This window comes from Zingiber officinale, chromosome 9A, assembly GCF_018446385.1.
Source record: "Zingiber officinale cultivar Zhangliang chromosome 9A, Zo_v1.1, whole genome shotgun sequence".
NCBI lineage: Eukaryota > Viridiplantae > Streptophyta > Magnoliopsida > Zingiberales > Zingiberaceae > Zingiber > Zingiber officinale.
Window position 1 is genome coordinate 30,482,411 of NC_056002.1, and position 71,560 is coordinate 30,553,970.

The 71,560-nt window shown below is 40.2% G+C and overlaps 3 protein-coding genes across 6 annotated transcripts; all 3 read right to left on the minus strand.

Annotated features, from left to right (window-relative positions):
- Nucleotides 1-4,459: 4,459 nt before the first annotated feature.
- On the minus strand, nucleotides 4,460-8,572 carry LOC122021789 (F-box protein SKIP28-like). 2 transcript variants are annotated; one of them, XR_006122647.1, is made up of 5 exons: nucleotides 8,123-8,572; nucleotides 6,456-6,757; nucleotides 5,543-5,823; nucleotides 5,273-5,412; nucleotides 4,460-5,117 (listed from the first exon to the last, which is right to left on the minus strand). XR_006122647.1 is itself a non-coding variant. In XM_042579946.1 (4 exons), the coding sequence occupies exons 1-4, from the start codon at nucleotides 8,501-8,503 to the stop codon at nucleotides 5,408-5,410; spliced, it is 969 nt and encodes a 322-aa protein (XP_042435880.1). In that variant the 5' UTR covers nucleotides 8,504-8,572; the 3' UTR covers nucleotides 5,187-5,407. The 2 variants fall into 2 exon arrangements, 1 of the variants encoding a protein (XP_042435880.1); XM_042579946.1 differs by lacking the exon at nucleotides 4,460-5,117 and having other exon boundaries at nucleotides 5,187-5,412.
- Nucleotides 8,573-14,125: 5,553 nt separating this feature from the next.
- On the minus strand, nucleotides 14,126-20,748 carry LOC122018647 (THO complex subunit 4C-like). 3 transcript variants are annotated; one of them, XM_042576023.1, is made up of 7 exons: nucleotides 20,445-20,748; nucleotides 19,462-19,706; nucleotides 18,698-18,841; nucleotides 18,532-18,600; nucleotides 15,415-15,605; nucleotides 14,930-14,977; nucleotides 14,126-14,561 (listed from the first exon to the last, which is right to left on the minus strand). In XM_042576023.1, exons 2-7 carry the CDS (start codon nucleotides 19,645-19,647, stop codon nucleotides 14,372-14,374), a joined length of 828 nt encoding a protein of 275 aa, XP_042431957.1. In that variant the 5' UTR covers nucleotides 19,648-19,706; nucleotides 20,445-20,748; the 3' UTR covers nucleotides 14,126-14,371. The 3 variants fall into 3 exon arrangements, with proteins under 3 accessions (XP_042431957.1, XP_042431959.1, XP_042431958.1); XM_042576025.1 differs by lacking the exon at nucleotides 20,445-20,748 and having other exon boundaries at nucleotides 19,136-19,605; XM_042576024.1 differs by lacking the exon at nucleotides 20,445-20,748 and having other exon boundaries at nucleotides 19,085-19,605.
- A 9,352-nt stretch (nucleotides 20,749-30,100) lies between these two features.
- Nucleotides 30,101-56,126, minus strand: LOC122021056 (anthranilate synthase beta subunit 2, chloroplastic-like). The gene is made up of 8 exons (XM_042579134.1): nucleotides 55,968-56,126; nucleotides 55,726-55,895; nucleotides 49,282-49,352; nucleotides 49,136-49,173; nucleotides 48,953-49,063; nucleotides 48,765-48,864; nucleotides 47,790-47,925; nucleotides 30,101-30,483 (listed from the first exon to the last, which is right to left on the minus strand). Exons 1-8 carry the CDS (start codon nucleotides 56,086-56,088, stop codon nucleotides 30,376-30,378), a joined length of 855 nt encoding a protein of 284 aa, XP_042435068.1. The 5' UTR covers nucleotides 56,089-56,126; the 3' UTR covers nucleotides 30,101-30,375.
- Between the last annotated feature and the right edge of the window lie 15,434 nt (nucleotides 56,127-71,560).

A 71,560-nucleotide genomic window follows, 5' to 3' on the forward strand; every position in this document is an offset into this window, starting at 1 on the left:
AGTGACATTTTACTTATTTCTTTAAGTTGTTAATTCTATTTTAATTACATTTCTAGTCTAAGTCCAAGGATTGGGAAGGGGTTTTATTTTTCTATTTCAAGCAATTCACCCCCCTCTTGCCGGCCCCGCTGCGCCAACAAGAGTAACACGCCGCCTTTTGCGTTGAAGGCGTAAGCATTGCTCGGGAGCTGGAGAGGAAGCCCTCTTGCCAGCGACTGCCTCGATGGGGAACGATTCAGCTTCAGGAACCTCAGGGTCCCCCGACTATTGAGAAGTAGCCCCTGCTGAGGCGCTGGTATGGGGAACCTCCTGGCCAGTAGGGATCTCCTTACCTCGCTTCCACAGGATCGCGGTGGGTATCGCGGAAGAATCGAGGGCGAACGCATGAAACATGACGACTTCTGCAGACAAAGAAAAATACCTCAGTTAGTGAAGATATACAAGGAAAGTCGAGTGATCTTACCAAAAGGTGCGCTCAAAGGCGTCTGGATGGGGCTTAGCCTGAAAGTATATAACACACTCTCTCATAGCAAAGAAGAGAGCCGCAATTACACTCCATCCAGTTTTTCAAAGGCAGTCAAACAAGTGGGTTGGTACTGATGATCTCTCAACTCGAAGGGAGAGGAAAGATTGAGACGTCATTCAAACGGCCAAGTCACAGACTCAGGTAATTGGACATGGAAAAAGTGGGACTTCCAGCCTTTATTCAAAGAAGACATGCCCTCAAAAAATCAATACTCAGTCCTGGATTGTACCATAAAGATGCCCGGTTCTGAATGCTTAAGAGAATAGAAATGGTGAAAGAGTTGAGGAGTCAAAGGGATCTTATACAGACGACACAAGATTACCATTCCACACATAGTGCGGAAGGCATTAGGAGCAAATTGGGACAAAGGAATACCCAAACACTGACTCAGGGAGGAGAAGAAGGAAGGAATAGGAAATCGACAACCACCAAGAAGTTGATCTTTGAAAAAAATCATGAATCCATTGGGAGGAGGATACGGATGATCATCGGGTCAAGGGAGGTGTAGCTGATATGCTTCGGAAAGCCGCAAGCTGGATCGTATAGACTTAAGGTCGCTCCTATCCAAATCTGGGCGAAAGTATGTGTACTAGGGCACCACCGTCTCTCTGGTCATTATCTAATCAACAAACGAAGGTGCAAAGGATGAAGAAGGAGAAGTACTTACACGAAAGGGAAGATGAGCGAGCAAAAATAAGCAAAGGAAGAAAGGTCAGAGGAAGACGAAGCGTTGATAAGCAACTGTTAGAGGCCTTCAGGGTTTTAAACTAAAACCCTTAAGGAGTATCGGGATTCGAACTGGACAATCGAAACGACAGAGCACACGATGACCATCAAATCAAGAGACAAAGGCACCCTAGGGTCGCGTGCAGAAAGTATACACCAGACATCATAACAAGAAAAGTTCGTGGGGCACGTGTCAGCTCCCTATGAAGGGGCATTTATGATGGAAAGGACAAGAAAATCATGGAGGTGATATGTAAACAGTAGCACCCTACCTCACGAAGACCATGTCTTGAGGACTAAAAATTCCATGCGGCTGCATCGGGAAATGAAGTAGAAGACGACGGGAAGCGTTGATCAAAATTTGGCGCCTCTACCCATCCTCGGAATCAGAGTAAGATTCAAATTCGATTAAGGCCTTATGTAATGCGCTTCATGATCGCATGTGCATTAGGCTAAGTCCCCGGGCACAGCTCCTTCAATCCACAACTGCTTCCCTTCCATAACACCTCCCAGTCAGGCTTCCGGATCAATTCCCGATCGGGCTTCCAAACTCTCGTCTCAGTTCGAGTTATAAGTGAGCATGCTCTCACACCCAACAACCTCTCGGTCAGGATTCCAGACTCTCGCCCTAGCGCGAGTTATAAGTGAGCATGCTCTCACGCCCAACGACCTCTCGGTCGGGATTCCAGACTCTCGCCCCAGCGCGAGTTATAAGTGAACATGCTCTCACGCCCAATGACCTCTCGGTCGGGATTCCAGACTCTCACCCCAGCGCGAGTTATAAGTGAACATGCTCTCACGCCTCCAGACTCTCGCCTCAGCGTGAGTTATAAGAGAATATACTCTCACGCTCAACGGCCCCTTGGTCAGCTTTCTACACTCTCACCCCCGCGCGGGTTATCAGCAAGCAGAGCCTTCGCTAACTACCTCTCGCGATCTGCATAAAGTAAGAAAGTATCGGAGGGGAAAGGAATAAAGAGACACGAATAAAACTGAAACTCAATTAGATCTACATTTACTTGATAAAATATAGGGGGCACCTCCCAAAATCTCATTTTTACATCTGTAAAAGCATAAAGGACATCTAAAGCGATCAGAGTTCTCTTCCAGTACCAGCCGCCGATCAACACCTCGAGCATGAGCGTTCTGCCCAACTTGCTCGCTCCAGATGGATTCGAGTTTGTGACAGCTCGACTTGAGTCAAGTGGATGAGACATCGTTGTTGAGCGATGGTTTCATCTTTAATCTGGGCTTCTTCATGAAGAAGAGATATGGAAGAAGCGTGTTTCTCTTTCAAATAGATCAGGAATTGGGCTTGGCTCTCCAGGTCTGAATAAAGCTTTCTGTTTCAGCGCTACTTCAGCCCGGACCCACGATTTAACAATTAGCCAAAGTTCTTCCATTTCCATATGAAGGGAAGACTGAAGGTCCCTCTCTTGCGTCCTCTCAGCTAAGGCCGTATTCTTCTGGGTAAGTAGTTGAGTCACATGATCCAACTGTTGACAGAGATGTTGCAGTTCATCCAACTCGGAATTTGAATCCATGATTCAGGAATGTCAGTTGAAGGAAAGTACATCTCTATGACTGGGGATTAGCCCCCTTTTAAAGAAGAGGAGGAAGAGAAGGCAACTTATGCAGAAGTTAAAGTAACTCTTCCTCCCGAGGTTGATTGAGTAATTAAACAAGATATAATACCGAGAGTGTGGGAATAGGAGCAGCATTTATAGTCATAATGGCAAAGTAAATGAAACAAATGAAACCAGGGCTTGGATCTAATCAGTCGAACCTGAGCCTCCTTCGACTAGACTTGGAGGGGAGACTTGTGATACGGTGCATAAAAGTGGGGTCCGATAAGGTCAGGCAGTCGACAGTTAAGGGGACGTGGCAGTCAGAAGTCAAGGGGACATGACAGTAAAAAGTTAGGGAGGAGTTAGACCGTCTGACGTCATCAGTTGCATAATTCCTGATCGGATATTGACATATCAGGATCCCAGATCAGAGACATGAGATGCGGCCTGGAGTAAGGCCTGACCTTCCCCGACAGATTTGGTTTTCTCAACCCAATCTGCATAGACAGGCCTGGAACTTTCAGTAAGACAACTCCAGGTCGGCCCTTCAGTACTCCAAGCGTGAAAGATGGGACCCTTGTTTCAGCTCGTCTCCCTCATCAAGACTCGAGTTAGGCGCCACACCCTAACGGTCAACCCGAACTACCCGTAACTCAACCCGAGCGGGACAGAAGGCACTAGGCGACAACAATGTCAAGGAATTATAATCGCCTGTCAAGAAATAACTACCATATGTCAGAGACTATTTCAGTGGTCTACTGTCATCTGCGAATAGAACCTTCTCTCAATCCACAAGAGGACGCCACGTGTCCTCCATCCCTGACACCCGACATTCTCTAACAACGCTCAAGTTCTAGAGGTACGCAGTGTCATATAAAAAGGGAGGTCCTCTCCCTTATACAGGTACACTCTCTGGCACATTCGCATTCGTCTTCTACAGTTCTTTTTTCTTCTTTTTTCTTCATACACTGTTCTTCTGGGGAAAAAGTACCTAACTTGAGCATCGGAGGGCCTACATCGGGGATGTTTTCCCTAGTTTCTAGTCTCTAACGTTCCATGTATTTGTCTGAGTGTGTGCAGAGCCTAAGTACCACCGGCTTAGTCACCGCTGTCTGTCAGTCCCACGCGGGGGTCTATTTTCCCGAGCACATATGCAGGGGTGTCCAAGTCGCCTCTCTGTCAACACCAGTGGCATCTCAGCCAGCCTTTGTCTGACTCATATTATGGACAAGATCAAATTATAACCTAGAGGAACAACAACTTCTATAAAAACAAGAACCAATCTTGTGGGCTTACAGAATGGATTGAGATCTCACTGGTACATGCTGAAACCTCCTCGATAAGGTACTCCTGAAAAGCTCTCATTATATATAATATACTTTGGAATAATAATATTTGGTATTTGCATTACTATATAGTAAAGGGAGAACAAAATAAAAATCTTCAGTTGCTAAAACGTGAAGTAGACTAGTGATATAATGCATCTTTCTAGAAGAAAGTCATTTGGCATATGGACCATGTAGAAAAATTCGAAGACATTTCAGAAGCCTAAGCTAGTAGTAGAGGGTAAGGGCACAATAACGTAGGAGGATCCATATAGTCAATCTTATTTAATGGGATAAAGGCTTAATTGTTGTTGGTACTAGCACTTTAAGACCACCAGCTCTCCAGGACCACAATATTTAATCAGAATAAGTGATTCCGAGGTAAATTACAGATAGGTCTTGACAATTTTATGGCAGCTTCTGAACATTAAGATAAGAGTTATCGGGAGAATGCTGGATAAAACCACACATTGATGATATTCATGCAGCAAAGATTCAGAAGAGAACCAAACACACTGTGCTGAGAATTGAGCCAGTGGGGTCGATGATTGAGCTTTGAGAGTTCAGAAGTCAAAGTGCATTCCATTTGCTATTAAGTATGCACTCTGTGATACGATAGCAGTGCTTGATCATCTCCAAAATTTGATGCATTGTCTGATTAGTTACAAATAATGGTATCATTATGTGTGTCTTATCACTGCGTGGTAATACCAAGTTGGTCAAGACTTTGTCGAAAGATATTTCTCAATCAAGCTTCAAGTGGTTAGGTCTTCTCAGTAGGATCTACAAATAGATGAGCAAAACCTTTGTACCTGATTCGAGTTTGCTCATCACTTCACTGAGTCAGAGGTGTGACCTTATCACCATTAAAGCTGCCTTCAGTTAAACAGTTTGTTGTCTCTTCCAGAAGCTAAGCGAACAAACAAATTTGCTCATAGTTTGATTTGTAGGACAACCAAAGCAAATTGGTCCCTATAAATTGTTATTAACACTAATTTAAGAAAATGAAAGGCGGAAAGAATAATATAATAATACAGTAAATAATCAGTAATTAAAGCTTTACTGATGAAATAATTTGGATTATGTAGTAGCAAACCACAAAGGAAAGGTCAAGTACCAAAACTTGCCTTAGGTTTCAATTTGTGATCAAGGATGAAATTACATTCTTTGGGACAGTACACATTTCTTCTAACCCCAAATTCTGCCAAGTTATTCATCGAATATTACTTGAAGCAGGTCAATATAACAGAAGTTTAAGGAATTTATCCTGAAACAAAAAGGCAAAGTAAATTAAAGAACATTGCAAAGTAAATTAAAGAACATTTCAACATAGACCAATTCCTATAGCTATACAATCAACTGTAAATCGAGAAAAGCAATGGGGATCAACAGTTTACCACTGTAAGATTGATACGATGAGCTAGCGGACTCCATACATTGCCCACACAGGAAACCAAGAAACTTGGAAGAACCTTCAAGGATATTCGAATCCCTATTGCAATATGGACGATTGCAGACGTTGCATTTTGGCAGATGAAGCCAACATGTCTGGCAGAGAAGGTGAGAGCAGATAGCTTCTTCACTGAGTTCTGAAAAATCAAAACAACCTCCACAGTCTTCGCACCTTGCAATGCAAAAGAAACAACCTCTGCATTCTCTCCATTGTGACTTCCCAGACCTGTAATCATTTCATTGAGGTCATAAAAAGAGATGAACTCTGGTGACCGTAACAGAAAAACAATCACCATTCCATATAGGAATTACCTTCAATAGAACAGGAATGAAAATATAATCTAATTCAGGTATACTATTAGACAAAAGTTTCATTTACAAATATGAAAAGTGGGACAGTTGTTATTATAATAAGATGTCCCAAAGAAATAGAAGAAAAAAAAAACACTTTCAACCACAGAGATCATTAAAATTTTTATTTCACCCCCTTACAATTTGATGAATTATAGCTTATAACTTCTAACCTTTGCAAAATCATCATACCCTTTCCCACCTCATCTCAACACTGTTAGGTCAATATAATAGCCAACAACAAACTGTTATTGAAGGGTTGCTGCCTCAATGAGGTAAAAATCATATGGTCTTGACGTTACCTGTCATCTAGACATAACCTCTCAAGGTGAGGGGAGAAAAAATGGTATAGTTTTGCAAAGGTTGAGGGTACACTGTAATTTCTCAACTTATGGAGTGCTGAAATGCAAGTAGGAAAATTTGGGGAAGTAAAGTGGAATTTACTCAATTTTAATGAATTTTCACATTGTGATACTAAAAATGTACACTATTGAAACATCTACCAACCTGCAGTTCTCCCTCGTACAATCAAAAACTATTCGAACATTACTGCACTTTGGGCAAATATCAACATCTATCGGGCGGTCACTGTTGAAGATGTTAGAGGGCCGGTTGTTATAGTTGATGGGATATGAAACTTGCAGAACATCATTTTTAAACAATAACTTCAGAGCGTCAAGATGATAGATTGTTAGGTTAGGGATTCCATGAATCTGGAGAGACTTCAACCGGCCTTTTAGCTCATAATGCCATTTTAGTATTCTTACTACACCATCAGCACTTAGTTGCGTGCATCCAGGTACATGAAGCTGCAAACATTTAGCAAGTTAGTATGATGTATATGTTGAACACCAATATCAATTGATATCAGATATTTGAAGTCTGACACAATTTAGAAGAGTGAACAGCACCTTTCTCTGAAGCTAAAGTTAAAAGTGCCATGAAAATTTGGCCAAGGAGTTAATCTTAAATATGTGGAATAATATTGTCAAATACTGAGTGGACATATTATTCTGGTTAATACAGTTTAAATTTCATTTCATGCATACCAATCATCAATCCTCTAGGTTTCACCATGGGTCATTAAAGTAATAGACAAAAAAGGATTTTAAAAAAAGTCAGAATAGACCAAAGAAACAGATTTTTAAATCTTGTTACTCGGAATAAAGAGACTTATTAAAAGGTAACTGGAGGATTAGGTGTGACAGACATGAGAAACCATGGCTTAGCTCAGAACTTGGTGGAATGTGATTCCAAACGAGAACGTGTTTATGAGGAGACATTGCAAATGACAGCTATTTCCAAACCAGCAAATATTTCCAAAGCAGAATACAAACTTTCAGTCCAAATACTTGGAAAGATATCACACAAATGAACCAATTTGTTTTATCAGCCATGGTTATGTGGTGGGTGCATTAATTTCTGGTATGAATATAGTGCATGAACCGAAAAATGCAATTTTTTCATCATCTGATGAACTAACAATCTGATCCAAACACTTGTATTCCTGCCATTGGTATGTTTTCCAAAATTGATATATTATTCAACAAGTTTGGTTGGATCTTTTAGTTAAGTTAATGATCCAGAATTCAGCCTGTTGGCTGAAAATTGAAACACAATTCTGCCTATACACATTTGCAAAGTATCAGTTTCTATGCTGTGAAATGGAAGTATCTAACACTTCAGAATCTTTTAATCTTAAAATAATAATACTTGTCACATAAACAAATATTCAAAATCATGTATCTACATTGTTTCAGTTCTCTAACCTTTACATTCTAGACTAGTATTTATTTATCTGTTGCCTAGCCTTGATAATTCATTTTCAGCCATGATTGTATTTAGAAATCTCCTAAATGTTTTTCCTTCTCATTTCATTGGGTTTTCACCAAAAAAGTATATTACATATTTAAGAAGAAAAATTCTCTGATGGGATTTTTCTTTATTATACAAGCAAAAGATTGTAACTTTGATTGTCTTTGATAAATATAGAAAGCGATATTTTGAATTAAGGAAGAACTATATAAATCCATATTGCCAGCAAAATAAATCCTTGCATATGCTACAGAAATTAAGTTGATCTCATCACAAAAAAGAGGAAAAAACTTCAATTTTTCGAATCAAAACGAAATTAATAGTTCTTAAATCGAGAGAGCATTAGATCAAGTAAACACCTTGGTGATGCCTCGATTTCGATTCACAACCTGCATGAGCCCATCGTCGGTGACCTTCCAGCAATCCAGAAGAGCTAAAGCCTCCAATTTCCCACCGGCCCTCGACGTGATACGGACGAGGGCTTCGTCAGTAAGCCGCAAGCTCAAAGGGCGCTCGATCGCGACGCGCCGCCAAAGCAAGCTGTCCAGCGAGACCGCGTCCCTGAAGAGGCGCGAGACGCCCTGGAAGGCCAACAACTCCGGCAGGCGGAGATAGCCAAGGACCAGGAGCAGCGCGCCGGATACATCGACGGCCGGGGCGGCGGCCACGGGGTTAGGGTTCGGACATCCATCGCATGCTTCAGATGGCGGCCGATCGTGATCCCAAGAAGATTGTGGCATCCGTCGCCGGCGGAGAGCTCGATTCAGAGAAAAAGAAGAGGAGCTCGAGGCTTGTTGTCAAGCTCCAGTCCTTCTGGTCTAAATCTCGAGATATTGGGTAATTTTTAAACTACTCCTTAATATTTACTAAATTTTAGAAATACTTGTAAGATTTATATATATATATATTAACTAAATTACAAAAATACTTATAAGATTTTTTTAATAAAATAAAAACTTTAAAACTATATTCTGATACGGATAAAATTATTTTTAAAAATATTAAAATTAATGGTCTTCATTCATTATTTTTTGTTATTTTTGTATCATGTGAACTCCTAAATAATTGAAGGAAAAAAAATACCCTTTTTCACACATTAAATAAATTCAAAACGCAATTTATATAAACTTAAAAACTAAATTTTAAGATATTTATCTCATTTAAAATTCAAACTTTAATTCTTCTAAACACACCCAAAAAAGTAACACCCTTTATATTTATTATTAATAAAAATGTTCTATATTGAAAAAAAAAATAATTAAAAAATAATAATTTCCTTCATATTCCGACGAAAGTAAACATTATTTTTCCTGCATTTTCTGAGTGAATTACAAATGATAAAAAATAAAAATTAAATAAACGAATTTTCTGTGTTTACAAGAAAGGATTACTTTTCTGTCAGTCCTGCCAATGTGAGTTTGCTGTGCTTGATGCTGATAGAAGCTCTTCCAAGTTATCCACTGCTTCTCTCATCCATGAATGCTTACACACTTGCCTTGCTTCTGCCAAGCTCACCTGGTTCATCATCAAATCAATGAACCAAAAAAAAAAAAAAGAAATTCAGAAATTTTCAGGTTTGATTTACTGTTCTTGATCTGTTTGATGCATATGTATGTTTGGAGTTGCAGGATTTCCACTTCTGACTGACTCACTCACCCATTTGCGCTCTCGGCTATTCATTTCCGGCCATTGTTGTAGCACCTCTGTGACTTCCATGGCAAAGATGCAGTGAACCTTGTAGTTGTCGCGGTCCTCGCTTAGCCAATTGCCGATATCACCCTGTTAAGTTACAATGATTGTGACTTGAATTGTGAGGTTAAATTGAAGTAACCGCAACAACTGAATACAACATATTCCATTGCTCCAAAGGTTGTTCAATCTATTTGGGTCGGTAATATGAATCTTATCTCTCTATTGAGCTCGTTGTGAGTCTCTGTCACTAGTAAAGTCGATGGCTTACCACAAAGTTTCCTTTGACACCGGCTTCCTCTCAAATGCTTCCCTGGAAACTGCTGCTGCCATAGTTTTCATCAACCTCCCGACCACCCTGTTTGAATGCAAAAGTTAATGAATTGTTGTTGATCTTTTTCGACAAAGTTTCAGTTTGTCCTGGAGTTTGTTAACCTTTTTGTTTCACCCTGAATTGATAGATGAAGGTGGCGAATTAGACAGAGAAAAAAAATCTCTTTTCTCTTTCTCTAAGATCAAAACAGTTTGATACATGGAAAAAGTGTATACCTTTGGGAACATGAGTTCAGACCCTTTCTGAGAGCTTATGACAAGGACCTCGATGACTTGGTCTCCTGAGCAAGGATTCTTGAACTTGAACTTGTAAGGAACACACCTGCTCAACAAAAGTGTAAGGCAACTACATTAGATCAGAACAGTCCTCAATGAGAGATTGAAAGTTAAAGAGTGAGAAAGTTCAAATTTTCATTGCATTAAGATGATAAAAATGCATGTTACCCTAGAAATAGTTCCTTATATTCATCTCATCCGGCAAAATCCAAATAAGATGCATAAACTCAATTTGAAAGCATGAACCCTAGAAGTCAAATTTGCATTTTTTTTTTTTTCTTTCAAATTGATGGTATAACAACAACATTAGATCACAGCAATCTTTTCTGAGACAGAACCAAATTTAAAGAAGCATTTCAACTGTTGTTTCAAAATCGAGTGCAAGAAACTTCAATTTTTCATTCCATAAATTTGATCAAAGTGCATGAACCTAGAAACCAGATTGCCAAAGTGCAGATTTTTCCTTGCACAAAACTAGTAAAGTTGCATGGACCCTAAAAACTAGATTGCATTTTTTTAGCTTTTTTAATTCCCCATACTCATGCCATCAAGGTAAAATCCAACTAAAATTGAGAGAAGATACATAAACTCGATTAGAATGAATTAACCCTATAAACCAAAATTGCATTTTTTTTTTCTTCTATCGTTTGAAGATCAAATTCATGATATCGCAACATTAGATGAGCCTTCGTTGAGAAAGAATCAAAGTCAAAGAAGCATAAACCCTACATCAAATTCACGCTGTCCGTCCCATCCAAGCGAAAACCTAACTAAAAATTACAATTTTAGTTTTAGGGTTTAGGGATTAAATAAAAATTGTCAGCGGTCTTCAATGCAAATTTATTTTAATAGTCAATGAAAATTTTTCATGAAGCCTCATCTTCAAAATTAGTCCTTAACCAAATTCTAGATTATTAAAAAAACTTTTAAAAAAGATATCAAAAAGAGTATATTTGTATTTGCATTAAAAAATTGTTATTTTTTGTTGTTATCAAATTCATTTGTCTAAATTTATCTAAGCTATTTTACCAATGTTCATGAATAACCTTGGTGTGGATAAAAGTTTATTTGTGTTTATTCAATACACATCAGATCTATTAAATAAATAAGCTTATACAACTTGTTAATTATACAAATAAGCTTGAACATATATTTGTTCAGCTTGTTAATGTTCATAAATAATATTTGTGGACAATATTCGTATATAAGATTTGTAAATCATGTTATTTAATAAAACTCTTATTAACATGTTAAATAAAAAAACTTTTAAAATAACAAACAAAAAAACTTTTAAAGTAACAAACAAATTCAAATTATCAAATTTAATGATCAATCAAACAAGTAAAGCTTCAAATAATCAAATAAATTTAAATTAAAAATTCGATAATATTTAAACGAATCAATCTCAAGTTAAGCTCACATTGAGAGTTTGATATCTTCTAAATGAACAAAACTCACGCTAAAGTTAAACTAAACTCAAGCTCATAAAAAATAAATCAAGTCAAATTTAAACAATCATTTTAAAAACTTAGTTTAATTCATTTTGGATACGACTCGATAACTTATCAAATAAACTTAAACACCCCCAAATTAACTCGACTTAACTTATTTACCACCCTAATTATATCTTTACTGACCGACTTAAAAATTACACTAACTAGATCACTTAAGAACATATATATAAATAATTCACATGCCAATTTTTGTCAAAACTTTTATATGAATTATAAATTATATAATTTTTTTATACAAAATTAGTAGAAAGCAGGAAGATATATATTTAATAAAAAAATAAAAAATTTAAGAAATTATTAATGTATTTTTACAAAAAAAAAATATTCATAATTTAATATTGTGGATGAGATAAAATACATTTGAAAGTGAGAATAGATTGACCACACGAAAATAAGAATGAATTCCAAGTTCTTAAGAATTGCCTTAGTCGTAAAAATCCTCGAGTCAACATTGACTTAGAAATTAACTAAGAGGGTGTTTGGCTAAGCTTATAAGCTCTCTAAAATAGCTTATAAGCTGTTTTGGAGCTTATAAGCTCTTTAAATTTGTTTGGTAAATTTTTTTTCAAACAGCTTATAAGCTGTCAAAATAAGTTGTTTTGGAGCTTATAAGTTGTTTTTAAAAAAGTATGGAAGACCCTACTTTTTTAAAAAAGATCTTATTTTAATAATTTGTTTCTCTAAAATATCCTTATATAATTTCATAAATCTCCATCTTATCCTCGATAAATTTTTATAAGCTTAATATCTTTTTATCTCCGTCGACTTTTCTTCCAACATTGTGTCATCTTCTCCGCCAACGCCTCTTTCTAATTTTCTCTCCCCCGATGCAGAAATTCGTCCAAAACTCTCTATTAATAAAAATCTCAAAACCCTCTATTAATAAAAATCTCAAAACCCTCTATTAATAGTATTATACCCTTTTTGGTAATTTTATTAATAAAAAGATCTTATAATACCAAACACATCAATATCTTTAAGTTGATTATAATAAGTTTACCCAAACACTTTAACAACTTATTTTTAAAATAAAACCTAACAACTTATAAACTCCTAAAACAACTTATAAGTTGTACGAGTTTATAAGCTGTTTTTAATAAGTTTAGTCAAACATTCTCTAAAACGATAAAGTTGACGGTTGACTTTTAACGCTAGTGGTAGATTCAATCTAGGTACGTGTCAAGACCGAATCAAAAAGATTTTTTCTCATCATTTTTCAGTATTTTTATTTTAGTAAAATTTCAAGAAAAATGGCAGTAGATGAATTTTAGCGTGATGAAAAATTAAAGATACAGAATTAAACTTATACACCTACAAAATCGATTTCTAATTATCATATTTAAGAAAACAATATCATAGAATTAATTCTAAAAATATCAAACATTATTTTATATATATAATCAAGATTACAACAAACAAAACATGACTAAATATTATTTATTTTAAGCTAGGTAATGCACTAATTTATTTTACCATTTCACTTATTTAGCCTTCTCCCTCTTCCGATTGTCTTATTAGTCTTGGTGGGTCTCATTGAGATGGTATGATCATTAAAATATGAGATATTATCATATTAAGTTATGGGATCGAAACTTGATGGGTCGAAGAAAGAAAAGAAGTGTTGAAGGAGGTGAGCGAGATAAGAGTCCAAGGTGGAGCTTCACCTTCATAGTCCTTTGTCCGTCGTCATTGGTGTCGCCGTCGTGCTCAGAAACTATCATCGTTGCTGTACTCAAGTCTCCTTCCCCTAGATGCATGCCTCGAGAGGATAATTTTGATAACATATTTCTTTAATTCGAGAATAGTCAAAAACCACTCATTCAAGTGTAATCACATTCTCAGTTACATGACATTTACTTATGTGGTGGGAGTAATTGATTATCTAGAATTGTTTATTACCTAAACCAAATATAGCCTAATAATATAATCTTGGTTCTATTATCAAAGTTATCAATTTTATCCCAATCAAACATACTTTGAGTATGACAATTCTATTTTGATCTGAAAAATATCGAATTAGGGTTGAGAATTTTTTAATTTGAGTTGGTATATGAGGAGTTTTTGGATTGTGTGAGGAATGATTTGGGTTCGAATTGACTTAAACTTAGTGTTTAGGAAATTTTTTAAGGTTAAATTAAATTTTATCTTAAAAATTAAAATATTTTAGATATATAATAGTTAATGTGATTATAAAAAAAAAAACTGTGATCCTTCTTATCCTTAGGCCGTCCACTACTATTAACCGTCCCTAGGCCGCCCCTATTATTGAGAGGAAGATAAAACGACAGTGTTTACCACTAAACTATGCCCTCGTATGATAGTTAGTATGATTACTAATGTGATAATAATGACATATTAAAATAAAAATAAATAATTAAAAAAAAATAGTAAAAAAACCATTTTGATGGCGGGTTATTCGGGCTCAAATTGTGTTAGTTCAAATCAAGTAACCCAAATCACTTGACACCCCTACACCTAACGTCCTTCCTGAAGATCATATACATCCTCCATGAAAAACCCAGTTCAAACCCAGTTCGAATAGCATGCCCATGATATCAAATGCGAAAAACAGGGTTCTTATACACTACTCAGTCACATAATTTGATCAACTCTGCGATTGAAAAACACAAGCTAACAAATCATAAACATCGTTGGTCCTCAAATATCGATATTGATTTGAGCAAACGCAGTAGGTTCTTCTTGCTGATCTAGACTACACATCAGTATCGCACGACGATAGAATTCACTTTCATACTTAGAACAAGCACTTGTAACTAGGCGAATGAGCGTTTGCACTTAAGAGGTATCCATTCCCTGGGCATGGTACTTGTCCAACTCCTTGTCCAACTCTTCTGCAGACTTTTTAACTTTCGGCTTCATCCCTCGCCCACCGCGACCACGGGCAGCTCCAGCACCGCGTCCACCACCTCTGGCACTTCCACGACCTCGACCCCGGCCACGCTGAGGGCCACTACCTTGATTCATCCTGCTTGTTGGGCAAAATAAATGAGCAATCTGAGCAGTACAAAAACAAGCTGGCATAATGTCAGGAGACTCTTTATTCTTTAGTCATTAAAGATATGCCATGAGATGAATTCAAATTTCTTGGATAGTAGTAACATTAACGATCGATCTCGTTGAAAAGAAAGTGAACCAAGAACTGCATTGCATCTTTAAAAAGATTTCTGTATGCAAATAGAAACAAACTAAACATCCAAGGTAATCACATATATGTTACAATGGGTAGATAACAAAAATCAAGTAAAACCTCATTGAGGATATTAGAAGACAAGTGCAAACGGTATTCAAAAAGGATCAAGAACAGCCTATATAAATGGGCATGCATGGGCTTACCGAGAAAAACGGCTTGATGAACTTGTACCACCTTGACCAATTTGTGGGCTGAAAAGAAAACTTTGTTAAGGCAATTTTCAAAATGTTGATTTTCTCTCTTACCCATATACACAAAGTGAAAGATAAATCAGCAAACAGTTGAGTAAAATGGTAAGTACAAGTTACAAGTGAAAATTATTAAGAATCACTGAAAAAATTACTCAGACATAGAAGAACAATAAACAATTAAGAATTCAGATGCAAGTTGCAGAGAATTTTTAAGACTTAAGGCAAAAAGAAATATAATTTTCAAGTATATTTTTTTTCAGAAAAGGAAAGTATAACAAAAATTTTCAAACTTTAAGCATACAAGAATCCACTTCCAAAGAAAGATATGTATCTAATGCGACTGGAGAAACAGATATCTTCTGCACAAAAGGATTATCCTTGGACAACACTGAATAAGAAGATATAATAAAAATAGCAGATGTACTGAAACCACATACGTCATAACAACTGTCCTTCTCCCTCTACCATATGAACCGCCAGCAACATTCACACGAGGAGTTGTGGGCAATCCTAGATTAGTGCCTATAATTTCAATTTTCATAGGCTTTCCATCCAGAAGCACATTGTTATAACGTTTTAAAGCAGCGATGGCATCACTTCTCCTTGCGTACACAACCTCAGCTGAACCCTGCATATAAGTTTGATCATCTCAATACATGACAAAACAAAAAGAAAATGAGAAGATAGCATAAAAGGCACAGTCTCAACAAAATTAGACAACATTAGGAATTGACTCTAGTTTAACGAGGCAATCATGGCATAATAGTTCATGATAATGAGGCAATAAAATCATGTAGTTCTGATATTGCACAACTTTAACCATTCTTCAGGTAAGTGGTGATTCTAGCATTGTGCTGCATCAGAAATAATAAATTTTGGTTTCCGACATTCAGCTTTCATTCTATTGTTTAAGACAATTATTAGTCTGCATGGAAACCCAATACCAATTAGTAACTCCTCTACCAAAGAGAATTTAACAAAAACATATTTGATCACATAATTTGCTCATGAATGTAATGTTAAAAATAAACAAAGACCCACAAAGAACCTATCTGATACATTAGACTAACATCTCTAGAGTCTAGATCCATAGATGTATCATAGTGGTCATTGTAGCTTCCATGTGCAGCGTTATTCCTCCATACTCCAATGTCATAGTTAAAGTAAAAGATGAATGCTAATGACAACTTGGTCTCCAAGTTTTGGACTAGGACAGCATAGCCTCAGATGGCCATGTAGAAGAGCATAAGGTAATTCAAGTAGATGACCCTTAAGGTACAACAATATTAACAAACCTTGAATCTCGAGTAGGCGCCACTAAAAGTTTAAAATGTGAATGCGTTGTGAATCACAAAAGGGCAACCCGGTACACGAAGTTCCCGTTAATGTGGCGTCTTGGGGAATAGTCTATTGTACATAGTTTTATCCTGCTTTGCAAGAAGTTTCCGTGACTCAAATCCTTGACCTCTAGGTCACACGGCAAAAACAATCTGTGGTAGATGCCATTACAAATTTAGAACTGGGGCAGTAACAGAACTATGGTTTTAAATACTATTACCATTTTGCTTTTGTCTCTTTGTTGACAATTTGCAAGTTTAAAATGTAGCATAATACTGCTTCAACTGTATATTGATGAACCATCGGTTATCTGTATCACTTAGAAAACAGAACCAAGAAATATAGACCTTCTAAAACTTCAAGGAAACAAGATTGTGTCATGTGAGAAATAAAAGCTGAACAACTTATCTAGAAGTGTCCATTGATAGTAGAGGTGACAAAAGATGAAATGCATTCACCAGCAAATTATGACTTTGGGTTTGCATTTGAGTTGAATTGAGTTTTATAAGTTGATCCAGAGAGAGAGAGAGAGAGAGAGAGTAATGTTACGGTGCTCACCTCCGGTGGACGACAAAGTGTACTTCCAGGCATCCCGCTCACTCAGTTAGGCACTAGAGTCAGGCACGGGAGGTGAGCACGATATCATTAGTGTGTGCGTGGGTGTATAGAGAGTGAGAGTGAGAGTGAGAGTGAGAGAGTTTAGATATCCTGCACACCTTACCCTACACACCCGTGCACAACCAAAAAAAAAATTGATTTGAAATTTTTTTTTTGTGCTTAATACTATAACCCAACCCCTAAACCCTAAAAGCAAAAGTTTTTTTTGGCATAATCGGAAGCTTAAAAAAATAAACAAAAAAGGGGAAAAAATAGCGTTGCACACGCTGTGAGAGGCGCCCACAGTTGTCACTCACCATGGCATAACCGGAAGCTTAAAAAAATAAACAAAAAAAGGGGGGGAAACAGCATTTCACACGCTGTGAGAGCGCCCACGGTTGTCACTCACCGTGGGCGCCCAGGATTAGATGCCTACACACACACACACAACATGACCCATTTAAACTAGGGCCATTTCATGTTGACCTAGTTCCTGTGGAATTTAGATTCCAGTTAAAATGAGTGTGCAAATTGTCTACAATCCATTAACACAAAATGCCAGTGTCTAGATTATCAGCATAGATTTCAGACCTTGAAACCTAGAAATGGCACAACAAACAATTAGGGATAGGGCCATGAAGAAAACTATGAAGGCCAACCACATGAGGATTACAGGACAGGCATCTCCTTGGTGACTGAAGTATTTCAGATCCATTTCCAGTTTAAGAAAGTGAAAAGATTGCTTCCTGCTTGCAGTTAAAGAAACATGGAATCTACAGAATATCCATGTTTATTTAACCAAAAGGCTTTTAGCTAGAAACTTGGTCGTACAAGCTGTAAACTAACATTTTTAATATGAAAATACTATCATCAAGCGGGAAAAAAACTAATGACAGTTAGAGAGCATTCCCGAAGAAATGGTAAAACAAAGACAAACTGAAAATAATCTTTTGATTGAAAGAGTTTAATTAAGATTTTAAATGGTTTTCAAATGGATACTCTTTTACAAGTGGAACAAAGAACAATTCTCGATCCAACGAGATGTAAATAATTTCTTCTAATTAGAAATAAAGTTTAATTTCATCATTTAAGAATTACACAGTTTTAAATGGATGACTACTCTTTTACAATCAAAACCCAGAAATTTTAGCATAAGATAAAAGCTATTCTGACCTAGCAATAACTTAGTTGCTTCCACGTGAAGAAAGAGTTCAACAAATCACCACAATATTGATCTTAAAATTATTTCTATTGTATTTTAAAATTAAAGTCACGATGCAGCACAAGAAGGAATAACCAAGTGTTGAGTATAAACAGTGGCACTTACAATAAATATATAAGCATCTCATGATATTTTAAACAATAAAAATGAGGAAAAACAAATAATTTTTTCTGGACTTTTCTTTACTTTCCTAAATCAAAAGTAACGGAAACGATGATTTCTCATGCTGACACATTAAGAAGACTCGTACACTATTATGATATTACAATGTTCTATTTTCCAAAAAAAAAAGTCACATATAACGAGGAAATGTATCCTAGTGCAACAGTCAATTTTAAACTAGGAGGAAAAGAAATGTTTTTATTATATAAAGAATAGGGTAGTTTGCAAAACCCACACTTGGTCGACCATTTCTATCATAATGAACTGCAAAACGCTTGAGGTCACCAACTTCAGAGAATAGCTCCTGCATGCCCAATTGAACATGAACAACGAAAGAGATAAGATTAACTTATAGAATAGTGTCGGAAGTAATTTAGGTTAATTTCATGGAATCAGCTTACCCTTATATCCTGATTAGAAACTCCATAATCTAGGTTTGAAATGTAAAGTTTTGTGCCTGTTTCAACTCCTGGAATGCCAGCTGCTACCATGCTATCACCAAAGAGATCATGTCTCTGCGTCATGTCTTTTGTTCTGCTGAAAGACTGATAAATGCAGCCAACCATCCAGATAAGGGAATAGACATGTTAGTACACAATTCATATACTTGCCGATTAAGTGTTATGCCAAGTGAGTTCATAGAACGAAGAAGAGTTTATATAACCCCAAAGTATAAAGTATCCATCCAATGGATTCCCTTGTGAAAGAAATACTCTATTGAAAATACGATGCATGCTAAATCAATAGCAGATATGGCATGGATATGAAAATTGAGATGAGAAGTCCACCGGAATAGTAAACAATGCACACTGATAAGAAATGGAAGTAGAGAAGTCCACCAATATCATATGCAGGTCATAAGCTACCGTTGAAAGCTCCAAAGTACAGCCCTTTAAGCACTTCAACCAAAAAATCCCCAGGAACTAGCATAAGAATTTAGGGCTTCATCATCGATGATTTGATGTTCCAAATTTAGCAACAGATCAGCTTGAAATTGTCCCCCTTAAATGTCTTCATTAATGAATTAAGCACCGAGAAGCAATATAAATGTGGTATATGAGCCCTCTCCCCATAAAAAAATTCTGATATCCTCCTTTTGATATCTGGGTTTCTAATGATTCAGGTTCTTGAACACATGCAAAAAAATCAATAGTTTTGGGCTTGCCTTGGCAATCTTGTACGGTGACGGGCGAGTATTAACCCTAAGAGGGCCTCGATTAAGCATTCCTATTCCTCTTCCACGGATAGTACCACCAGGCCCACCACGTCCACGACCACGGCCTTGGCCTAGGCCTCGCCATCTCCCACTTTGACTAGTGTTTCTGTTTCTGATCAGATTATCCAGCACCATATCCAAAGATGTGGTTTTACAATAATTAACTTGGAGAATTCCAAGATAATAAGCAGGACCTACAAGATTAAATAAAAAAAGCAATGAGAACACTTTCATCTGTAATGTTATAAGAACTGTTGTCCTCATATGATAATAGAAAAAGAAATATGGACATAGATCACAAAAATAAACTTATATAAAATAGATAGTTCTTATTTATTATTGATTTATCTATTTGGCTATGTAAATAACAATTCAGCAGATAAATTATTAGAACATAATTCTTGCAAACATGCCAAGCAGGTAATAGTTTTTACGTTTATATTTATAATAATAAAAAAACACAATTGACAACAATTCACTCTTTTACGTTTATATAAAGTGCCTTTACAATTGACAATTAATCAATACAATAAAGACATTTTCAGTGTTCATGATTTGTAATAATTAATCCGAATTCAATTTATTGACAATCACGAGCAATTTGTAGATTTATAGGATTCTAAATTATGCAATGGAAAAGTATATTAGAGAATTACAAACGCAAGAACCCCAATTTGATATTCTAAAGCCTAAAAAGTTCAAAGAGCCATGAAATGCTCAATGTGAAACTAATATACGCGCAGGTAATAGTTTTTTTCAGCAACCGATCAGACTTGGCACGATGTCACAAATATAAGCGCATGAATCCAAATATCCGACCTCCAAACGTTAGCAAAGCGCAGATAAACGCACAGTTCAAACACTAACTACAAATTTCTCAAAAGTCAGATGGCTATAGATGAAGAAAAATAAACTAATAAATAAATAAATACCTCAAAAACACCACAGGTTCCTGGACATCGATTCAAAGTGAAAAAAAAGTGACGGATCTGGGAGAGGGTGGCTCTAACGAGGTTCCTAGGGCTAGATCTCGGAGAGCCCTGCTTCCAGGCTGACGATGGATTCAGGGAGACGGAAACAGAGGGGAAGTCGAAAGGATTAGAAGGAACCAAGATGAATCGGGGGCTGTTGCTGGGGGGATTTGCAGAGTTGGGAGGGCGACGAGAGAGGGGAAAGCAAAAGAGGAGATTTTTGACGCCCTTCTACGCCGCGATGGAAGCGCTAGGGTTCGTCTAATAACGACGCGCTCAATGCACGAGGATCGGGTGCGCATACCAAGACAGGATGTGAAGTTACTCCGTACCAAAGAGACGGTAGATCGTTCATAACCGCTGGCCCAATGGCTACTCCTACGGACAGACAACTAGTTCGGCGCCTCCTATTCCGACTAAGAAAATTAAAAAGCGCCCATTGATTACTTATAAAAAAAAATTTTTTGATCATTAAAATAAATCTAAAATATAACGATGAATTCAGAAGTTCAGTAACTTTTAATTATATATATATATATTTTTTTTTTTTTTTAAAGAGGTGAGATCTTTTAAATTATTTTGATAGATATAGATGATGCTCATCTATTTTATAATCATCCTTCCCACCAATATATACAAAATGAGTATTCTCCATACCGTAAAAAATTAATCTAGAGGAAAAATTAAACTCAAAAATGCTCATGCTATTTATTAGAGTATCCACAGTGTGATACATTAATAAGATTATAATACTCTTTTAGTATTAAAATCATTATAACACTATTTTTCTTTTATGCGCTCAAACAAAGGGACATGGAAGGCTCACTATGTGCGTGTTTTTAATTTTATTTACTAAAAAAATATAAATTTTAAAAACAATAAGATGATTAAAACAATAAAATTTTAATATTATTTTTTAAAATAGTAAAATTATTTTTAAGTAAGATTATTATTAAAAATAATAATGATTTAAATATTTTAATAATATATTTATTTAATATAATATAATTTTAAGACAATTGATTGGACGGTGAGACCCATAAATAATGAGTATTAATATTAAAAGGAACGTGGGTGAAAGAAATATGTTATTATAATTAGTATGTGACAGTGTACCTCATGTTTTTTATGAGGTGATGAATGTTATAATGGGAGTGAATTATGGATGCTCTTATCTTTTGGCAACCCCGTCAACCCATCTCATGTCCAATACAGAGAAGGTAAATCACGGAGCATGAGGGAGGTATTTATCTCGGCTATGCTGAGATTCGAACCTCATACCTTAAATTAGCAGCACCTCATACGCTAACCACTAGATCGTCCTAAGGGGACGTGTCTACCCCCACACACGCACGTGTAGTAATTATCCTGAGCACCCAGTATGGCGACACTTAGGGGTGTAATTGAAATAAGCTGAAATCGAACCGTAAGAGGCTCGAGCTTAGTGTTGGGGCAATCCCAATGGTCCGTGGGACCATGTATTTTGGTGTTTGGGCAAAGGGTTTAAGTTAGGTTCACCCTTGTTATTTGATATGTGTACTTGGGTTGTGCAGGACTGCAGGATACACATGTGACTCAGGTTGACGGTTTCGGGTCCGATAAAAGATGGAGCATCCGAGGGACCGTGGACAAGGCAACAAGGACAAGGGCCGAGGGAAGCGACTTCGAGGCATACGCGAAGGATGACATTAGGGGCGAGCCGCAGGCTTGCATGCATCCGAGGGACGAGAGCCAAAGAGGAAGTAGGCTTGAAGGCAAAATGTCAAGGCTGCGAAGGAAGCGTCAGAGTCGTAAGAGTGAGGGTCCGAGTGTTGTGAGATAATGCACTCGGTACCAGTCGACTGCATGTTTCATCAGTCGACTGGTTCAGTCAACTAGGCAATCGACTGATTCAGTCGACTGGGAGCGAATAGAATGCTTCTGTTGGCTCAACAGTATGCAACAGTCGACTAGTATCGAGTCGTTGGGATGTAACGATCGAATTTCCACAGAGGACAGTCGACTGCATGTTTTGGCAGTCGACTGGTAGACGGGGTTTTCAACCCGCGGCTTATATAACCAAAGCTTGGAAGCTTGGTTATAGTTGACGAAATAGAGGTGATTAATCTCTATTAGTAGTCTACCTGTGCCCTAGAGTCAAAGGAGTTCTTGTGAGGGTTGTGGTGAGGTTTCTCCACCCACAAGGAGCTACGTGAGCTAGCCGGAGTTTGTCGGAGAGTAATCCACCGAAGGATCGGGATCGTCCACCTTACGGACATCTGTAAAGTAGGAGTTCTAATCTCCGAACCACGTTAAACGAACGTGTATTGGTTTGCATTTCATTTATTGTCTTAGTTTTAGTTTAGCTTGTTTGTTTTGTTTGTATTTTCACTGCGCAAGCTAACAATAGTGTAGGAATAAAGGATTTGAGGTGTCGTCTATGCAACCCCCCTTCAAGCCGGTCGTCCGATCCCTAACACTTAGTTCGTTTTACCTAAGCTTAAGTTCGACTTGAGTTTAATTCGAGCTTTAATTCTTAAGCTCAAGCTCAGCTCATAATAAAATTAAATAATTCATAAACAGCTCTAACTCGGCTCGAAAATGACTCATTTAAAAGTTAAATGAGCTTATATGTATATAAATGATATCCTACACATCCTTATGTGAGCGAGTATGGACGACATCCAACATGGGCATATGATGCAGTCAAAACCCAATTTTTTCAATTTCTCTCATCTTCATGTAATAATTTCTCTCTCTTTCCTCTTAAATTAAAATAAAAGTATTTCTTCTCTCTCCTTTGATTGCATGTAACAATCAATGCGGTGCTGATTTTTAAAAACCAGTACAACGGGTTAAATACATCAATCATCACTATAGTGCTAATTTTTAAAAGACCGACACAAAGTGATGCTAGTCTTTAGACCATCACCCAACACCCTTTAAAGATCAACGCCAAGGTGATCTTTAAAGACCAGCACCAACATGATGTTGATCTTTAAAAGACCAGTACCAAAGATATTAGACTTAAAGATCAGCACATAACACCCTTACTGTTGGTCTTTAAAAATTCACATCATCACCAGGTGGTGTTGATTTTTAACCTAGTGCTAGTTTTTAAAAACCAGTACTACTTTGTTGCTGGTCTTTAAAGACCAACAGTACCACCTTGGTGTCCTCTCTATGCATCATTGCCAGTTTTTAAAAATCAGCACAAAGGTCTCTTTTAAAAAAACCAGCACCAAGATGGTGTTGTTTTTTAAAAATCATCAATGAGGTAGTGTTGATTAAAGACCAGCACCAACCAAGACCGCCACCACCACCTTCACACAGTGGTTGATGTAATTAAGTTGTGATGCTAGTTTTTAAAAACTAGTACGATAGTGATTGTTCCATGCAATCAAAGGAGAGAGAAAATATCATTTTATTTTAATTTAAGAGGGAAGAGAGAATAATTATTGCATGCAGATGAGAAAGGGATTAAAAAAATTAGATTTTGACTGCATAAGATCGTCCACATCGGATGTCCCCATGATCGCTCACCTAAGGATGTGTCTACATTATACCCTTACCTTGCACAATCTTGGGCGCCCGACTCAAAAAAGTGAGTCAGGGCATTGGACGAGCATCCGGGCACCCGGACATGAGGGGAGCTTAAAAGTGTGCAGGCTAATATATGCCAATGCTCATAACGTCGACCACGGTGCTTATTTTTTTTGTTTATTTTTTTAAGCTTTTGGTTATGCCAATAAAAGTTTATCTTTAGGGTTCAGGCGTTGAGTTATAGTATTAAGCACAAAAATATATTCAAACCGAAAAAAATTATGTGCTCAAGAGATGTGCAAGGTAATATGTGCAGGAAATGTCACCCCGACATTTCGTGCACGACCGTGAGCGACGAACATACGTGGCGTTGCCAGCTTAATTTCTTTATAAAAAAATATTCCTTTTATTCTCTCTCCTCTTTTTGCGCATTATTCAAAACATTGTTGAAAGAATTTCCCAAATGCAAATTGCTCTCGCTCTCGCCTCTTCCTTTATCGTCGTCGTCTTCCATTGCAGCTTGCTCCTTCCGAGTGCATAGCCAACGATTGAAGCTTGTTCTTGAGTTAGATGAAGCTCCCCAAACTACGTGTCGAACACAAAGGCGACACTGGTTTTGAAGGCACCCCTCTCCATTCTCAATTGTAAGTCTTTCCACTCCATTGTCTGTTTTTCAGCTCTGTATAATATTTTTTAGTTCTGATATATCCTACAACGCACAAGCCTAGGTGCTTTCTTACTAGTTTTTACTTATATAATTTGTAAGGAACTTACCAAACATCAATTCTCACATTTTATAATCAATGATAATTTGTTTCATTTTAAGTTGTAATTCTAGACTGTGATCCTAACATATATTAGAAGGATTTATGTTATAATGTACAAAGCCAATGTCCAAGTAGCTGCTACAAGGTATAGCAGCTACTTGGTAAGTCATTTCATTTTAAGTTGTAATTTCCTCTATTCCTAATATATATTGTTTATACATGATTCTAAATGATATATATAATTTAATATAGGGAAAAACATATGTTGTCTTTATTGGACGTCCCGGATGTTAAATTGTTAATTATTATAGTTGCTACAATATTGTATCAGCTACTTGGAATGTTAGCTGCTACAACTGTTGAATCAAGACACACGTGAGAGGGGGAGTGAATCACGTGGTTTTAAAAACTTTTTTTAAAAAAACTAAGTATGAATGCAGAGGAATAATGAGAAAATAAGAAAAAGACACGTTTGGTTTTACTTTGTTCAGAGCTTTTGACGGCTCCTACTCCAATCCCAAGGTCCTGCGGACCTATCGATGTGTAATCCACTAATAACCTCTTACAAAAGAAAGAATGGGAAAAGTGTAACAAGCTATACTTTCTTTTTTTGTAGTAATTAAGTACAGAAATTAAACCTTGTTACTCAACACTCTTTATAGATAGTTAGCTCAAGCTCAGTGTTGGACGACTCCTCAGTAATAGTGCCATGGCCCAAGGGTAAGGTTGTCCGACGAAAATCGAACAGCACCTCCCCTATTACAACGACAATTGAAACTTGTATACAATATCACAAGGTTATTCACAAGCTAACAACAGCGGACACGTCTGAATGTAAATATAACTACGTAGTTTATAAGCAGCTCACACGACTGGAACAAAAAGATAGTAGAAGACATAAGCAAAACATAACAACAATACAACTTACTGCAAGTCTGCCCGACTTGACATAACAACTACATAACCAAATATAAACACATCCTAAAATGGAAACCAAAATCAAATTAAGTATTGCACAACTAAGTTTGAAAACCAGAACAAAAATAGCAATAATAACAACGTGGAAAACACAATCTCGAGTGTGATGTGAGACTGGCAACCAAGGCTCCTCCGAGTGACACGACGCATCTTCTACCTACTAACTTGGAAATAAAGGGAAAGCAAGGATAGTGAGTGCAAAATACTCAGCGGGTATAAAAAGATAGTGCATGTCACTATAAATATATATATATATCAAAGAGTGTAGTCTCAGGAGAAATACTTACCATAAAAGTAAGAGTACTCATATGAGCATCTGCTAAGCAAAGGCATAACTCATAATATAACATCCACTAATCTGCTCAATTAAGTATGACCAATAAATCAAGAGTATCTACAATACATCCAAATCCTACACAAATAAATGCATAACCAGCAAACAACAAGTCTTGACTAGTTCAACAATTTGAACCACGAATGGGTATATTAACCAACAATTTGACCTAAGTTTAAAATATAAAGTGGTTAACCAAACCTAAATTAGTTAAACTCAATTAAGTTAACTAAAAAATAATTCAATTAAACTAAGTCATTATAATTAATAATTAATTTTAAAATCTAATTACCCATAATTAATTTTAAAAACATAATTAATTTCACAAATATAATTAATTTCTAATCATAATTAATTTCAAAATGTTAATTATATTCAAATTATAATTAAATTATAATCACTTTCAAATCATAATTAATTTTAAAATTTTAATTATTTTCAAATCATAATTACTTTCAAATCATAATTAATTTTAAAATTTTAATTATTTTCAAATCATAATTACTTTCAAATCATATTTAATTTCAATTAATTCTAAAATCCTTAATTAAATTAAATTATTTTCAAATGATTTAATTTTCAAAATCTTAATCATAATTATTTTTAAATATTGTTTAAAAAGTTTTAAAATTCAAAATACTCAGACGTATATGTTTTCAAATTCAAACTTAATTATTCTGAAACTCAAATTTAAAATACTTTTGTCTTCAACATTTTGAAATCTTCAAATTTAAAGCTTATATTTTAAAATCCCAAAGTCAGTATTTTTAAAATCAAAATTTAACTTAAATTATTTTTGAAATATACTTCTATATCATAAATATTTTTCAAAGTTAAAAATAAAATAAATTTAACTTAACTCCATCTCACACACACTCATAAGCTGAACATGCTTGATAACATAGAATGAGTGAGATGAAAAATTAAGAAAATAAATAATAACTTTTATATTTATTTTACATACTTGAACTCTATGACCCTCAAACATTTTTTGCATTAATTAAGGGGGAGTGAAAGGAAGGTTAAGACATTAATTTTTATTTTGTTAAACATTGGTTTTAGAAGTCAAACTTTTCAAATATTCAAAATACTTCTGAAAGAGGAAGTTTAATTTTTTAAACTATTTTTGAAATGAAAAATAAATTATTTTTGAAAAGATAAAAACTAAGTATTTAATAAAGTATTTTTTTATTTTTCAAAGAAATGTTTTACTTAGCTAAGTTTTTTTTTAAAGCTAAGTGTCTATCAAAATCTTCTTAAAAGCTAAACTTTTATGATTTTTTTTTAAGCTAAGTACTTGACTAAGCTTTTATCAAAAAATTTTATAAGCTAAGTATTTAACTAAACTTTTATCTAAATCTTTTTAAAGCTAAGTTTTTTTTCCAAAATCTTTTTAAAACTAAATTTTTATCAAAATCTTTTTAAAGCCAAGTTTTTATCAAAAGTTTTTCAAAAACCTAAGTACTTAACAAAGTTTTTTTTAAAAGCTAAGGGTTTTTTTTAAAAGCTAAGGGTGCATTTGATTTATGTATATTCCATTTTCATTTTCTGAAAAACTCGCGTTTTCTAAAAAATAGAAAATGACTTTTCGTCATTCTCTATTTTTCCAGAAAATGTTATCTATTTTTTTAGAAAACCGATATGGAAAATACAAATCAAACACCATTTTTCATAAATGCGCATTTTTCAAAAAATAAAAATGAAAAACATGCAAATCAAACGCACCCTAAGTATTTTCAAAGTCTTTCTAATTTAGCTAAGTGTTTTTCAAAATAATTATTTTCAAAGCTAAGCTTAGCTAAATTTTTTTAAAAAGCTGACTCACTTTCAAATGCTTAAAAATTAACTAAGTTTTTTAGGCTTAGTAGAATAAAGACAGAATATATGGAATTTAAGTTTAGCAATATTTGACATAATGAAACAATTGTTAAGATAGGAGATGACGAGTTGTCCGAAACCGAAAGCTTTAGATATTTAGGATCATTTTTGTAAAATGATGGAGGGATTGAGAGAGATATCTTACATAGGATACAAGCAGGATGGTTGAAATGTAGGAGAGCGTTAGACATTTAATATGACCGTAAAGTACCTCTAAAACTTAAAGGAAAATTCTACAAAACCGCAGATAGATCTGCTATGTTATATGGCGTTAAATGTTAGGCTATGACTCGAGCACATGAGCAAAAGATGAGAGTTGCAAAAGTGAGGATGTCAAGGTGGATGGGTAGACTTACGAACATGGACAGAATAAGAAATGATAGTATTAAAAAGAATGTCGAAGTTGCATCTATTGAGGAAAAACTCTGAATAATACGTTTAAGATGATACGGGTATGTATGTAGACGACCAATAAATACTCTGGTTAGACGATGTGAAACTATAACAAACACACATATCAAATGGGGAAGGCAAAAAAAGTCTTGCTTAGTAACAACAAAGTAAGATCAAATTTATTTAAGTATAGATGATGATATAGTAGAAAATATAGCTCAACGGCATAAAAGAATTCATATAGCCAATCCCACCTAGTAGGATAAGATTTGGTTATTGTTGTTATAATATGTTGATACTTTGATAACCTTATATTGATATACATAAAAACACTTAATTTTTCAAAATAAAATTTAATTTAACCCTAAAATAATTTACTAAATCCTAAAATCAAGTCAACTTGACCCGATACTAACACAACCTGAAAACATAACAACCCTAACTCAACAATCCCCAACTTGATATTTTTTTAGTTGGAATGTCGGGTTCATTTTTTACGCCTCTAGATAACATAAAGATAATTTTATCTAAAAGGGCAAAAATCAAATGGTAATTTTTTTTTTTTGGGGGGGGGGGGGGGGGGGGGGGGGGGATTTAACTTCAGAATCACGTAAAACCTTACACTTCTAGAGTAATCAAATTCCGAATTATATTCCTCATTTGCTGACATGACGGTCATATTCCATTACTTGAAAATTACTCATTACTTAAATCAAACAGAATTAAATAACATAACCTTAGATAGATAAACAAGGTTATCAATAATAACCTTCAACCAAACATATCCAGCATAGTTTGTATAATCGTGATCTTACGCAAAATTGATTTAGGATCAGGATCGGATCGTAAATCGTACGATCCTACTAAAAACCTTTGAAATTTTATGATACATGATTAATAATTAGAAAAAATATCTAAAAACTCATTTTACTTGCTTATTTTGCATATATAGGTAATTGTCGACACTTAACACCTCAAATTATATTATTTTTTGTAATAATTTAAATTAGTTAGTAATTTAACTACAATTTTACACAGTATCATTTAATAATATTTATATTTTCATATTATAAAATAAAAGAATATAAAATTTCTATTAACATAATAATAATAATAATAATTATATTCAACCTCAAGAATGTTCTCTTAATTTACAAAATGATCAAATTTAAAGGCCAACAAAGCACCTAACGTAGTAAAAGTTATTAAATCCTTTTGATTCGAACATAAATGCTGAAAATAATCTTCTAAAAACTCATTGATTCTGAAAAATGCTAGATAATAGACATAAAAAAACTGGTCATTTCTAGAAAACAAATGATAAAATATTATTAATTAAAAAACTAACTTAAAAATTAAAAACTAACTTAAAATTAATAAATTAACTTAAAAATAATAAATTAACTTAAAAATAATTAAACAAGTGTTTAAATAATCTTAAAACTCTAATCCTATCTCTGCAAAAGATGAAAAAGTAATAAAAAAATAAAAAACTTTCGAACCTCCGAAAGGTTTTAAATGATATTTTTTTAGTTTAAAACGGGAAGATCAAGGGTAAAACTTGAAATTAACTATAAATCTCTAAACAAACTTCAATTTAATATATTATTGGTCTCGTGGTTCAATCCGAGTCAAAAGTTATAACCTCTCAAAGCTTTCACCGATCCTGCTTTGATTCTATTCTGATCCTGTTATAATTCTACCGATCCTGTTGCAAAACTCGATTCTGTATGATCCAGAATCAATTTGTGCTTCTGGATCATAGGATCGTACAATCCAAGATGACAATTTTACAAACTATGATACCCAGTGTATTCCTCCTCTACATAGATATAAATTACAATCAATTATCATACCTGAGGTGCATCATACAGAGATAAATTTTACTTCATATCAAAAGGAAAGGAAAACAAAGAGCAGGGGAAAAAAATGAATAATGAAGAACATATGATAGTTCAAATCAAGAGAAAGCCATCCTGCCGCAATATAAGCATCTATCTTCTTTGTATCCCCTTGCAACTTAAGACAGGAAGTTTGGTAGCTTCAGTTTGTCCATCAACTTAATGAAATTGCCAACCATTGTTCTGCCTTCAGGTGTCATAATGCTTTCAGGGTGGAATTGAACTCCCTACAATTCAATAGAGTAGGACCAAATAAAAAGAATATTAGTTTTTTTAACAAGAAAAAAAGAACAAAAAGTATAAAACATCCCAGAGAGGCAAATATTATTAAGATGGATACAAAAACATTTTGTATCGCAAGCAATTATTTTAAGGAAAGCATGGGAAGGAATAATAAACCGAAAGAGAACATGTATATATTACACAGATCTTAAGAAGAGAGACATGGTTCAATCAGTATTTTTCAAATTTTGTTTCCCTCCTACTCCGCTCTTTTGTCAAGAAAAGAAGCTTCAAATTGCTCCTGATACGGTTGGCAATGGAGGGCCCCCAGAGGAAAGGGTGAGAAGAGTCAAGACCATATAGTGGTCAAAAGTCAAGAGGACGTGGCGGTCAATAGTCAAGGTGACCTGGCAGTCAATAGTCAAGGTAACTCGGCAGTCAATAGTCAAGCTAACTAGGCAGGCAGAGGCAAGCATATGGGGTAGTCAGAGACCAGGCAGACTTGTCGATCAAGGGGGCAAAGTAGTTGAAAGACAAAGGGAGACGGTCGGCGGAACACCGGGCACGGGTCGGGATCGGCAAAGCTGGGAAGAGGCAGCTCGATCTACAGGTCTGTGATTCGAAGGCCCGGAAGTGCAAGTCACAAATCGCAGGTCGGAAGCGGCAGAGCTGTGTAAAGACAGCCCGATCTACATGCTTACGGTCGAGGGCCAGTAAATACTCACGGGTCGGCATCGGCAGAGCTGGGTAGAGGCAGCTCGATCTACAGGTCTGTGATTCGAAGGCCCGGAAGTGCAAGTCACAAATCGCAGGTCGGAAGCGGCAGAGCTGTGTAAAGACAGCCCGATCTACAGGCTTACGGTCGAGGGCCAGCAAATACTCACGGGTCGGCATCGGCAAAGCTGGGTAGAGGCAGCTCGATCTACAGGTCTGCGATTCGAAGACCCGGAAGTGCAAGTCACAAATCACAGGTCGGAAGCGGCAGAGCTGTGTAAAGACAGCCCGATCCACAGGCTTATGGCCGAGCGCCAGGAAATACAGGGTACAGGGTACAGACTGTGATCGACAGGGCTGTTCAGGGTGAGCCCGACTGACAAGTAACGACGGCAGACGGAACACCGGGCACAGGTCGGCATCGGCAAAGCTGGGTAGAGGCAGCTCGATCTACAGGTCTGCGATTCGAAGACCCGGAAGTGCAAGTCACAAATCACAGGTCGGAAGCGGCAGAGCTGTGTAAAGACAGCCCGATCCACAGGCTTATGGCCGAGCGCCAGGAAATACAGGAGACAGGGTACAGACTGTGATCGACAGGGCTGTTCAGGGTGAGCCCGACTGACAAGTAACGCTTAGAGGTGGAATCTGGTCAAGGAGTGTGAGGTAGATGCAGGCCGCGATAAATAAGATAAGCTAAGCTGTGCAGGAGTCGGAGGATCACAATTATCCGTCAAGGGTAATCATTACGTACCAGTGAGATGTGCGAAGGCAGAGGTTCCTAAATGAAAAGATGCCCTCATAACCAATAGTAGCCTGACAGATGTCCTTCACTACAAGACAAAACCCATGTGTAAAGGCGGAGGTTCCCAAACAAGAAGATGCCTTCCCGACCAATAGCAGCACGACAGGTGTCCGGGATATACGACAAAGCCCAGCGTCTAACGTTTTCTTACAGGGTTGCAGGTTCTGGAAGCAAGGCGGGTGCATAAAAAGGAGGGGATTCCTCGTACGCGGGTACGCGCTCTCTCGTCACTTTTTTCCACAACTTCTCATTTTCAGTCTCTCTGCTTTTTCTGGGGAAAAAGGACCTGACTTGAGCGTCGGAGGGCCTGATCCGGGGACTTTTTCCCTGGGTTCTGGTCTCTAACGTGATGGAGGGGAGATCGTCTGAGTGTGTGCAGGGTCCTGCAACATCGTCAGTCGCCCGTGGGAGCCGAATCGCCCACGACTTTCCGTCAACAACCAAGCCGTCGCGACCAGCCTTCGTCCGACTCAGCTTTCGGACAGGATCAAATTTGGCGCCGTCTGTGGGAAACACAACAGCCTGATCCGAAACGTGAAGATGGAGGACTCTGGTCGAAGCTCCAGTAGGAGGATTAATGTTACCATGACCGCGGGGGAGTACGAGCTCTTCAAGGAGGTTAGAAAGCGAGCCGCCTCTGAAAAACAAGGCACGGTTTCACGACCTCGCCTAGCACCTGAAGCATCCAAAGAACCAGCCCCTGTTTCCGACAGGAGCTCAAAGAGAAAGCAACCGGAAGAACTCCCTCGTACTTCATTCCGAGAGCCTCGCCGCAACTATCATCGAGCTGGACCTCGAGAGCATAGCCCGAAGAAAGAAGAGCCGCCGGCGTCGGTGGCGGAGAGCTCTTTACATCCACCCCGGGATTCAGGAAAGGGGAAGGCTATAATCTCTGCCAGAGATCTGCTTGAAGATCCGGATGATAAGGTACCCTTTTCGGCTCAGATCTTGAGAGAAAGCCTGCCAAGGGGTTATCGAGCCCTAAACATCGGAGAATATGATGGGAGCAAGGACCCGGAAGAGCATCTGCGGAAGTTCAAGAACGCGGCTATGTTGTATCAATACAGCGATGCCGTCAAATGCCGAGTCTTCCTACATACCCTATCAGGGTCGGCGCAGAAGTGGTTCGATGGATTGCCCCCAGAGTCCATCAACCGCTTCATGGATTTCAAAATGGCCTTCCTACGTCGTTTCGCCAGTAGTCGTAAGTATCAAAAAACCGACCATTGCCTTTTCGCTCTTAAACAGGAGCCGACCGAACCTCTGCGAAGCTACATCAACCGGTTCAGTCAGGTGACCAATGACGTCCCCTCCGCCACCTCAGAAATATTGATGAGCGCCTTCTCCCACGGATTGCGAGAAGGGGAATTCTTCAGGGACCTCATCAAAAACCCCGCCCGGAGTTTTGACGATATGGTGAAGAAAGCTTCTTGCTACATCAAGGTGGAGGAAGCTCAGGCCGCTAGGAGAAAGGCTGAAAAGACGGTGGCCCCTGGCAACCGACCTGAAAGGAGAGCACCCCAACCAGCTCAACCCTTTCAGCGCGTTCAACCCAGGCCTGCCCCTCAGCCCGCTCAGGGAGTCAGACCAGCCCCACGAGTTGCAGCCATACACGCGCCCAGGCCTGGACCAAGGGGAGCACCATATTGCACATATCATCGGTCCAGGACGCATGATCTCAGCAACTGCTTCCAATTCGCTCGTGATTCCAGGCGAGCCGCCGCGCAAGGAGAGCAGAAGGTGTCTCGCAGCTACTACATTGATATGGTCCGGGTGGAGGCGCGCAAAAGCCGGAGGACGCAGGATGGTGGTGTACACGCTATCCAAGAGGAGCCTCTGCCTATTGCCGAGGAGCCTATCCCTTGGGAAGAGATCCAGTTGCACCCTGACAGAGCGGAGAGCATCACTCGTATTGCCAGCGACTTACCGCCGGAGCTTAAGTCGGAGTTGATACAGTGTCTGAGCCGTAATAAGGACGGTTTTGCTTGGTCACCGGAAGAGCTGCCCGGAGTCAAACCAGAGGTAGCCGAGCACAAGCTGCATTTAATGCCCGAAGCCAAGCCCGTCAAGCAGAGGAAGAGAAATTTCTCGGCCGACCAGAATAAAATTATCCGAGCTGAAGTGGATCAGCTCAGGAAGGCAGGACATGTTCGAGAGGTGCAATTCCCGTCCTGGCTCTCCAACGTTGTATTGGTAAAAAAGCCTAACAACAAGTGGAGGGTGTGCATAGACTTTCGCGACCTCAACAAAGCCACCCCCAAAGATTGTTATCCTCTCCCGCGGATCGATCAGGTGGTGGATTCAACTGCTGGCTGTGAGAGGATATGCATGATGGACGCTTATCAAGGATATCATCAGATACCCTTGGCTAGGGAGGATCAGGAGAAGGTTAGCTTCATAACGGCTGACGGTACTTTCTGCTATACGGTCATGCCATTTGGACTCAAGAATGCTTGGGTTACCTACCAAAGGATGATGGACAAAGTCTTTCGAAGTCAGATTGGGCGGAACGTCGAAGTCTATGTTGATGACATCCTAATCAAGTCCCCCCTGGCGTCTAATCTCATAAGAGATGTAGAGGAAACCTGCGGGACTCTAAGGCAATATGGTATAAAGCTAAATCCTCTGAAATGCTTGTTCGGGGCCAAAGGTGGGAAGTTTTTGGGGTATCTGGTGACTGAACGAGGGATAGAAGCCAATCCTGAGAAGGTTCAAGCACTTCGGAACCTGCAGATCCCTCAGAATCTGAAGGAAACGCAGAAGCTAGTCGGCAGGATAACAGCGCTGTCCCGATTCATCTCTAGATCTGCAGATCGAGCTGCGCCCTTCTTCAAAGTGCTCAGGAAAGCAGTCAAGTTTCAGTGGACGGAAAAATGCACACAGGCCTTTGAGGAGCTAAAACAATACCTGGAGTCTTTACCATCGCTGTTTAAGCCTGTTGTGGGAGAGCCCCTTTGGGTCTACTTGTCAGCCACCCCCGAGGCCGTGGGGGCCGTGCTGGTTAAAGAGCAGGACAATGTACAACGACCAGTGTATTTTTTCAGCCATCTATTGAAGGGGGCTGAGTCTCGGTACACGACCCTGGAAAAGTTGGTTTACGGACTTGTTCTCATGGCTCGACGCCTCCGACTGTATTTCTTGGCGCATCCCATCACCGTCCTGACAAACAGTACAATGGGTCGAGCTCTCACCAAGGTGGAGGTAGCAGGTCGGCTTATCAAATGGGCAACCGAGCTAGGGGAGTATGATATACAGTATCAGCCCCGAGCCGCGATCAAAGCACAGGCTCTGGCGGATTTCATGACATAGGCTTATCAAGCAGACTCGGAGGAGGTCTTGGAAATTTATGTAGACGGGTCGGCTACCCATCATGGAAGTGGTGTAGGTGCGCTTCTAATATCTCCGAAGGGAGACATTATGCAGCTGGTTGTACAGCTAAATTTCAGAGCTACCAACAATGAGACGGAATATGAAGCCTTATTAATAGGTCTGCAAGCGGCTTGGCATGTAGGGGCCAGCCGAGTCATAATATATTCAGATTCCCAGCTAGTAACTCAGCAGGTGACCGGGCAGTTTAAGGTAAACAACGAAAAGATGCAAGTTTACAAGGAAGCCTATGAAAAGATGAAGGAAGAGTTTAAAGAAGTCACAGTCACTAAGATTCCCAGGGCTGAAAATGAAAGAGCGGATGAACTAGCTAAAATGGCCAGCTCCCTGACCACTTGGACGTTTGACAGATCTATGTCACAGACCTTCCTTATAGCTCAGATAGATCTACAAAATAACCTGGGAGAAGTAATTGATTGGAGGACGCCCATAATAAGCTTCCTCCAACAAGGAATTGTACCCACCAACTTAGAAGAGGCGCGTATGCTCAGGAGACAGGCTCATTCTTATGTTATGATCGGAGATCAATTATACAAAAAGTCTTTCTCCAGACCTCTGCTCAAGTGCTTGAATATGGAAGAAGCGGATCAGGCCTTGCGGAAGATACATTTGGGATGCTGTGGCAACCATGCAGGTGGAAGAACGCTGGCTCGGAAAGTACTATTGGCCGGGTATTTCTGGCCTACCCTGCAGAAGGACGCACAGAAGCTGGTGAATACTTGTTTGTCATGCCAGAGGTATCAGAACCTGACGCACCGACCCACAGAGCTGCTGAGAACTTCTATAGTGTCTTGCCCATTTGACCAATGGGGTATGGATATCGTAGGACCTTTCCCGATGGCTACGGGGCAAAGACGTTTCTTGCTGGTAGCAGTAGATTACTTCTCCAAGTGGGTGGAAGCGAAAGCCCTGACCAAAATCACTGAAGATGCGGTGATCTAGTTCTTGTGGAAGAATATCTTTTGCAGATTTGGCTTACCTCATAAGTTAGTGTCGGACAATGGCAGGCAATTTCAAGGACGCAAGATACAGAATTAGTGCAAGGGGTTCGACATAACTCAGGCCTTTACTTCGGTGGCACATCCTCAGAGCAATGGTCAGACAAAGGTGGTCAATCGAGAAATAGTGCGAGGGCTCAAGGTCAAGCTGGATCACACGGGAGGCAGTTGGGTGGACGAGCTGCCGAGCATTTTATGGGTCTATCGTACGACACCCCGAGAAAGTACAGGTCTGACGCCCTTCCATTTAGTGTATGGTAATGAAGCAGTAGTACCTCTGGAGGTAGGGATACCGTCCGTGAGAAAAATGATGTACGACCAAGAGAACACAGAGCGACGGCTGGCCGAACTGGATTTCATCAGCGAAATTCGCAAGCAAACAGCTGCCAGGTTGAAAGCCTATAGACAGAGGATGAGATAGAACTATAACAGAAGGGTGATCCCTCGTTTCTTCGGAGAAGGAGACCTTGTCTGGAAGCAGGTGAAACCCTTAGGGGAGGTGACAAAGCTGGCGCCACAATGAGACGGACCATACAAAGTCATCAAAAAACTGGCATCAGGGGCCTATTATTTGCAGGATGCTCAAGGAAGGAAGCTAGACCGACCTTGGAGTGCTAACTACCTACAGCCCTATCGAGTTTGAAGGGGGACAACTCTATGGGTATAAGCCAGGTCGGCCGAGGGTTCCGGAGATGGTAGGATAGTCAAGTAAAAATTCGAAGATACTCATGTACATGTAAAAATCTCATCAGTATTAAGCAGTTGGAACAAATCATTTGAAAGGAGCAAAGATCTCATCCGGAAAACCTTGGATGATCTTGTCATGATCCAAGAAGTCTGCGGGAGGGATGGAGTTCAAGAAATTCTACGCGTGAAGCTGTCAGATAACTCCAGCCGCCGTGTAGGGTACGGTTGCAGAAAAACGTGCCTCGGCTTGGGATAAAAACTCAGGAGAGCTCAGATATGACATTCGACTTTGAAGGCAACGATCACTCTCTCCTTCCCGATAGACCGCTAAGGCAGTGGATACTCCCGTCAGATCCGCTTGAGACTGGGATAGTTCTGCTTTCACAGCCCTCAGTTCAGCTGCTTGAGTTTCCAGTTGAGCTGCCTGAACCTCCAATTTCTTGTTCCTCTCCTGCAGAAGGGTACCCTTGGACTGTATTTCCTGAGCCTGATGGGCCAGTTGTTGCTGATACCCCGCCTCAGAGACAGCTCTCTCCTCCTTCAAAGCTTGGAGCTCATTTTTGACCTGCACCAGGGACCTTTTTTGCCGATCGGTCTGGTTGGTTAATGCTTGGACTTCTGCTTGTAATGCGTAACTGGTTTGGGCGGGGTCATTCAGTTGCAGCTCTAATTCGGAAACTCTCTCTTGGAGTTCTTTGCTTTCATGATGGAGGGCGTGGAAGGATTGGTTCAGCACCAAAGATTCTGCATGAGTCTGAATGGAAGATATAACCCCCAGTTAAGGCAAATTAATACCAAGTGCAAGGTGAAGCATACTTACTTTAGCCCAAGACTTCGAGAACCTATCCATCTGAGCTAATGACGACGCGCTGTCCATCTGACTCATGCTCTCCGCCCACAAACTGCCGAGGCAGCCTCTCATCATCAGAATGCTCGTAAGGGCGCCGTGTCGATGAGCTAGAGCAGCTTCCGAGGGGATGGTGGTCCTGTAATGATGGCGGGAGGAGGAAGGTTGAGAAGGGCCGACGTCAGAACCAGGAGGAGCAGGAGGTGGCTCGGGAACGGGCTCAGTTAGCACGGGGTCTTGACGATCACCTGGGCTGTCTTCCTCTGCAGGAGCGGGGGCAGAGCGAAATGCAGCTGGTCTTCCCGTGTAAGGGTTGGGAAAGGCTGCCAGATAAACGAAACAAAAATTAAGAAGGGAGTGGGGTCAGAGTCAGCCACGATGGCCGCAGGGGACAATATGGCAGTAAAAGGAACAGGATTAAGCATTTTATAAAGTCGGATCTGGTCTTCGGCGCCGCCTGTGAAGCAGGGGCTGGTTATCAGAGTCAGAGTCATCAGAGCGAGGCCGACCCTGTGAAGAGGCTGCAGCACCCCTGTCTGTGGCGCCCCGACCGGCTGAGCTTCGACCTGCGCGATGAAGGGCTGCGCGACCACGTCTGGAGGCCCGGGGGGCTCCTCGGAAGACGCGTCTGGCCAGACGGTCGGATGGATCACAACCCCGACCTCGGCTCGGATCAGTAGGTGAAGGAGAAGCGTTGTGTGAGGCGGGGTTGGAAGTAGGCTGAGGCGCTGCCCCAAATGAGGTGGATTCAGAATGAGGGAGTAGCCTCCTCTCCAAGATCACCCGACCGCGCCGCCGTATTTCCAGATCACTGAGGGGCAAAGGCAGAACCTCTGATGCGCGATGCAAAACCTCAGCTGTAGGCACCAACGCGAAGGGTCAGTCTAACGGAAAATGAGCGAAAGGGGGAGCTCAGCACAAACTTACTTAAGAAGTGCGGTGTTTCAGGAGAGGGAGGGCTCAGCCTGAAATAAGAAAGTAGGTCGCCAGATAGCAGTCTTGTTAGATTCAGGCGCCAATCCTCCATCTGGGTTGCAGCCATGTTAAAGTGGAGGTCCATATGGAACTCTTCCAGCGCTGGAGTTAGAGGGAGCTCAGACTGACAGTTTTTTCCTCCAGTTAGCACTGGGAGGAGGGAGAGGAGAGAAGAAAGCAGTATGACTACGAGCTTGGAAGTAAAAAAGACCATCGGCGTGCCGAGCAAGAGCAAAGAAGCAGTGAAAGAGGGGAGCGCACCAGGAAACCTCGCAAACTTCGCAGAGTATTACAAAGCCACATAAAATCTTTATGGAGTTGGGAGTTAGCTGACCTAAGGGGATCTTAAAGTAGCGGCACACTCCAGACAGAAAAGGATGCGGGGGTAGACGAAGGCCAGATACAAATTGCTGAGTGAAGAAAGTACAAGAACCAGGCGGAGGATCGAAGTACAAGTTCACACCAGTAGGGATGATGGGGCGAAAGCTAGTAGGGATTTCGTAAGTGTACCGTAGGTCATCCCAATCCAACTCCGCGAAAGTCGAAGCGCCTGGGAAGTGCTCCGCCAACAAGGAGATCCAAGAAGGAGAAGTCATTGCAGAAGAGATTATCTCATAAGATAGGAAGAGCAAACGAAAAGAAGAGGTTTGGAGAAAAGGGAGGGTCGTGGCAAAGTCCCCGAGAAAGTCAGTCGGTGGCGGCGACGTTTGAGTATTCCGCGGTGATGACGAATCACAGCAGAAGGGAAAGATTACGAAGATACTTATAGGTATAGCGGATGAAGGACACTTTCGTAAGTTGGCAACGGATGGTTGATGCAGGGGCGGAGATAGACAAGGAACGTCCTGTGATGGTCCTCGAGAGTATAACCAGGGGGCATTATGGGAAAGGCAGGGGCTCAAGATACGAAGCGCCTCTTAAGGTGATTGATCCAAGCAGAACAAGAGTGTACGGAGGGGTCACCAAGATGGTGGATAGATCAAATCAGCGGGCTTCAGGGACGTGCGAGGTAAAGTCTAGCCTTGGCTGGGCTAGGTATAAAGGCAACTATCGGAGGAACAGCGACGTAGCCGAGCAAAATAAGCAAGGGCGAGCAGATTAGCAGAGATCAACTAAAGCCACGGACGACTTACTAAGAAAAGAAGCAAACTAAGGACACATGAAGGGGAAGTCATACGATTATCCAGACACAAAGGCAGATATGTATAATCATCTAAAGTTCAATAGGACCACGCGAATAAGTACAATCACGAAAGATTCAGCGTTAGCACATGGAAGTTAACATTACAACATGTCGTCGATCACACAACATCCGAGGAAGGAGTAGGGTCACTGGAAGCCAACGGAAGGAGCCCGGGGTCGGCTGGCACTATGGCAGAAGACGCAGGATCAGCGGACGCTTCAGGAGCAGCAACAGGAAGGGCCTGGGCAGAAATATCCACGGGAGCCGGATTGGCCGCAGAGGGAAGAGCTTCCAGGAAGAAGAGCCCATCATCTGCTTCGAAGGAAGGGAAAGTCTCCTGCGGCAATTCCCTGGATAGGCGAGCTGTGTCCAGAAAGGTAGCAGGAGGTGCCGAGCGTAGAAAGCCTTGCTCGAAGGCTTGTTTGACCCCGCCCGCGGCCCCGTGGCACAGCAACAAAACCATCCAGCGCCCCAGCTTTTGGAGGAAAAAGGAAGAGCGGACATAGGCCAGTCTGTAGGCTTTCAGCCGCCCTGGTTCACCGGCCTGGTACACTTCCAGGCTGTTCTTGTTCTTGGCAGCCTCAACGCGAGCCACAGATAAATCGCTTTGGCTCTGGGACACTGCTTCCTGGGCCTGCGAGAGCTCCGCTCGCAAAGATAGAAGAGTGTTTTGACAAGCTTCCCACTGAGTCTGCACGGTCGCCTCCCGGCTAGCGACAGCACTAGCCAGGGCCTGGGCATCGGCCAACCCCATTTGCAGGAGCTCCCGACTTTGCTGTAGCAGTCTCAACTCCGTTGATTGGGAGAGCAGCTCTGTCTCTTTGTCTTTCAGATCAGAAACTGCCGCTTGATGACGCTCCACTTCAGAAGCCAAGGAAGACTCACTTGTCTTTAAAGCCGCCTCCAACTTTTGAAGTTTATCGAAGGCATGGAAATGGCTCGGCGGGGCAGATTCCCCGACGTAGATAAACATCCAAGCTTCAGAGAAGGCTCGAGGAGCGAGGAAGCCCGAGGGGCTCTAGTTCTCAAGGCGTGCCTTGAGCACCGCTTCTCTCGTGAAGCTCGGCCGCTCGTGAGCGGCACTCGGACTCACGAACAGTGCGGGTGGCCATAGGAAGGAAGAGGGTTATGGCCATGAATACCAGTGGGGAAGAAGAGGAGCTAGCTGCAAGGAACGAGAATCTGATCAAACCCCTCCAAAGGGGCGCTCTCCAGGTGGCGGTTAGGCGATTGCACGGTGGCCAAGTCCCATAAATTGACCCTACCAAAGATAGAAGACAGTCGGCGGGCGCGTAAGACGGGTCGATCTCTGAAGGAAGTCTCAGAAGCCTCGAAAGCTAGGTGCGGAGGTAGGTTGAGTCGGCATGGCCGAGCTCATAGCGCAAGAAGAGGAGAGGCCGGGGAGAGTCAGAGGTGATCGCCAGGAGGGCGGGGGAAGTGATATACCTGGATTGGTACAGAGTGTCGGGTCCAATAACGGTCCGCCATCTCCGGATCGAGGCCTTCTCCGGCCAAGCTTGTCTCTGGGTCGAGCTCGTATCAGGGACTGGAGGGAAGAGATACTCACTACGTTGGCGAGGAGGTGGAGGAGAAGTTGCGGTGTGGGGCCGTTCTCTGCGCCAGCGAAGGCATGCCATAGTGGGGCGAAGGCACTTGCCGCTCGCAACCGCTCGACGCAGTTGATCGGAGATGCGGGGTAGGGCCGAGTCTGCGGTCAGGCGGTGGCTCAATAAGCGAGGCGACTACCGCCTCGAGGTTGGGGTCCGAAGGCTGGGACCCGGAAGCAAGGGTCAAGAGAGGCCTTGTGTTAGCCTCGCTCGGAGCTTGCAGCCCGAGGGTGTCTGGTGGCAAAGAGCGGAGGATGGCAGCCACTACAAGAATAAGAGAAAAAAACACCTCAGTTAGCGAAGAGCGGCATATAAAAAGTAACAACTTACCAAAAGGAGCACCGATTTCTGTGGAAACAGGACTAAGACCAAAAGCGTACAGAATGCCTTCTAGCATCAGTACAGACAAGTGAACAACAACACCGCACAGCTTGTCCGCGGTTCATGAACATGCGAAGGGAAGTCTGAAGCAAGGATGGAACGCCATTGGGAAGGCCCGGCTAAGGGGACGGGGGGCTTGAGGAAGAAAAGACGAGATCTCCAACCTTTATTGGAAGAAGGTAAATCATCAAAAAACTTATAGCCCGGCCTGGCCTGAACGTTAAATACCCCCGCCTCGGCCCGCTGGAAGGAATAGAAATGGTGGAATAAGCGAGCGGTTAAGGGAATGTGGTAAATGCGGCACAAGATGATGGTTCCGCAGATGGCTCGAAATACGTTAGGGGCAAACTGAGAAATACTGAGGCCGCAGTACTGGCACAACTCGGAGAAGAAAGGGTGTAAAGGAAAGCAAAGGCCGCCTAAGACTTGATCCCTAAAGACGGTGATAAAACCTTCGGGAGGAGAAGAGGGGTGTTCAGTGGACGAAGGGAGACGAAGTTCATATGAGGAACCTAACTTCAAATGGGATTGCAGTAAAGACAAGTCGTAATGGTCCAGATCAGAGATATAGCATGAATACCAGAAGGTTTCCTTACCGTCCATGATTGTGAGGAGTAAGCAAAGGAGGAGGTCGAAGACAAGAGGGGTCACAGGTCGGGCGCGAGTAGGAAGACGAGAAGTTGCACTACCAGAAGCGGCCACGAACAAGAGAAAGAGGATAGCGAAGCGTCGAAGTGAAGACGGCGGACTGCCTTTAGGATTTATAAAGCCCATTCATTCCTAGGAAACATCGAGAGTCGAGCCAAGTATCTTTTTGGGTAATACGCCCCAGCGCCGTCGGATGGGAAGTAAGCGCCGGAGGGTGCGAAAAAGGGTCGAAAGCTGGCATCAGGAGGCGTGAGCAATAAAGGCGCCGGACAAGTGTCATAGCGAGAGGAAGCGCATTAAAGATTGACATGGCGAGGTAATCATGAAGGGGCATGGCCACAAAAAAGGGGCATTTTTCAGGAAAGGCCCGAGACTATGCGGGAAGTTTCATAAAGCTACATAAGCCAGGCAATTCAAAAGGGTCGCGGATGAGACAAGGCAGGTCAGCAGAAGTGAATGTCAGATCAGAGGAGTATCAAGCGGGCCTGTGGGGGTGTTGCTTGCTTGGACCAGCCGGGCAAGTAGCTCTGCGTAGGCAGCCCCTGATCCGATCAGCTAACCAAGCGCATCGCAAGAACTGCAGGGTCATCATAAACTGCAAGGGCACTATGGCCCAAGGGTTGAGTAAGGTTTTTACGCTCCCTCCTCTATTTTTAATTCTATACCATACATAATACAATTACAGGGAGAAACGCGACGCGAATGAGTAAACCCAAAGCTAGCAATAACGACCAGATCAACCAAAGCAATGAAGTTGGCATAGGCGAGACGGATGAAGGCGGAGAAGAGCAATGCATCTATGCCTTCGCCGTTTGGGGTCCAGCTGGTCTTAGACCAGCACCATCGCCACCGGTTTCGGACCGGAGTATCATTACTGGTCTCGGACCAGCGCCATCGCCACCGGTCTCGGACCGGAGTATCATTACTGGTCTCGGACCAGCACATCGCCACCGGTCTCGGACCGGAGTACTATTACTGGTCTCGGACCAGCACCATCGCCACCGGTCTCGGACCGGAATATCCCAGACTCTCGCCCCAGTGCGAGTTATAAGTGAGCTCTGTTCTCACGCCCAACGACCTTTCAGGTCGGCTCCCATGCGAGAATTAAAAGTGAGCCTTGTGCTCACGCCCAACGACCTTTTAGGTCGGTATCTCGACCGCACTCGCCGGTCCAGCGAGATAAGTGAGCTCTGTTCTCACGCCCAACGACCTTCAGTCGGCTCCCATGCGAGAATTAAAAGTGAGCCTGTCACGCCCAACGACCTTTAGTCGGTATTCCGCACTCGCCCGGCGAAGTTATAAGTGAGCTATGTTCTCACGCCCAACGACCTTTCAGGTCGGCTCCCATGCGAGAATTAAAAGTGAGCCTTGTGCTCACGCCCAACGACCTTTTAGGTCGGTATCTCCAGACTCTCGCCCCAGTGCGAGTTATAAGTGAGCTCTGTTCTCACGCCCAACGACCTTTCAGGTCGGCTCCCATGCGAGAATTAAAAGTGAGCCTTGTGCTCACGCCCAACGACCTTTTAGGTCGGTAGTCCCAGACTCTCGCCCCAGCGCGAGTTATAAGTGAGCTCTGTTCTCATGCCCAACGACCTTTCAAGTCGGCTCCCATGCGAGAATTATAAGTGAGCTCTGTTCTCACGTCCAACGACCTTTCAGGTCGGCCCCCATGCGGGAATCAAAAATCATCTACCCTGCGAAAAATCATAAGCAAGCTCGGCGCTCACGCCTAACTACCTTTCAGATGGATATGCCTCACGATGAGCGGAACGTCTCCCAATAATCAGGTTAATTGCATCTGTTCTTGTTGTAGTTCCTTTATGCAAATTGCAAATATGCAGCAAATATGCAAGGTGTGGAGTACGGGAAGCCATCCACCCTACCCCTAAAGCATCAATATTAACTGTGGAATCAGGTTTTGCACGTTCATTGCAGTTTTGATTTTCAGACACTATGTTGGTTTTATTATCCAAAATCCATACATAAAAAGGAGTCATGATGCAACTCTTAGCTCTTACATACGGGCCAGTTTCTAAAAATGCTTGCTAGGTGAAAATTGAGCAGGAAAGACTATGCCGGAAAAGGATAGATATACAAGTACAGCAACACAGTTCAATAAGCAGGCGATACAACTAAGGCCACAAGAGGGAACGCTTTGCGGCAAAGAAGCCACTGAGACAACTATGGCCTGAACTAGTTTTAACTCGGGGAAAGGATTGGTCATGGAGAATGAGCATTGCCGTGTGAAGAAATGTCTGGGGACTCAGGAGCCTCTGGGGCATTCAGGGCTCGAGCCAGCTGCGCGTGTAGGGAGTTGATGACTGTTTGTTGCCGGGCGATCGTGTCTTGCTTGTTGTCGAGATACGCACGGAGGAGAGATAGCTCTGTTTCATGCTCTTGTTTCAAGCGTTCCTGAAGGCTGAGTTGGTGCTGCAGGCTAGCATGCTATTCCTCTTTCCTCGCCTTCTCAGCATGCACGCAAGACTTCGCGACACGATACTGGGCTTCCATGGAGCGCAAGGCAGCTAGCTGACGAGCTCAATCCTGGGATACGCGCTCCAGTTCACATTCTTTCTCGGCAAGTTGTAAGGTGAGCTGATCTATCCGCATCTGGGAAGGTGGTTGATCAACCTCCTCAGAAAAAGGAGAATGCATCGCGTGGGGAAGAGGCTGGTGTAATGCGGGTTAGCAAAAGAAAGTGGGAAGGCGTGACAGGAGAAGGATAGAATAAAGAAATGACCGTAAGGCTCTTTATAAAGAGGATGGGTAGCCAAGTCAAAGCAACTACGTGGACACGGTACCCCAAGCGACTGCCGAAGCAATTAAGGAGGCATGGTATCCCAGGCGACGCGACACAAAGGTTGATGCGTGAGGCAGGAAGCAGAACGCGCAGAGATATGCTGAGGTAGAGACACAGAGATAGGCTGAGGTCACAGAGATATGCTGAGATCTTAGAGATGTGCTGAGGTCTAGTCAGTCAAACTTTCATCCTCCTTCGACTAAACTTGTGAGGGAGGTTTGTGATACGGTTGGCAATGGAGGGCCCCCAGAGGAAAGGGTGAGAAGAGTCAAGACCATATAGCGGTCAAAAGTCAAGAGGACGTGGCGGTCAATAGTCAAGGTGACCTGACAGTCAATAGTCAAGGTAACTCGGCAGTCAATAGTCAAGCTGACTAGGCAGGCAGAGGCAAGCATATGGGGTAGTCAGAGGCCAGGCAGACTTGTCGATCAAGGGGGCAAAGTAGTTGAAAGACAAAGGGAGACGGCCGGCGGAACACCGGGCACGGGTCGAGATCGACAAAGCTGGGTAGAGGCAGCTCGATCTACAGGTCTGTGATTCATAAGTAGTAGACAATTCATGAGATACGTCAAGACATACGGTGACATCTACTGATCTACAGCAAATTGAATAGAATCTATTAAATCACATAGTCAAAATTTCAAATACCACCAATGTTGGTTCCTGATAGAGGCGAAACCTAAGTGCAAGTCATAAATCATAAATATGGATCTTAAACATATTTGCTGTGAGAAACATTGTCACCCATAATGACCTACTTATTAATTTAGATAGAGCGGCAATATACTCCTGGAACGCTGCACTTCTCCGAGCCTAGGTGTGTGCAAGTCACAAATCGCAGGTCGGAAGCGGCAGAGCTGTGTAAAGACAGCCCGATCTACAGGCTTACGGTCGAGGGCCAGCAAATACTCACGGGTCGGCATCGGCAGAGCTGGGTAGAGGCAGCTCGATCTACAGGTCTGTGATTCGAAGGCCCGGAAGTGCAAGTCACAAATCGCAGGTCGGAAGCGGCAGAGCTGTGTAAAGACAGCCCGATCCACAGGCTTATGGCCGAGCGCCAGGAAATACAGGAGACAGGGTACAGACTGTGATCGACAGGGCTGTTCAGGGTGAGCCCGACTGACAAGTAACGCTTAGAGGCGGAATCTGGTCAAGGAGTGTGAGGTAGATGCAGGCCGCGATAAATAAGATAAGCTAAGCTGTGCAGGAGTCGGAGGATCACAATTATCCGTCAAGGGTAATCATTACGTACCAGTGAGATGTGCGAAGACGGAGGTTCCTAAATGAAAAGATGCCCTCATAACCAATAGTAGCCTGACAGATGTCCTTCACTACAAGACAAAACCCATGTGTAAAGGCGGAGGTTCCCAAACAAGAAGATGTCTTCCCGACCAATAGCAGCACGACAGGTGTCCGGGATATACGACAAAGCCCAGCGTCTAACGTTTTCTGACAGGGTTGCAGGTTCTGGAAGCAAGGCGGGTGCATAAAAAGGAGGGGATTCCTCGTACGCGGGTACGCACTCTCTCGTCACTTTTTTCCACAACTTCTCATTTTCAATCTCTCTGCTTTTTCTGGGGAAAAAGGACCTGACTTGAGCGTCGGAGGGCCTGATCCGAGGACTTTTTCCCTGGGTTCTGGTCTCTAACGTGAGGGAGGGGAGATCGTCTGAGTGTGTGCAGGGTCCTGCAGCATCGTCAGCCGCCCGTGGGAGCCGAATTGCCCATGACTTTCCGTCAACAACCAAGCCGTCGCGACCAGCCTTCGTCCGACTCAACTTTCAGACATGATCAGCTCCCTTCCTGCCTTTTCTTCTTCTACCAATTGACAAGAGAATCTGACTACTTTTCCTCTCCTTTTCGGCTACTTTAACAGGTCATGGATTGGCATTCTTATCAATCTACTTCTTCGACCAAATGGGAAGCATTAAATTCGAAGTATTGCCAAACGTTGGTGCTATTTATACCAAATTGATTACTTCTGATTCAGTTAATGATCTTTTCTACAATTTGATGAAACGCAGTGAGGAGTAAATTTCCAGATTAAATTGCTGAGATAGTCAATTCCTATGCCATTTTCTTTCAAAAACTCTTCAGAGTAGAAGTCATAGGAAGCCAAAAACTCCAGTAAACGACTATGGTAATGGATATTCTGAACTAAGGATTACGTTAAAACATACTGTGATGATAAAGAACTAAGTTTGGGTAACTGACAACAGCATAATTAAGATGAGAATAATTTCTCAAGAAATTATTAGAAGAAAAAAAAATTCTTAGTTTTACCTGGATATGTTTGAGCTTCTTGTGACGAGCAGCCATTATTAATCCATCCTCTGTCCAGGCAGTGATCTCAAGTGAATCACTAGGAAAACTTTCTTTCTCAATCACGAGGCTGTGGTATCGGCAGGCAGTGAAGGGGCTGCACACAAGTATAAAAACAGTATAAAACAAACAGAAAATTTCAACTTGCATATTCATCCAAGAGGAATAATGAGCAGCAAAATTACGCATAAATCACATCAAACTACAAAAGGAATATGTCCTGCAACATAAACATAACTCTAAGAACCATCGGAAATGTGAGATAGATGAAGCAAACAAAGTAACTTGGCCTTGATTTTCACCTTTGTAAAGATAATCACCACTATCCTATTCCCTGAATAAAAAAAATTATTAACCTGTCTGCAAATGAAATGACAGTAAAATTCAAGGCTCATTATATCTTCTAATGTTTCATCTATATGTTTTGTTATCTATATGACATTATAGGATCACTTTAATGTGTCATATCATTTTGTTCCATTCTAACATTTCTGATTTGTTAATTTATGATTTAGCTTTTATAAATTAAAATACATTAGCTTATTTTCTATACAAAATAAATTTGGGCAATAATGATTACCTGATTAATTCATGGGTCGGTAGAAGGAAGCAGAAGTCAGTTCCAAGTAATTATCCCTACTTGCAGAATGGTAGGCATCAATAGCAAAAAATGAGCATCATTGATTCTTCATTTCATTTTCTAGCTGTAGCATACATGAAAGAAATATGTGGATGCATAGACTATGTAGATCTTCTTTTAAGCGTTGATTTTTTGCGTACCACATAAGATATGGCTTAATGTTAGTTGGAGATCGAACCATTTGGTGCATGATTGCACCAACACTTAATATATTATAAATCCACTTTCTATACATGATCGAAAATTAAAAATGCACTATACATTCATAAATCATACAAGAACAATCAAAGACTCACTTGGGCAAACCATGAAATAAAGTATCATCTAGTGATTCATCATAGTAGACAAGAGAGCTCTTCCCATGCATGACTCCTGAAGGAGCACGGACTATTTTTCCTGCGAGTTAACAAGGGAATTATCACATAATATTGGTTGCTACATTACATACATTTTTGTGGCTTTCAGGCACTAGATTTATTCAAACCTCCAAATGCCTCTCCAATGCATTGCAAACCCATACAAACTCCAAACAATGGTATTGAAGGACCCAACTCAAGTACAGTCTGCAAGGAAATCCCTGAATCTTGAGGTGTACCTGTACAAAAATAATAGTTGAATACCTCCAATTCAAGTCAATGGAAACATAGAGTTCTGGAAAATCACTCACCTGGGCCAGGAGATATCAGTATTCCTCTTGGGTTTATCCTAAAAAAAATAGGGCACATAATAGTATCACTGAAGTAAAGGAATTAAATCCCTAAATTTGTTTTTGATATTGAAAAAAATTGTAGAGAGGTAAGCACAGATAAATGCCTTTTTATCTCATCCACAGTTATCTCATCATTCCGATATGTTTCAAAGTGCACACCAAGCTCCCCCAGGTACTTAAGCAGAGAAGAAGCACAATTAGAGAAGTTAAAATCACATACAATAATGCAAACTATGAAGTAACAGTTAGCTAACTTCAACTCTATTGTCACCAAACAATCAGGAAACCAACAAAGAGTATTTATGAGAATATTATACCAAATCGTTAAAAATAATTTGGATCATGGCATTACTTGTATAGAATTGTTTAGGGGACGACTATGATGTGACACACTTTAAGTATAAAAGCAACATATAGTTTCATAGGCAGATCCTTTCTTCTCCTTTTTACTTGCTTTGCTCCTTACCATAAGATGAATTATATTTAGGCTGTGTTTTCTACAAGAAGAAAAATGTTTATAGGGAGAGAATATGGAAATTGATCCCTGGGTTGTGTTTATTTGGAGGGAAGAACAGCAGGAGAGAAATCTTTCCTATCGTTTCCTTGTATGGAAACAAAGGAGAGACTTCATTTTCTAAAATTGATTTTTTAAAACCATAAATTACAAATAATAATAATAATAATAATAACAATATCAGAGGGCTTCCACCCAAGTCAATGTGTTCCACTTGATTTGGGAGAAGCCATTACGGAAGATGGAGCAAGAGCTTTAGCCTCTTCCTTGTCTCTCCATTTCAGACCAAGTTAAAGAAGAGACAGTGCAACTGGGAATAAACTTCCCCCAATATGTTTCCTTCGTCGGGTGTTTTAACCCTAGGAAATGTGGTAAGGGTTGAAAGAAAGTATCTTTTTCTAGACCAAAAGAAAAAATTCTAGATCATCTAAGTTGTCGCCAATCTATCATTGACAAAATTTCCTAATTATACTTACATTTTATTGTTATTGTTATTGCAGTAGCTAAGTGCCAATTATTTGGAACCGACAAGAATATAGAAAGTAACATTATATTTCCAAGGTAACATGCAATGGTTTGCATCAAAGTATCAAGCAATAGAATCCTAAATAAAAGAAATTGTAAGTTTGCCGAGATAGTTTTGATGTGGTCAACCGAGTTAAGTTAGGTCTTATTGTGTTTAATCGTCTAAGTAGACAGGAAGTTAGGAACACAAAAAGTCGAGCGAAAGACGCAGCTAACGAGAAGGATGACACGGGAAGTAAGTCGACTGACTTGATATATGTGAGGGGCAAGGTGCTGTGGAAGAGTACACCGGTGGACTAGAAGTATGCGTGTGACGCTTACGAGGGGCAAAAAGTCAGCTCGGAAGACTGCTTGAGGAGAAGGCCAAAGTTGGATTCGGGTGAGCTCAACGATAGATGATCGGAGAATCACCCAAGCGTTTGATGCAACAGTTAGACAAGTCAACTCTGTGTTGACTTGTCCAGGCGCATGGACCAAGTCTAGGCGCTCGTACTCCAGACGCCCGAACCACCTTGGTACTGAATAGGCACCCCTTTACCTGTTGTGACGAGGATAACTATGGGAGTCCACGTCAGCAACACTCTAGGCGCTCGGACTGGTCCAAGCGCCTAGGCGAGGATAAAAAATTATCACCGAACCGTTGAAGAGTCGTTGCGAAGTAAATAAGGTGCACCGCTGGGGCGCCCGGACCCGCTCCAGGCCCCCAAAGTTGCCACATAAGCCAACGATCAAATCTGACTAGAGGGCTATAAAAGGAGAGCTTCTGCTCCTTTTCGAAACACAACACACTTTGTTATCTTCTAGTTTCAAATTTATGTACTCTCAATGTTGTAAGAGGCTTCTCCGCCTTCAACAAAGGAGATCTTTCTATTGGAGCTTTCACTGCCTTGGATTAGCAATCTCCCCAGTTGCAAACCAAATAAACTCGGAGCCTCTTCTTTATTTAGTTTATGTTTTTATTTCTAACTAACGTGTGTTCATTGCTAAGTTGAAAAGCAATAGACAAGCTTAATTTTATTGTAGGGCAATTCGCCCCCTCTTGTCAATCGCACCGGGACCTTCAATTAGTATTAGAGCAAGGACGCTTTAGAAAGACTAACCATCGTCTAAAGCACAAATGGTCGGAGCGAGCATTCATCCACCAAAGTTCGAGGAGGACTTCGCCAACTGGAAAAGAAAAATGGAGGGTTTTTTTCAAAACGGAATATCTTATTAACTATAAAGTATGGTTTTATAGCACCTCGTGATCAAAACGACAACGAAAAAGAAGAAAATCACTAGGTTAAGAAGGAGAAAGCAGACTTCGTGGTCAACGACAAAGCAGAGTTTCATATACTGAGCATTCTGCCGTCCTAAGAAGTCAATCAGATCGAATCCTATGAGTTAGCTAAAGAACTTTGGGAGTAATTCCTAGAGTTGCACGAGAGAACCTCAGAGGCGAAGCTAGCAAAATACGATCTACTCTAGAATCAACTGACAAACATTCAGATGGAAAAGGGAGAAACAGTGGCTTAACTACATGCGAAGGTCAAGGAATTACTCACCGAACTCAACAACCTCGGAGAAGCGATAACGAATCAAGACTTGATAAGGTATGCATTGAATGCATTCACGAGAACTGTCGAATAGACGTCGATCGTAGACGCCTACTACATCTCTAAGAACTCTAAGGTAAGTAGTTTAGAAAATTTATTTTCTACCTTTGAATTATATGAATATGTTGGAACCCAAGGTTGTTTTTGGTGTGATCAACCAAGTTAGGTTAGGTCCTGTTATGTACTAATCCCTGTGTCTAAGTGTGCAAGAACTTAGGAGCACAGGAAGTCGAGCGGAAGAATCGGCTAACGAGAAGGACGACACGGGAGAGAGCCGACGAGCCCGGTGCGTCCGAGGGACGAGACGCTACGGAAGAGTACACCTATGGACGAGAAGCCGGAGCGGAAGCCTGCTCGAGGAGAAGGTCGAAATTGGGTTCGAGTGAGCCTTATTTCAGTTGGACGAAATCACCCAGGTGATCGGAGCAGCGGAAGAGCTCAAGTGGAGTTATGGAGCTACTAGAGGAGCCTTCAACAAGAGTTGAAGGCGCCTTCACGACCTTCAAGCTGAAGGCGCCTTCAACCAGCCATGGATGGAAGGCACCTTCGACCAAGCAATCTGGTCGTTGGCGGAAAGGATAAAGTTTTATCCTTTGCCTCGCGAGACGCCTTCTAGCCCTATAGAAGGTGTCTTCGGCCTGAGAATAAGTTTTTCTAGGGGTTATAAAAAGACCCCTGGACGTAGGAAAGACATAACAACTTCTGTATTGATTTCCTAGCAATAGTTTGAGCTGTTAACGAGTGTAAACGGTTTCTCCGCCTTACAGTGAAGGAGATTTTTTAAGAGCTTACATTTGGTTTGGATTAACAACCAACTAGGTTGTAACCAAGTAAATTCTGGTGTCTTTTATTGATTTTATTTAAGTTGTTATTTCTGTATTATTTTATTTACTATTGCTGCTAACCTAAGTTGGAAGATCGAGAAAGGCATTTTAGTGTTTCAGGCAACTCAACCCTCTCCAACCGACCCACCGGACCAACATAATCTAGATGTGCAAGAATAAGAAAGGAGAAGGAGCCAAATAACAACGTCGCCCTAAACACAAGAAAGGTCGAATTGGATTCCGACACATCTCTCGACGAAGATGAAAAAGCATACGTGGTAAGAAAATTTTCCAAATTCTTTAAAACTAACAAATTCAACAAGTCCCAGACCAAGAAGCTTCTACGGAACAAAAGAAGGGTACGATGCTACAACTATAATGAAGAGGAGTACATCAAGGATAACTGCCCAAAGCTGAAAAGGAAGGAGAAAAATAAAGAGCCAAGCAAATCGAAGCAAAAGAATCTGAAGGAAACGTGGGGCGAGTCATCATCAGAGTCCAAACTGGAGGAGTATACCGGACTAGCATTAATGGAAAGTCACCAAGAGGAGAGCATCAATGAAGGAGAAGCTACATCTGAAGAAAGCATCAGTAAAAAGGAAGAATCCAGCTTCAGATCAGATCCGGTAAGTAAAGTATGTCTTTTACCTCCTTATCAGTTATATTCTGGTATAACTTTAATGTCTAAATCATTATGTAAGCTTAAAACTAAGAATATCAAATTGAAAAAGAAAAATGTAAATTTGAAAATTATTTTAGCTAAAGCATGTCCATTAGAAGATTATGATAGAATTAAAAACGAAAATGCAAAATTAACTAAACAAATAGTAAAGTTAAAATCAGAAAAAGATTTTTCATGTTCAAGGTCATATACCCTACAAAATAATTTTAAAAATTTTAAAGGGTTAAATTGGTACTGTAAATTTCACAAGGGTCAAATTAGAAAAGTGAATCAAAAATATATTCCAAAAAATTATCTTGTTAATACAGTAGATAGAAACTTATATTGGGTTCCTAAGCATGCTTAGTACGATTAAGTTAATTTTCATGCATGCTTTAGATTTAATCTACTTTAATTTTTAACATTTCTTACAAAATTAATTGTTTCATACACATCCCGTTCATAATTTGGATTAAATTTTTTTTCTGTGATCATGAGTTATGTTTTCTGCTAGAATAAAAATTTTCAGAATTTTTCAACAATTATCTGATTTTTATGAATTTTTTAATCTAGATATGTAATTTAAAATTTAAAATTTTTTTCAGAGATTAATTTTAAAAACTTGATTTTTTGGGAAGTTAACGTGTATTTTGGATAGTGAGAAAAATCAGCAAGATTTTTATATGATGATTTCTATTTTTTAAAAAAAATCCGAAAATAACTCTATCTGTTTAAAATATTTCCTACTGTTAAAATAAAAAAGATTTTGCATATAAAATTTTTTTATCATACTTAAATTAATTATGTTTAACTTGGACAACAATTATCAGGATTTTTAGAAATATAAAAATATTTTTTAAATTATTTTTGTTAACACCGAGGATTAATTACTAAAAATTATAATTTTAATTTTTTTAATTTCGATAAAAAACAATAATCATGAAAACTCTATTTTAAACCACCATAAAATTTTTCTATCAGTTTTCATTTTTTTTTCCTTATTTTTTTATATGATCAAAGAGGGAGAAATAGGGGGTTAAATTTAGAGGAGGACTTTATTGCAATATTCATGTTTTAAATTGTCAATTTATTTTACAAAATAAATTCTATGTTTGGTTTAACCATAACTTTAACTCGAGTTAATGCACATTAAAAAGGGGGAAATTGTAAGTACCCTGGATAGTTTTAATATGGTCAATCAAGTTAAGTTAGGTTATGTTGTGTTAATCCTTATATCTAAGTGTGCAAGAACTTAGGAACATAAGAAGTTGAACAGAAGACGCAGATCGCGAGAAGGATGACATGGGAAGCGAATCGATGGGCTCGGTAATCCAAGGGGCGAGGTGGTGCGAAAGAGTACATCGGTAGACGAGAAAGATGCACGCGGTGCTTCCGAGGGATGAGATGTCAGGGAGGAAGATTGCTTGAGGAGAAAGCCAGAGCTAGATTCGAGTGAACTCAACTTTGGATGGCCGGAAAATCACCCAAGCGTCTGGAGCAGTAGCCAAACAAGTCAACTCTGTGTTGACTTGTCTAGGCGCCTAGACCAAGTCCAGGCACCCGGACCACCCTAGTACTGAACAGGTGCCCTTTTGCCCGTTACGACAAGGATAACTCTGGGAGTCCACGTCAACAACACTCTAAGCGTCCGGACCAGTCAAGGCGCCTTGGCAAGGATAAAAAGTTATCACCAAATGTTGAAGAGTCATTACGAAGCAGATAAGGTGCACCGTTGGGGCGCCTGGACCCACTCCAGGCGCCGATCAAAACAAGCGGGTTATAAAAGGAGAGCTTGTTCTCCCTTTTGATGGGTCCAGGCGCCGATCAAAACAAGCGGGTTATAAAAGGAGAGCTTGTTCTCCTTTTTGAAACACAACACACTCTGTAATCTTCTAGTTTCGAATTTCTGCACTCTCAACGTTGTAAGAGGCTTCTCCGCCTTCAACAAAGGAGATCTTTCTATTAGAGCTTTTTACTATCTTGGATTAGTAATCTATCCGGTTGTAAACCAAGTAAACTCGGAGCCTCTTCTTTATTTAGTTAATGTTTTTATTTATAACTAACTAACATGTGTTCATTGCTAAGCTGAAAAACAATAGAAGTGCTTAATTTTATTACAGAGCAATTTACCTCCCTCTTGACGGCTGCACCGAGACATTCAGAAATTACATATACCCCTTAATAATAATTTTTGATAATTTCATATGTACAACTAGTAAGTAACGAAGGTATAAAAATAATAAAAATAAACTTTCCAATTTCATAGCACGCCGTTCTAACAACTAAGAACCAAATTCAAAAATTATAAAATCCAGAAACAGAGTCTAGTATTTACGACATACCAATAATCATAACTTTTGAAAGCAATGGAAAAAAGGTATGAGAACCGGAACTTATTCAACGGTGACTTCCCATCAAACTTAAACTACCTGGCAGAGATTATAGGTAAAGCTGTCATAGTTATCGATCACAACGATAGGCCTTTCGTCCATCGAACTCACTGCACCAGCAGCGCCATTCCTGACAACCGTCTTGGCGAATCCTCTAAGGATCGTGGGCTGGAAGCTCTTCCCGAGGGTAAAACCCCCACGCTCGAGTCCTGAAGGGAGAAGGCGAGGTCAAGCGACCGCGCGGCGCGAACGGAAAACCAAGATCAACACCACTGACTCACCCAGAGACCGAGGAGAAGGGATGGAGACGACGGCGGAGACGGTAGAAAGCCGGCGAGGGTCGCCGCCGCGTGGGGTTCGGAGACCGGAGTAAGATTTGGAGGAGAGGAGAGAGGACGCCATGAGATGGAAAAGGGCGAGAGAAGATGGGCGAGGGTAAAACAAAAAAAAACGAAGGGTTGCCAGGTGGGTTCAACTCAGAGGTGGGGTGGGGCCCATTTCGTTAATGATGATTGTTATTGTATTTTTTCAATTTAAATTAACAATGTGATATTAAATTGGAAAATGAATGGATTTTAATATAAGTGTTTACATTTTCCTTTTAAAAAAATATATTTTAATGATAAATTAAGTTAAATTAAACTAATTTTTTAGGTTTTATAATTAATGAGTTGAGCATGGTATTAAAGAGATTTGATATATCAAATTTGTCCTTTAAACTTATAAAATATGAGCGAGAAAATTAATTAAAAATATAAGAGAAATAAGATAATAGAAATTTTAGAATATAATATATATAATGTATAGTAAAAAATACTAGTCTAAATTTAATAAAATTGATAGTTTATTTAAATTTTAAAAATATTACAGAGAAATTGGTATGGATATTTTTATTTAATTATGGATTAGATATTTTATTTTATATTTTATTAGGCAAGGTTTGGAACTTTCTCCATGTGATTTTGCATTCTTTACTTAGAGTTCATAAAGAAATTATGTGTCGTTTAGATAATAGTTATGTTCTAGGTTAAGAAGGAAAAAAACAAAGACGCGGAGTTGGAGTGGATGAAATTGACTGGTAATATAATTATTGGAAATGAAATTTAGAAGTGACATGAGTTGATGAATTATTTAGTACTTTAAGTCATGTAAGAGTAAGATGTTTACGGTGTTTTGCATAGAGGTCACTTTCACGGCCTTCAAGACATATCTAATGTCATAATTAACATTAAAACTATAGTAATTGTGATGTGATTATTATTTATTTAATTAATTTATATTATGAACTAAAAGTGCAAAAATGGATTGTTTAGTTATATGATATGTGAGCAGTAGGCGGCCACGTGGTCCACTCTTAGACGTGAGTGTGTGGTATTTTCAAGTGCCTAAGTGCCCAAGTCTGAGTTAGAAGAGTTCTCAACTCTCAAGTGGCCAAATGCTCGAGTCCGAATGAATTGCAAGCATCGAACGATCGTTCGAGTAATATATGGGAGTGAGTATCCAGTTAAAATTTAACTGAACTAAATTGATTAAATTAAAATAATTTTTCTATGAACTGATTTTAATAAAAAGTTGAATTAATCGAATTAAATTTTTGATAAAATAGAACAAATAGATTTTTTCTAACAATTCTATTTGACTTACTAAAAATACAATTCAATCTAAAATTTAATTTGGTTCAAAAATTTAGTTTATTTAGTTTAATCGAATAAAAAATTTTAAAATTGAATCCAAACTAAATTAACTGATTTTTTTTAAAAAAATGAATTTCCGAATAAATTAATTGAATTTTTAAATTCAATCGGTTTGATCAATTTATTCAATTTAATCGAACTTTTGCGCATCTCTAATCACATAGCATCTCGAACACTTTAGCTTCTCAATGTGTTTGGGGTACTATAACAACCTGAATATTGCAATAGCCCGAGCACTTTAGTTTCTTAAGCATTTGTTCCCAACCTCTCAACCTCCCATTGGTTCGACCACCTCTTGACCTACCAATTAGGTGTTTACTCGTGCACCCAAAGTGTCAATCAACTAAACACTCTCGAGTCTAATTGAGTTGTGATCCCAAGCTTGAATATAGATAGGGATTCTCTGTCCCAAGATAGTTTGATGTAGTGATTACCATGACAACCATTGCAAAGAGGTGCACATTTTAGTGAGATGTCTCCCTTGAGCTTCTCTTCATATATAAGGGAGGTAATGTTGTTGGAGCTTCTCTCAAGGGTGGTTAATGATAAATTAAGTTAATTAAATTAAATTATTTTTTAGGTTTTAGAATTAATGAGTTGGGCATGAAACAACAGGCATGTGACAATTTATATATTCTATCATAAATTTTTTTTTTAAAAAATGATAATCTCAGTTAATCTTATTGATTATTCTTAGGGTGACCAGTCCGGTCCCACGGAAATTTTTCATCGGTCATCAGGGTAAATCAGGAAGCGTACGCGATGGTCAGCCTATTAGCCCAGCATCCTTTGATTGCACCCCCTATTTAGAGAAAAATTCTTACAAATATACTATAAATAAGGATCAAACTGTGAATATTTAGATGATAACTCAGATATTCTATCGTTATAACCCCGAATATGTATTGTTTAGATAATATATATGTTCTAGGCTGCGAGATAAAAAAAATAAGTGTCGATGATATCAAAACTCTCCTTGTTTTGGGGAAAGAGGTGGCCGGCCAAATAAATTGGAGAAAAGAAAATTATTTTTAATTAAATAAATTTTCTTTTTCATGGCAAAAGAATTAAGGAAGTTTTTATTTAAATTTCCTTATTTGCCAAGACCAAGAATTATAAAAGAGGGGGTAGAGGAGGCTTCATGGTGAATAACTCTATTCTTTTTCTTCCTCTCTTTTCTTCCTTGGTGTGGCCGACCCCTAGAGGTTCCCCTTCTCCTTCTCTCTTCTCCTTCTTGTGGCCGAGACTTCATCATCTCTTGGAGGCATAGAAGTGGCCGGATCTAGCTTGGAGAAAAGGAGAGAAAGGAGTCTTGTTTCTTGCATCCCTTGGAGCTTGGTTGGTGGAAAAAGATCTTCATCTTTTGGAAGCTTTGTGCTTGGCCGAAACTTGAAGAAAGGAGAAGAAGGTGCTTTGGTGGTTTCTCATCTCGGAAGATCGTTGCCCACACAACGTCCGAGGTTAGAAGAAGAATACGGTAGAAGATCAAGAGATTTTTCTAAAAGGTATAACTAGTATTTTTCCTTTCCGCATCATACTAGTTATTTTTGGAAATAATACCAAATACAAGAGGCATATGATTCTAGTATTTCGAATTTGTTTTCGATGTTGTGTTCTTTTATTTTTTCTTTTCCTTGTGATTTGATTGTTCTTTTCGGTTGACCTAAAGTTATTTAAGGAAATTAAATATTAACTTTCCTTAAAAGGCTTTGTCTAGTCGGTGGTGGTTGTTCCCATATCCAAGAAGGTCATGTGCCTCGCCACGTCAGTACTGAGAGCCAATTTTGGAAACTAATATTTAATGAAATTAATAACCTAGGTGATTTGGATTGAACGTGTTAAGTTCCGCAGAAGATCCGAGTCTAAACCTAAAAGAACAAATAGATTAAACTTTGGATCAAACGTGTTAAGTTCCGCAGGCGATCCAAAATTTAATTTAAAAGAACACATGGTAGCTAGGAAAAGGTTCAGACCTTTGTACAAAATTTTTGTACAGTGGAACCATTAGGTTTTCCGAGTAGCAACCAACATCCCTCCCATTCCAAGATTTAAGCGCATGTTTAAATCTTTAGAGACCTCGAGAAATTTAACATGGCATGCAGATTCTACAAGAGTTGTTGGTCAGTTACGTCATCCAGTTGATTCACCGTCATGGAAGTTGGTGGATCATATGTGGCCTGAATTTGAAAGTGAGCCAAGAAATCTTCGCCTAGCACTTGCAGCTGATGGCATTAATCCTCATAGCAACCTTAGCAGTCGGTACTGCTATTGGCCAATCATGTTGGTCAACTATAATTTACCTCCAAATATGTGCATGAAGAGGAAATACATCATGCTAACTATGCTCATTTCAGGGCCTAAGCAGCCTGGAAATGATATTGATGTCTATCTGGAGGTGCTAGTTGAAGATTTGCAACGATTGTGGGAAGGAGTTGATGGAGTCTATGATGCTTATCGAAGACAGTTCTTCACTCTTAAAGCAGTCTTATTATGGACCATCAATGACTTTCCTGCCTATGGTAACCTTAGTGGATGTACTACACATGGTTATTATGCATGTCTAGTATGCGGAGAAGATACTTATGCAAGACACTTGGAAAATGGGAAGAAAATGTCATTTGCTGGTCATAGAAGATTCCTATCACGGTTTCATCCCTATCGTAGGCAAATGAAGGAGTTTAATGGCATGGAGGAACTTGGAGAAGCAGCTAGACCATTATCTGGGATTAAGTTGTTTGACAAACTTTCTGACATAAGGTGTGAGTTTGGAAAGAAGATAAGTGTGAGAGGGAAAATAAAGAATGCAAAGGCTAATAAGTTGGAAGCCAATATAGAAGAAAAAGATTTAGGAGCAACAAATTTCAGAAAATGTTGGAAGAAGAAGTCAATCTTTTTTTATATTCCTTACTGGAAACACCTGCATGTAAGGCATTGTCTTGATGTTATGCACATTCAGAAAAATGTCTTTGAATCCCTCATTAATACTTTGATGAATGTTAAAGGAAAAACCAAGGATAATGTAGCAGCTAGGTTGGACATGGTTGAGATGGGAATTAGGCCTGAATTAACACCTATAGTTGGGGAGAAGAGAACATATCTTCCTCTTGCTGCGTGCTCATTCACAAAAAAAGAAAAGTTGCAAGTGTGCAAGTCATTAAAGGATATAAAAGTTCCAGAAGGTTTCTCTTCGAACATGAATAATATTGTGTGCATGGATCAGTTGAAGTTAACTTGCTTAAAATCTCATGATTGTCATGTATTAATGCAGCATTTCTTGCCAATAGTCATACGTGATGCACTGCCAAAACATGTTAGATATGCCATCATAAGATTATACTTCTTCTTCAAAGATATTTGTTGCAAAGTTATAGATGTAGCCAAGTTAGATAAGCTGCAATCTGACTTGGTTGTTACACTCTGCTTATTGGAGTAATATTTTCCCCCATCTTTCTTCGATATCATGCTTCACTTAACTGTCCATCTTGTTCGAGAAGTCCGATTATATGGACCAGTTTACTTCAGATGGATGTATCCATTTGAAAGATGCATGAAGGTGCTTAAGAGTTATGTGGGCAGTTGAAAACATCCTGAAGGTTGCATTGTTCAGAGATATTTAGCAGAAGAAACAATTGAGTTTTGTTCAGAATATCTTAATGGCGTTGATCCTATTGGAGTGTTATAGTGTATACTAAAAGCCTAGCTTTTGGTATAAACATTTATCTAGAAATAAGAATCACATTGGTCAAATGTCTACATTTATGATAAATATAGTTGTTCAATTAATTTATATCGTAGATAACATGGTGTATGGTGTCACACACAGAAGATCATGTTATCGGTTCCTTATAAATTATAAACAGTAGCTCACGACCAAGATGGAAAGGAACAAACTATTGGAAGGTCGTAGTGTAATTAGGTATTAGTTTATCTTAACTATATAATTACACTAGTACACTTAGAGTGTATTGAGTAGGACCATTTGAGGTCGTTCCTTTTATACTTACTTTATGAAGAAACAAAGACCTTAGTTATTATGGAAGTGTGTGCTCTTAATCCTAATATAATAACAAGCACATGTTGGTTGCTACTCGGAAAACCTAGAGGTTCCACTGTACAAAAATTTTGTACAAAGGTCTGAACCTTTTCCTAGCTACCATGTGTTCTTTTAAATTAAATTTTGGATCGCCTGCGGAACTTAACACGTTTGATCCAAAACTTAATCTATTCGTTCTTTTAGGTTTTGACTTGGGTCTCCTGCGGAACTTAACATGTTCGACCCAAATCACCTTAAGTTATTAATTCCATTAAATATTAATTTCCATAATTGGTTCCCAGTACTGACGTGGCGAGGCACATGACCTTCTTGGATATGGGGGCAACCACCACCGACTAGACAAAACCTTTTATAGAAAGCTAATATTTAATTTCCTAAAATAACTTTAGGTTAACCAAAAAGAACAATCAAATCACAAGGAAAAAATAAAACAAAAGAATACAACTTCGAAAAACATATTCGAAATACTAGAACGTAAGCCTCTTATATTTGGTATTATTTCCAAAAATAACTAGCATGATGCGGAAAGAAAAATTACTAGTTATACCTTTTAGAAAGACCTCTTGATCTTCTACCGTATTCCTCTTCTAACCTCGGACGTTGTGTGGGCAACGATCTTCCGAGATGAGAAATCACCAACCACCTTCTTCTCCTCCTAGCTAGGTTCGGCCACAAAAGAAGCTTAACCAAGGATGAAGAATTCGACACCAACCAAGCTCCAAGAGATGCTAGCTTTCTCTCCTTCTTCTTCTTCTTCTCCAAGTAGTATCCGGCCACCATAAGAACTCCAAGAGGGATGAAGTATTCAGCCACCACAAGAGGAAGAGGGGAAGAAGATGATGGCCGGCCACAACACAAAGGAAAAGAGGGAGAGAAAATAATAGAGGTTGTCTCATGAAGGCACCCTCACCCCTTCTTTTATATTCCTTGGCCTAGGCAAATTAGGAAATTTAATTAGAATAAAATTTCCTTAATTTCCTTGACATGATTTAATTGAGAAAAATAAAATAAAATTTCCCCAATTAAATTCTAATGGCCGGCCACATCAAAGGAGGTAAATTAGACAAGTTTTAATCAACAATTAAAACTTCCTAATTTGTTTCCGGAAATTTAAAAAAATAAAATTTCTCTTTAAAAAACTCTTCATGGTTGATAAAAGGAAATTTCTATAATTTTAATTTTATCAACATGTGAATAATTTTGAAGAGAAAATAAAATATCTCACTAATCTACAAATAAGGAAAGAGATCTAATCTCTTTCTTTAATCTTTTGTAGATCTTTAACAAGAGAGATATTTTAATTTTAATTCTCTTTAATAAATTATTTCTTCCACATAAATAAAATTAAAATTAAAATTCCTTTTTAATTTAATTTGGCCGGCCCCCACTAGCTTGGGTTCAAGCTAGGGCCGGCCACCCAATCTTATACCTAGGTCGGCCCTAGCTTGGTTCCCAAGCTAGCTTGGCCGGCCCCCTATTGGTGGGTATAGAAGGTGGGTATAGGTGGGTATAGTACTCTATAAATAAGAGGCTACGATAGGGACCGAGAGGAGGAATTGGTTTTGGTCTCCTGATAAAATTAAGCATCCCGTGTTCGCCCCAAACACACAACTTAATTTTATCAATAATAATTCATTCCACTAGAGAACTATTATTGAACTACCGCACCAATCCCAAATTACATTTTTGGGCTCCTTCTTATTATGAGTGTGTTAGTCTCCCTGTGTTTAAGATATTGAATGTCCACTAATTAAGTGAGTTATTGACAACTCATTTAATTAATATCTTAGTCCAAGAATAGTACCACTCAACCTTATCGTCATGTCGAACTAAGTCCACCTGCAGGGTTTAACATGACAATCCTTATGAGCTCCTCTTGGGGACATTATCAACCTAGTATCTCTAGGACACGGTTTCCTTCTATAATCAACAACACACACTATAAGTAATACCATTTCCCAACTTATCGGGCTTATTGATTTATCGAACTAAATCTCACCCATTGATAAATTAAAGAAATAAATATCAAATATATGTGCTTGTTATTATATTAGGATTAAGAGCACACACTTCCATAATAACCGAGGTCTTTGTTCCTTTATAAAGTCAGTATAAAAGAAACGACCTCAAATGGTCCTACTCAATACATTCTAAGTGTACTAGTGTAATTATACAGTCAAGATAAACTGATACCTAATTACACTACGACCTTCTAATGGTTTGTTCCTTTCCATTTTGGTCGTGAACTACTGTTTATAATTTATAAGGTACTGATAACATCATCTTCTGCATGTGGCACCACATACTATGTTATCTACAGTATAAATTCATTGAACAACTACAACTAAATATAGACAATTTGACCAAATGTGATTTTTTATTTATAATGAATGTTTATAAAGCTTAGGCTTTCAGTATACACTCCAACAGCACATATATTTGATATTTATTTCTTTAATTTATCAATGGGTGAAATTTAGTTCGATAAATCAATAAGCCCGATAAGTTGGGGAATGATATCACTTATGTTGGTGTAACCTTAGGTCAAGGTTGACCTGGTTGACCCGACTCGAGTTGACCTGACTCGAGTTGTATTTTGATGTTTGACGAGAACAGAAGAGTTGTATTTTGATGGGAGATTGTTGGTGCAACCTTAGGTCAAGGTTGACCTGACTCGAGTTGACCTGACTCAAGTTGTATCTTGATGTTTGACAAGAACAGAAACTTGGGAGGTTGTGGGTGCAACCCTTGGTCAAGGTTGACTTGGTTGACCCGACTTGAGTTGATCTATTTCGAGAAGTCCAAGCAGGGAGCTTGGCACGGGAAAAGTCCAAGTATGGAGACTTGGCACGGAAAAGTCCAAGCAGAGAGCTTGGCATGGGAAAAGTCCAAGCAGGGAGCTTGGCACGGGAAAAGTCCAAGTATGGAGACTTGGCACGGAAAGGTCCAAGCAGGGAGCTTGGCATGGGAAAAGTCCAAGCAGGGACTTGGCACGGAGAAGTCCAAGTATGGAAGCTTGGCATGTGGAAGTCGGAGAGGGCTCGGTAGCTCGTTCTCCGGACTAGGTCAGAGAGGGCTCGGTAGCTCGTTCTCTGGACCGGATGTGGAAGTCGGAGAGGGCTCGGTAGCTCGTTCTCCGGACTAGGTCAGAGAGGGCTTGGTAGCTCGTTCTCTGGACCGGACGAAGTCGGAGAGGGCTCGGTAGCTCGTTCTCCGGACTAGGTCAGAGAGGGCTCGGTAGCTTGTTCTCTAGACCGGATAGAAAATCCTAGTGAGTGAAGCTAGGTGTGAAAGTCAGATGGGCCCACGAGTCGTTGGAGAAGACACTAGTGATGAAGCCGCGGGAAAGACCTAGTAAGTGAAGCTAGGCGGTTTGGAAGTCCGGTGAGTGAAGGCGGATGGAAAACCACGGTGAGTGAAGCCGGTAAAGTCCTAGTGAGTGAAGCTAGGTGAAAGTCGTGGAAGCCGGGCAGGAAATATCCGGATGGATCAAGGATGATCGGACATCCGGTGTTGGAAAGATCAAGTGGGTCGAAGGATTGACCGGACACTTGGTAGGAGTCTTAGCAGTCAAGTGACCGGATGCTAAGCATGAGATACCAATAGGTCAAGGTTGACCGGATATTAGTTGGAAGGCTTGGGACTTGGTTTGGGCAAAAACCAAGCTGGATCAATCGATGGATCGATCGGTGATACCTTTGGTATCTGGATCGATGCGGTGACCGATCGAATAACAACAGAGCCTCTTGAGTGTTATCGATCGGCTGCAGACCGATCGGAAACAACGATCGAAGGCAAGAAGCTCGGGAGAAAGGAAGGGATCTGCATGACCGATCAGGAAGCCTAATCGGTCCACGGGACCGATCAAGATATTTGGACCGATCGGGAGCATGCCGATCGGTCCGCACTCTTGAGAAGGTCAGCTTAGCGATCGGTCGTAGACCGATCGGGCTAATGTCGGTCCCCATGCCGATCAGAGCTCGTGGACCAATCGGGATGGAGCGATCGGTCCGAACTATCCGTTATGGTGACAACGGCTATCTCGTCTTCTTCTTGTCCTCTTTGCGATGCGGGTTATAAAAGGAGATCGAGGGCTTCTAGGCGAGTTCTTTTTCTTCTAGTTGAACTTCGCTTGTTCTTCATTCACCGTGATCGAGCTTTGCTAAGCTCGCTTGAAGCTTCGTGTGAGCTTCCCCGGCTGGTCAGTTGCTGCTGTTCTTCCGTGAAGTTGCTGCTTCGTCAACGGAAACCAGTCGAAGGCAAGCAAGGTGTTTTACATTCATATTGTTTGTATTTCTTGCTGTATTTCTATCTTGTTGTTGCAAGTTATTGTGGCGAGGTTTCTCCACCCAGAAGGAGTTGTTATTAGCCGGTTTTCCGGGGTCTCATCCACCGACGGATTGATAGGCTTCGTCCACCTTACGGACACGCCGAGGAGTAGGAGTTTATCTCCGAACCTCGTTACATCATCGTGTTAGGTTTGATTTTCTTCTCCTTCCTAGTTTCGTTTCTTGTTTTTATTTCCGCTGCGCTAACCCTAGTTTGTAGAAATCCCAAATCATCTAGACATATGCCCAGGAATACCTCAAAGAAAAATGATAAATTAAAGCTTGAGGTATTAGAGAAAGAAAATCAAGTCTTGAGGTCAAGACTTGACTCTCTAGAAAAGGCTCTTGAGGATTTGACTCTAGGGTCTAGGGGTCAAAAACCCAAGTCCAAGGACAAGAAAGGTTTGGGTCACAAACCTAAGTCCCAAGTGGTCAAGCCCACTTACCATGATGTTCCATTCGATTATGGAACAAAACCTAGGGCTAGGAAGACCATCATCAAGGTCACAAGGGGAGTCACCCCTAGAGTTGATCTTGATGAGTCTCAAATGACCAAGGCTTCAAAACCTAGGAGGGTCATTAGGAGGGTTGCTAGGGAAGTTATCCCTAGTGAATATTTAGTGAACCCAATGAGCTCAAATAGGTATTGGGTTCCTAGGAGCGTGATTTCATCACGCTAGATGAGTTAGGGTGTGCCAACCTTACTTGAATAGGTAGTTAACATAATCATGGCAAAAGGTGACACTTTAGGAATTTTCAAGGTATAATCAAGCCTTGAAAATGAAATTAAGAATTATTCCTAAGGTGATTAGAATGTGCCAATCAAATTTGAGAAGTTTTCTAGAGTCAATCTAGTTGGCACGTAGTGATCTAAACATCTTTGGTATATGATTTGAGGTCTATCACACCTAGGAATATAGAACTTATGGCAAAATGATCAACATTGTCAAAAATGGCAACTAAGGCTAGAATTAGGTATTTTCTATACCTTTACATGTTATTTGCCATATATTGTTTGTCATATGCCATGTCATGACATCATATCTAATTTACTATCATTTGAAATGTCATGATAATGCTTAAGTTATTTATATGTCATGCTCTAGTTAAGTTTCACACTTTTTGCCATGACATCATGACATTGGTACATGTTTTCATTTATGATACTAGTTTATGCCATGTCATCATCTCTTGCATGTATAATCAATTAAATTGATTTAAGGACAAAAACACAACTTGATATGGAGATCAAATTGTAGTTTAGAAAATGCATGAGAATCTAGTTTAAGATAACCTAGACCCATATCTCACATCAAAATTGACTTGGATGTGTGTGATACACCTTAGATGTGTGTGAGATATTAGGATGATGAGTTAGGATCAAGGTGCATAGTTCTTGTACTTAGATGAGCCTAATTCTAAATTGGAGGATCATAGGGAAAGCTTGGGTACAAGTCATGTACATTTAGCCCTAAGATTATGATCCTAAATTGAAGGGTTTTTAAAATCATTTCAAAATTGATTTGAAAAACCTTGATGAAGCTTTTCTAGTGATAGCATTCATCATTGAACAAGGTGATACAAAGATGAGTTAACTTTGAGCTATTTCAAAGACTTTTGAACTTTGTATCAAGATTTGAAAATGGAAGTTATTTTCATAGAAAACTATTTTTCCATGATAGTATATGTTACGAGGAATGTATCCTCAAAGTTTTATAATTTCTGGAATTTTATGGAATTTTGTAGGGGTTTCTGAATTTCGGAAGGAAATTCAGAAACTGATATCAGAGGTTGTGGACCGATCAGAAGGGAGTCTGATCGGTCCAGGCAGTTGTGGATCGGTCACTGTGACCGATCCAGGGAAGACCTGATCGGTCTGGTGACCGATCAGGGCGTGCCAGTTTCGATTGTGCTGTCTGAAATTTCTGAAATTTCAGCAATGAAGTTGGTGTTTTGGATTTCTAAAGGGTTGAAACTCTCCAAGACATTGTTGGTGCAATGGTCAAGGGGGATTTGACCTTTAGGGGGAATTTTACCGATTAGTCAAGGGGAGTTGACTTTTAGGGGGAGTTTTTACTCCTAAAGACTTGAGTGATATGAGATTATCACTAAGTTAATTGTTGACCTTAGTATCAAGGGGGAAATTAAGGGTTTCAATGAAAGGTATGGGACTTTCATTAGGAAGAAACTCTTGACCTTGATTCACTCTTTTTTATGTATGTCAAAAAGGGGGAGAGTGTAGGTTTGGGGAGAATGTTCAAGGAAGAACATTAGAAAACCTAAGTTGGGTTATGGTTTTGTCAAACATCAAAAAGGGGGAGATTGTTGGTGCAACCTTAGGTCAAGGTTGACCTGGTTGACCCGACTCGAGTTGACCTGACTCGAGTTGTATTTTGATGTTTGACGAGAACAGAAGAGTTGTATTTTGATGGGAGATTGTTGGTGCAACCTTAGGTCAAGGTTGACCTGACTCGAGTTGACCTGACTCAAGTTGTATCTTGATGTTTGACAAGAACAGAAACTTGGGAGGTTGTGGGTGCAACCCTTGGTCAAAGTTGACCTGGTTGACCCGACTTGAGTTGATCTATTTCGAGAAATCCAAGCAGGGAGCTTGACACGGGAAAAGTCCAAGTATGGAGACTTGGTACGGAAAAGTCCAAGCAGAGAGCTTGGCATGGGAAAAGTCCAAGCAGGGAGCTTGGCACGGGAAAAGTCCAAGTATGGAGACTTGGCACGGAAAGGTCCAAGCAGGGAGCTTGGCATGGGAAAAGTCCAAGCAGGGACTTGGCACGGAGAAGTCCAAGTATGGAAGCTTGGCATGTGGAAGTCGGAGAGGGCTCGGCAGCTCGTTCTCCGGACTAGGTCAGAGAGGGCTCGGTAGCTCGTTCTCTGGACCGGATGTGGAAGTCGGAGAGGGCTCGGTAGCTCGTTCTCCGGACTAGGTCAGAGAGGGCTTGGTAGCTCGTTCTCTGGACCGGACGAAGTCGGAGAGGGCTCGGTAGCTCGTTCTCCGGACTAGGTCAGAGAGGGCTCGGTAGCTTGTTCTCTAGACCAGGAAGGCAGATAGAAAATCCTAGTGAGTGAAGCTAGGTGAAAGTGAAAGTCCTGGTGAGTGAAGCCAGGCAGTTGGAGAAAGACCTGGTGAGTGAAGCCAGGCAGGGAAAGACCTAGTAAGTGAAGCTAGGCAGTTTGGAAGTCCTGGTGAGTGAAGCCGGGCAGATGGAAAACCCTGGTGAGTGAAGCCAGGTAAAAGTCCTAGTGAGTGAAGCTAGGTGAAAGTCCCGGTGAGTGAAGCCGGGCAAGGGAAATATCCAGATGGATCAAGGATGATCGGACATCTGGTGTTGGAAAGATCAAGTGGGTCAAAGGGATTGACCGGACACTTGGTAGGGAGTCTTAGCAGGTCAAGGGAGTGACCAGATGCTAAGCATGAGATACCAATAGGTCAAGGTTGACCGGATATTAGTTTGGAAGGCTTGGGACTTGGTTTGGGCAAAAACCAAGCTCTGGATCAATCAGTGGATCGATCCAGTGATACACTGGGTATCTGGATCGGTCTGGTGACCGATCAGTAACCAAACAGTAGCCTACTGAGTGTTATCTGATCGGTCTGCAGACCGATCAGGAAACAACGATCAGAAGGCAAGAAGCTCGGGAGAAAAGGAAGGGGATCGGTCCCTGGACCGATCAGAGAAAGCTCTAATCGGTCCACAGGACCGATCAAGATGAAGCTGGACCGATCAGGAGCATGCCTGATCGGTCCAGACCTTAAGCACAGAAAGGTCCAAGCTTAGCCTGATCGGTCTGTAGACCGATCAGGGCTTAGCCTAATCGGTCCCCATGACCGATCAGGAGCTCTGTGGACCAATCAGGATGGAGCCTGATCGGTCCAGAACTATCCGTTGTGAGTGACAACGGCTATCTCCGTCTTCTTCGCTGTCCTCTTTGCAGTGCAGGTTATAAAAGGAGATCGAGGGCTTCTAGGCGAGTTCTTCTTCTTCTACTTCTGGTTCGAAGCTTCTGCTTCTTGTTCTTCACTGCTGTGATCTGAGCTTTGCTAAGCTCGCTTCTGCTTGAAGCTTCGTGTGAGCTTCCCCGGCTGGTCAGTTGCTGCTGTTCTTCCGTGAAGTTGCTGCTTCGTCAACGGAAACCAGTCGAAGGCAAGCAAGGTGTTTTACATTCATATTGTTTGTATTTCTTGCTGTATTTCTATCTTGTTGTTGCAAGTTATTGTGGCGAGGTTTCTCCACCCAGAAGGAGTTGTTATTAGCCGGTTTTCCGGGGTCTCATCCACCGACGGATTGATAGGCTTCGTCCACCTTACGGACACGCCGAGGAGTAGGAGTTTATCTCCGAACCTCGTTACATCATCGTGTTAGGTTTGATTTTCTTCTCCTTCCTAGTTTCGTTTCTTGTTTTTATTTCCGCTGCGCTAACCCTAGTTTGTAGAAAGAAACGCGAATTTGGGGTCGGCTATTCACACCCCCCCTCTCTAGCCGCGACCATCGATCCTAACAACTTATAGTGTGTATTGTTGATTATAGAAGGAAACTGTGTCCTAGTGATCTAGGTTGAGAATGTCCCCAATAGGAGCTCATAAGGATTGTCATGTTAAACCCTGCAGGTGGACTTAGTCCGACATGACGATGAAGTTGAGTGGTACTACTTTTGGAGCTAGATATTAATTAAGTGAGTTGTCAGTAACTTACTTAATTAATGGACATTTGTTATCTTAAACACAGGGAGACTAACACACTCATAATAAGAAGGAGCCCAAAATGTAATTTGGGATTGGTGCGGTAGTTCAATAATAGTTCTTTAGTGGAATGAATTATTATTGATGAAATTAAGTTGTGTGTTCGGGGTGAACACGGGATGCTTAATTTCATCGGGAGACCAAAACTAATTCCTCCTCTCGGTCCCTATCGTAGCCTCTAGTATATAGAGATTTATACCCACCGCATACCCACCTTCTTACCCATCCAATGGGGCCGGCCAAGCTAGCTTGGAACCCAAGCTAGGGCCGGCCAAGACCAAGTGAATGAGTCATGTAGGTGGCCGGCCAAAGCTTGGGTCCCAAGCTTAGGTGGCCGGCCACTAGAATATTAAAAATAATTTTTATTAAAATTGTTTCTTATGTGGATATTATGATTTTAAAAGAGAGTTTAAAAATTAAAAATTTCCTTTTATAGCTTTCTACAAAAGATTAAGAGAAGAGATTAATCTCTTTCCTTATTTGTAGTTTAAAATGATGGTTTTAATTTTTGATAAAAACTTTCCTTATTTGTAAATCATCTACATGTTTAAAAGAGAGTTTAAAATTTGAAATCTTTCCCTATTTGTTGATTAAAGGAGGATTTTAAATTTTAAGAAAACTTTCCTTTTTAACCATGTTCATGATTTAAAAGAGAGTTTAAAATTAAATATTCTCTTTTATAAGTTTCTACAAAAGATTAAGAAAAGATTTGATATATTTCCTTATTTGTAGAATAAAAGATATTTTAATTTTTAGAGATAACTTTCTTTTTATCCACATGTTTAAAAGAAAGATTTTAATTTATTAAATTTCCTTTTTATAAACCAATCATAAAGGGATAAAAATTATTGGAGAAATTTTTTTAAAAAAATTTCTGGAGACAAATTAGGAAGTTTTAATTAATTAAAACTCTCCTTGTTTGTAGCTTTCATATGGCCGGCCAAATAAAATTGAGAAAGAATTTTATTTTTAATTAAATAAATTTTCCTTTTCAATGGCAAAAGAATTAAGGAAGTTTTTATTAAAATTTCCTTATTTGCCA

Bases quoted from the DNA above. Each gene is read 5' to 3' on its own strand.
- LOC122021789 (XM_042579946.1), bottom strand. From the start codon at position 8,503: ATGCCACAATCTTCTTGGGATCACGATCGGCCGCCATCTGAAGCATGC. The intron at 6,758-8,122 runs GTGTTTACTTGA...AAATGTTTGCAG, and splicing joins GAAATCGAGGCATCACCAAG to CTTCATGTACCTGGATGCAC. The intron at 5,824-6,455 runs GTTGGTAGATGT...AAATGATTACAG, and splicing joins TGTACGAGGGAGAACTGCAG to GTCTGGGAAGTCACAATGGA.
- LOC122018647 (XM_042576023.1), bottom strand. From the start codon at position 19,647: ATGGTGCTGGATAATCTGATCAGAAACAGAAACACTAGTCAAAGTGGG. The intron at 18,842-19,461 runs GCAAGCCCAAAA...TGCATTTATCAG, and splicing joins CACCGTACAAGATTGCCAAG to TCTTTCAGCAGAACAAAAGA. The intron at 14,978-15,414 runs GTATGTGGTTTC...TTTTCTTTTCAG, and splicing joins AGAAGGACAGTTGTTATGAC to CCCACAAATTGGTCAAGGTG.
- LOC122021056 (XM_042579134.1), bottom strand. From the start codon at position 56,088: ATGGCGTCCTCTCTCCTCTCCTCCAAATCTTACTCCGGTCTCCGAACC. The intron at 49,064-49,135 runs GTGAGTGATTTT...ATTTTTGTACAG, and splicing joins ACTGATATCTCCTGGCCCAG to GTACACCTCAAGATTCAGGG. The intron at 47,926-48,764 runs GTGAGTCTTTGA...ACTTGTGTGCAG, and splicing joins TTATTTCATGGTTTGCCCAA to CCCCTTCACTGCCTGCCGAT.